The following is a 72,089-nucleotide window of genomic DNA, read 5'->3' on the forward strand; positions in this document are numbered from 1 at the left end:
TTTTGTCGGTTTTTGCATTAACAAGGGAATTTTGTGTTATATGGTAAAAATGTTTATAGGATACGTATCATCTCTAATTTATTGTGTGTGGTCACTGAAGCATCTAAAATTAATGGATACAAAATTTTAAACATGAATATTAAAATAAAAAGTATAAAAAAAAAATCAGTAACGTTAGGATTGTTTTAGTTATATATTATGATTTGATATTATTAAGATATTTATCGTATCTTGATAAATTTTTAGTTGATGTAAGATTTTAATATATTATTTTATTTTGAACTATATACATCTTTTGAGATTATATATTTATGAATAGTTCAATTTGGGTTGATCGTGACTGAAATAATAATCTCATAAAGAATCAATTTTGTTAAAATAATCTCTAATTTAAATGCTGATATTATATTAAAAAATAAATTTAAAAATTAATTTAACTTTCTTAACTTATAAAATAGTATTTACAATTTATTTATATATTATAAATTAGTCTTAAATTTTATAGAATGAAGTATATCGATAAGAATATCTAAAATCTTTTAACCCATAAATGCATTATTGTTTCAAACGAAATTACATAAAAAATAAAAAAGTATAGATGGAGGAAACAAATTGAGGCATGTTGTGAGCTGGAAATGATATTGACAGAAGGCAAAGCGAAATAAAAATTTGATGGTGAAAGAAGAGTACAAAACACGTGCCAAACTGAAACTAAAAGGAACTTGTTTTCTGTAACATCCAGGCTAAACCCATTGGATCATCACTTTTATATATAAACATATAATAAAAAATAATAATATTTTAATTCATTTTTTAAACTCATCACTTTAATATTTTTAGATTATTACATCACTTAAAAAATCAAAATAAATTATTTAAAATAATAAATTAAAAATAAATAAATAAATAGATTGAAATATTATTATCTAACTGACATATTCTCATTCTCAATAAAAAACAATCATTACATGTTATCTTATTTTTCTTTTTAGAGTTTAAAGTATTCTTATGATTTTTCTTAAGAAAATAATATGTCCATAGTTTTTTTTCATCTCAATTTTTAAACGATGAGTTTATTCCACAATATTGGAATAAGTTTTCAATAAAAAATAAATAGGAATCAAGATTTATTTTTGAAATTATTTTTCAGGTTATCTTTAGAATTTTTTCTATTTTCATAAATGATATCAATGTTTCAATATTAAATATTTTAAAATAATATCATTAGTGCATATGTTCAAAAAATGTCCAACAAAATTCATTAACCTTAATAATATAGAGATATTCCAAAATACTTCCACAAAAGTCTATTTAGAGATATCACAATATATCATTTAGATTTTAGCCTTTTTTTTTCAATTTTTTTTTTTGGTTAGCTTTTAACTTTTACCCTATATTCACAAGTTCTTTTGCTTTATTTAGTGTGTAATTAGACCATATGCTTCACTTGATAAAAATGCTCTCTCTACAACCACTAATGGGTTGGCTTGCATTTCTTCAAACATTTTGTGTGCGAGCTCCTTACCTTTTAGCTGTGAACCATAATTCTCACTTATATTAATAGTAAATGTAACAAATTTTAGTAGTCTAATTATGTCGGTATAAGAGAAGTAAATGTAACATAACAAAGAAATATTAGCAGTCTAATTATGTCAGAATAAGAGATATCTTAACATATTATTACAATTATTATTTAATTGAGATAATTCATTATTTTATTAATATTATTTTATATCACATTACTAATTTTATCACTTAAATCTTTAGGTCCAAAAATCCTTTAAATACAACCAATATTTCTTAGGGAAAACACAAACTCTCATATATTCTTTCTCTTTTACTAAATAGATTATAACTCTCTTACTAACTCGAATGTCGAAAAATCTTTTGTAGGTGGGTCTTTCCTTGTGCTTCAACCCTCAAAATCCTCATATCAAGGTCTATGAAAGTCACCAAAATCTTGTCACCTATCTGAAGGTTCGCTTTAAGTTCTCGATAAGAATATTATGGTTAATTATTGTATTGGATATATTATTCAATATATTATTTGTATTAAGAATTTTTTTTTTCTTACCTTAAGTCTATTAACATAACATTGTTAGATCTTGTCCACTTCTGAAGTTAGAATTTTTATATGATTTTGTTCTTAAAAGGTATCTCAAAGAATTGAAGGAAGAAAAATGTGTATTTAAATTGTCATTGTCTTGACTCCTAGTGAATATAAGAATATTGAGTATATTGGAACAAGTCCCTTAGTTGGGTTAGAAAAGCTTTCATCCTCGATACTAAAATGTTCTAGCAAAATCTGAAAAAATGCTTAAAGTAGAAATATTCAATGTATGTTATTTTTTTTTTCTATAATATATATTGGTATATTTATAGGCCTAAAAGCATTTAATATTTCACCCTATTATTTAGAGACATTGAGATATAACGACTCTTGTGAAATAAGATGGAACAAAATTTAGGATTTCTTTTCTTAAGCTTCAAGCAAAAATCTAATACTCAAATATATTAGACTTTTCCCCCAAAGATCGATACCCTTTATTTCAAACAAATCAATTCCTCTTTGTGATTTCTTACTAAAAATTTATCATATTATATATATATATATATATTATAAAACATGATTGTTTTGAATCCAAATTTATAAAATATGGTTAGTAGACTTTTTTTTTTTTTTTTTACAGATTAAGGTGAATTTGTCAGAGCTCATGACGACATTCAAAGTGAAGTCATCATGAATGTAGTCAATTTCCTTTTTTTATAGTTATAATATCTATAATTAAAAAATATTAATAAAAAAAATACATGTTTAACTTGATTTTCTAATATACAGAAAGTATTAGGTATTCCTGACGACTTTACTTTCGTAGAAAACAAAAACAAAACTGATATTAATAATACTCATGACAACTTCAATTTAAATATCATCATAAATTTTGACCACTTTATCTTAATCTGCAAAAAAAAAATCCACTAATCCTATTTTATAAATTCAGGTTCAAAGAAACATTGTTTTATAAAAAAGTCACACACACATATATATATATATATATATATATATATATATATATATATATTTCAAATATATACAATAATAATTATTTTGATTATACGGTTATTTAACTTTTTTTTTTGGAATGATTAATCTATATAATATAGAATTATAGTTAAAGTGTTGAATAATTAAAAATGTCATTTTGTACAAAGATATTGAAAATATAATAAATAAGTGTATTTTATACTGATATAAGCCAATTCCTTCTTGCATGTGATGCGAATTACGGCGCTTCAATTACGGATGGAATGGAATTATGACTTTTCAAGTATATATATAGTTATGACTCATCGGAATACTCAGAAGTCATTAAATTTAAAGTTCTTAGTAAATATAATCCAATCCAAGTGGCATAATTGACAGATTTTTCAAAAAACAAACATTAAAAATATTTAAATTATCTTTTTTGTATACGTTATAGTTAACTTATACATTAGCTAATTTGTAAAATAAATCTATTACTTTTTTTTGTTTTTAATTTCGAAGTTAGTTTTAAGTTGTGCAAATAATTTTTCTTTTCTTATTTTTTTTTCTTAGAAAGAATTTGTAAAGGTCTTCTTCCAAAGAGGCTTTATGTCACGTTAAGTAAGTGAATAAGGAGTTTATTCATTCTAAGCTGATAAAATTATTAATAAAAGAAATAAAAATGTTATAAAAATTGATTGGTATTTTAAGTAGCATATTTAATGACATTACTAGTAATGAAAAGAATATACTTTTCCAAAGATATAACTAAAATTGGTTAGCGGCATTTTTTTACATGAAAATTTTAGCAGATGTTTCGTTAATAGATTTTATAATAAACTAATAACATTAATCATTTACATTTACAAATAAATAAGTTTATATTTTTAATAATTAAGTGCCTTATTGGTATTAATTAAATTTTATTAGCTTTATTGATCATCTGAAACATTCAAGTTTTATTTATTTTTAAGAAAAAAAAAATTCTTGTGAAGGGTTTTATTTAAGACCCTGAGTCTTATTTTTCATGACATATCAGTATATTCCAATAAAGAAATATTATAAAATCTCTAATTTTGACTTCAATTGTAATATTATATATCAGGTCATAAGATTAAACTATAAGTTTTATAAGATCTCCTCGTTGTAACATGACATAAATAGACCTCAAATAAGGTGTTGGTTGATAAGAATAAAGAAATATTTTTCCTTTTTAAAAATATATATTATTAAGAATTACACATCGATTAAATATGAGATAAAATTGTAAAAATAATATATTAAATATAAGATCAAATTATAAAAATAATATTGACCTTGAAAACTGTATTTTTAAAATAATTTAGACTTAAACTCACTTTCATCAAAACATATATAAATGAGATTTATTAGACCTAGTATTTCACTAACTATCGGAGTCAGATATATTTTATAATAATAAATTAAACTTAAACTCATCTTAATAAAATACATTAAACATTGAAGAGAGAATAATGTCTCTTGAAATCAAGATATTAACCCACACATTTTAACAATTTTTTCGTTTAAGTTTTAATTTTTAAAATTAATGTGTTATAAATATCAAGGTTTTATATAAATTTCTTTTTGATATATTTTAAAACATAAAAAATAATGCTAATCAATGTATTTTAAAGACAAAGTAAAGAGAAGGTGGAGAAAGCTTGGTAGACAATCCAAATTCGATGAGCTAAAATTTTTACAATGATTTTGAAACAAAAATTAATCACTGTTATTGGACAAAAGTCAGTTATATATTATATTCCATCAACTTTAGGAATAAGAGAAATAATATTCCAATTCATGCCAAAGAAGATCCAACCATGTCGAAAGAATTGTTAAACAACTTTACAAACATCAATAGCAACACCAACAATATCTCAAATAAAGTAATGAAAACATCCACGAAAGTCATTTGGACAAGGAGCACTATCATCACTAGTGGAAAAAAAATGCATGTTTCACCTCTTTCATCAGGGCATTTAATCAAAAAATTATTTTCATAGTCAGTAACTAGTGAAGGAATATAAGAAACAACAAAAAATTACATAGAAGTAACATGAAAAAGCATGATCAGTAGGAGCAACATATAAATTAGTATAAAAACACAAAATAGAATTTTCAATCATTTTTTATCAGAATATATTTGATCATCATGACACAACTTAAAAATACCCTTTGGAAAGGAAAACGACAGCGACTATTTTCAACTTTTGGCTTCGGGCGGTTATTTTCAACTTTTGGCTTCGGGTGCGCACCCGAGACATATACTGCCGAGGTAAAAAGACACTATTTTATGTCTCGATTGTCAACCCGAGGCATATTTGAATCGTTATCGCCTCGATTTGCACCAACCGAGGCCTAATGATGTATCAGAAATAAAAAATAAATAAAAAATTAAATACCCAAATAACCTTCACTGCACCACATCTCTCACTCACAACACTACACTCTTTCTCTTCTCTCTCCTAGAGCCTACTCACTGCACCACTCTCTTTTCTCATTCATGCACACTACACTCTCTCTTTTTCTCATTCACGTAACCCACCCATCACACACTCCTCTTCTCTCACAATCACACACTCTCTCACGAAACTCGCACCATACACCTCACTAACCTTCACTAACCCACACAATCCTCACTTCACTCACTTTAATGCACCACTCATGTACCCACAATTCTCACATTCACGTTCACATTCCTCACAACACTCTTCTCTTTTTTTTTCCACAATAGCCATACACTAAACCACCAACTAATATGATACACTATTCTTTCTTTTCCCACAACACCCTTGCATGATGCATGTGCATCACTCAAACACACTCTCATCTCACTACACCCATGACCCAACACTCACACCTCACTAAAACAATCACTCACGAAACCCAAACCCAACACACACACACACACAGACACACTCTCACTTCTCACAGTACCCACCCTGCATATAAGATTGAAAATATAAGAACATGATAATGTTAATTTTTACCATTATCTAAGCTATATTTCATTAGCAAAATCATCTCTTCCAAAGCTTTTAACTTACTTAATCCTCAATTTTACCTTACTTTTGTAAATGAATACATTGTGGGTTACATTGATCTAAATATACCATTAATCCCCATTTTTTGTGTCCTTTTTGTAGATTGGAAGCTTTGCTCCAAAAGTCCAAATAAATGAGTGACCCGGAATAGCAAGGAGAAGAAGAAAAATGTCAACAGGAAGCGCCTGGCGACGCAAAGCCAGCGCCAGGCGGAACAGACCGCCAGCCACGCGCTAGCCAAGCGCCAGACAGGCGCTACTATTAGTCACTGCCTGGCGGCACTTGGTCACCGCCGGGCGGTAGCGGGAAGACTTGCCCCCTGTTTGGTGGCTTGCGCCTGGCGGTGAGACCCTTCCGCCAGGCGCCAGTGTTCGCTGATGTGGCAAGTTGGCTCTTTTTTTCTGTTTTCGCGAGGGGAAAGGGATCTTTGGCTTTTTGGAGGCACGAAGAACACATTTGGAGAGCTTGGAGGAGTGCTAGGGCTTGTGGGAACAGCTCCATCTTCCTCTTTGTATCTCTTTCTCTTCCATCTCTTTCATTTGCAAGCTTGAGCTCTCCATGACAATGGAGAGCTAAACCCATTTTTGTTGGGGTTAGATGTAGCCACGAAACTCTTGTGTAAATGCAAATGTTTTGATTATATATATGACTCTTTCATTAATTGCTAATCTTCTTATTTCTTCACTTAAAGCTTGCATTGATTTAGCCATCTCTTGCATGATTTTTGGTTCATTGGGTGTGGAAATATCTTTTGGAACCTAGATTCGGAATAAGAAAACTCAATGGAGCTTGTACCTAGGAATGGGGCTTGACCCATTGGTTGTCTTAAACCTTTGTGCATAAAGCAAATTTGCTTATTAAGAGTTCAAGGAATTGGCTTTTAATAAGGAAATTTAGGCTCAATCTATTAAGGAAATAGGGTTTGAGTAATATTGTGGGTTGGCATTAGCATATTAATGAAGAGGATGTTAAATTGTAGTTGCATGAGAGCATAGTTGGTGAATTCTAACCCCAGCAATATCAAGTCATTTCATTTCTAATCTTTTCCATTCACTAAGTGCCTTTAACTTCCAAAGTTCAATTTTAATTATTTATGCAAAGTTTAATTTCATACATTAAAACTCAAAATATGGATTTATTCATTAGTTTAAATTAGTCACTAATTACGCAATTATTTAGTATACACGAGTCTCTTGGGAAATGATATCTCGGTCTTACAGGTTACTACTTGCGCGACTTGGTACACTTGCCAAAGTCTTAACAGAACACACAAACAATGCAGAAAATTAAATCAAGGTGAATCCAAAAACAACCCAAAATGTAAAAATAAACATATAAAGGAGCATGATTGAACAGAGGCAATGGCAGCGACAGTGGCACCGGAATAACCTCCTCGACGATGCGGTGCAACGATGATGCAGGCAGACTGAACGGAACGACACAATGGACGTTGGTGATGGTTGCTCGAAGAAGAAGATGCAGCGGCTCCTCGACTGTGCAGTGACAGTGTAGTGGCCCCTCAATGTTGCAGGCGGAACGAACGTCGTAGCGAAACAATGGTGATGGTTGGTCGAAGAAGAAGAAGATGCAGTGGCGCAGGAAACCTCCTCAACGGTGCAAGGGCGGTGTAGCAGTGGTGCAGGCGACACGAAGGGCTGACACGTAGTGGAAGAGTGGACTAGGTGTGCGAGACGCTCGTAGAAGAAGTACAAAACTTGTGTTGCTGCATTGTTAAAAGATTTGTGTTTTTTTAACCCTACGAAGCGATATTGCCTCGATTAATTCGAAATCGAGGCATATTGGCTTGCTCATATGCCTCAGTTGGCAAGAGGACCGATGCATAAGTCATCTACTGCCTCAATTATAAAAGAACCGAGGCATATTCCTTCAGTGAAATAAAAAAATTAAAAAATTGCAACTTAACTACATCGGGTTAAAAGCACCTGAAGCAGAAAAACTATTAAGCCTCGGTTCAACGGTACCCAAGGAATAAAAGCATGTAAAAAATTTCAAATTCTGGGAAAGAGGGAATTGTCAAATTTTTTTAAGCTATATGCCTCGGTTAGAATAGCAACCGAGGCATAAAAGTTGACTTTAATTACAAAAATGTCACTGCATGTTTATATGTAGCGGGTGCATAGAAACTAAGGCATATACTGCGATGTAAAAACTCTTAAATGCACTAGTGCATCGTGCCTTTTGCCAACCACAACATGAAAAAGGCAATATTTCTATCTCCCTCTTTAAACCAATTCATTTTAGTTAAATAATTTGACAATCTAGAAAAAAATTCAAATAATCTTTTATCTTAGTCTAATGAACTAGCAAAGCATCCAAATTAGATAGACATGCATTCAAGGTTTATCGTTGAATATTAGAAAGAAGGTATTGATTATCCAACATCATATGTATGTTTCCAAAAATATTTTTATTCCATTATTTCAAAACAACTTTAAGACATTGTAATTTCCTCTAAAAAATCAACATAGAATAATCATAAGTAGAAATATTCCAAGAACTATTGATGAGAGAATGACAATCCATACAAGACATCCTTATCTTTAAAAATTGGAGTCCTAAACTTCAAGTTTATGAAAAATTATGCTTTATGCTTAAGGAACTCAAAATTTGGATTTCGATATACTCTCTTATTTATACACAAACATAAATTAAATTAAAAATAGCCTTATTATTTCATGATAAATCAGAAATAGAGAATTCAAAATACATGTAAAAATAGACTAGGGGTCAATTCACGTGAAATCTCGTTGAAAATCATTTAAACTAATATTAAAAAAATGATTTTCTTTTTCTTATCCCAACTTGAATACATAATGAGTGGACTTATGAATTTAAACCCAACGGATCCAGCTATAATCTTTCTTCCAATATATACAAAAAAAGTTGCTAGTGAATAATCTCCAAACGTTTTCATAGACGTTTGTCGAACATGAATGATCACTTCGACCTTAGGGAATCCTGCAATCACTCTCATCTAGATTTTTTTTATTTTTTATCAGAAAAAAAAGAGAAAGAAAAATAAAGATCTGAATTTTGTCTTCATGCATTATGTGGCCAATTCCTAAGTGTAAATTACGAAGCGTGCAATGAAAAGTAGCAGCCCCATACACAAAGGGATGGAACCACACTCCTAGGGAGGGACCATATATATATATATATATATATATATATTAGAAAATCATGGAGAAAGAGAAAAATTTTAAGATATAGTTTTTTTTTAGTTTAGTTATGTAATAACTAGTATTTCAGACTAATATTTAAATATGTATATTGTTTGACATGTTTTATCTAAATTTGAAAAGCAATTTAAAATGTAAAAAAATTAATATTATTAGATTAAAAAGATCATCATTTTTAAAATTTAAAGATTGAAATATAAACAAAATATAATTTTATGTCCAAATTTAAGTTTAGCAATCGTATTTAATCCATTTTTGAATCAAGTTGACAAATAATTTTAAATTGAATATAAATAATTTAAATTTAGAAGAAGAGAAAAAAAAGTTAGAAAATTAGGGGCCCTTACCTTAGTTATTGATGGATTCATGTGTTGAGATGTTGAGTAATAATTGAAAGCATTAATATTTGATAGGGCAGTAGATATAGGGAGGAAGAGGCTATACCCTAGCCACATATATGCATGGATATGTCTGTTCCTTTTCTTTCAAAGGTTTTTGTTTGTTTTGAAAAGATGATGTGTGTTCCATTTTCACCACACAGTAACATATTTCTGAAACAGCAGGAGAAGAGAGACAAGACATTATAGGGTTTAGCGAAATTTAAGCAAAATCCAGAATCTGCCAGATTTTCTATGACACATGCAGTAGTGTTGCTCTATAGCTACTTGTTACGTTGGATCTCACTCTACTTGTCCTTTCACAAATCAAATTTTTTGGGGATCATATGTCTGCCAAATTACTATTTTTCCTCTGACATTAATTAACACATTCACCTGAACTCACTAATCCTTCCTGCTTTCATTATCAGACTATCTTCTTCTTCTTTTTTCTAATTTTTTTACTCAGATTTCAGAATCCTCATCACTTCAAAAGTCAACGTACACATAGGACAATGTAAATCACATCAAGTTAGATTTAAAATCTATTTTTCACATAATATCATAATCAAGTTTGAATTTATTTTAACGAATTTTGTTCAACGTTTTATTTCATTTATTATTGGATATTAATGGATCATTCACTAATTTTTAGTTAAATATACCTCGGTATAAGAGAATATATTGGAAGTCTCACGTCGATTAGAAATAAGATTAATTCACAATATATAAGTGAGTGCAATTCTTATCCTACAAACCAGTTTTGTAAGATTGAGTTAAATTTAAAATCCACTTCTGATATAAAAAAAATAAAAAAGAAAGAAAATCACCAAAAAAAAAAAAAAATAAATTGAAGAAGAAAGAAAAGACAATGTGGAGCCGTACGTACAAATACAATACGTGAAACCCTTTTGTCTATATTTATTTGCTTAATTGTTCCTTCGTGGTTATTGTATATGCATTTGTACTGTGGAAATAGCACGCAAAAGGAGAAGTTAAATAATGTGAATTGGAAAGTATTTTAGAGATGTTATTTATTAGAGATAAAATAATTTTATAATATATAAATAGATGGAATATCAATATATGTTTTATTGTTCCATTTTAATTTTTTCAACAAAAACTCATCTTTATCTTGATATGTAAATATAACTTTTGTTTCATTCTCATTTCTATAGGATAACATGAATAACATATATACTCATACCCATATTTTTACTATTTTAAATATCAATTAATTTATATTTAAAAAAATAAATAAAAATTGATAAATGATTAATGATATTATCAAAATTTTAAATATTAAAAAATATTATATAAATATTAAATTAGAGTATCAGATAAAAAATTCAAATAATTATATAAATGCCAACTAAAATTTCATAATAATCAAATATTTATTAATTTTGTGAATAATAAGTAATTTCATTGTTAAAAAGTATTTACGACAATGAATTATATTATAATAAATGAAACACATTTATATAAAAGTAATCAACCAATTAAAATATTAAAAAGAAATAAAAATTATGGAATGCTTGTTTAAAAATAATTTAATACACAACAAAATCCGTAAAAGAAAAATATGTATCTGTGAAGAAAGTTGAATATTGTGAATTGGTGAGTACCCTATAAAACCCTATTTTTGCATACCTATGCTTCAAAATATGTCTTTTGTTGATCCATCACTGAAATCTTATTTTGAAAAAACAAAAAAGGAAGATAAAATTAAAAATATGCATCCGGATTTGAAGTATAGTGTGGTAAAGAAATGAATGTGAGGCCTCGTAATGTCTACTATTGTCCCACAGTTATTGAATTGAGGATGATCGATGATACGTCACTCTCGCTACACCACAAAACACCTTGAAAATTTAATTCACCACTTTAAAATGGAATTATTCCATCATAATGAATCAGAACTAAATTTTTCATAGCAAACTCACCAGCAGCTTTATTAATCATAATGTCTTTTCTTGTCTCTACCTCTTTTTATATATGTATCAAAATTATAGATGTTAAAATGGGTAATCGATTCGACTTAGTGAATCAATTCAATCTGATTCACTTATTAGCGAGTTAAATAGATTGGTTCATGGATTCACTCAATTAAAAAAAATACATTTTTTTCAGTCAAAACTAAATTATAGTTTTAGTTAAAATCTAAATAAACTTTAATACAATCCAAATATAAACTAAAATAAAAAAAAAATACAAATTATTTATGTGCTAGTTAAAAAAATAACCTAATATGACCCAAATGTAAAGTCCAACTTAATAAAAAATACTTGTGTGACCCTTTTATCTGCGGGTTGGCTCACCAACCCGGCTCACTATGGGTTCAACCCGGGTGAGCCGGCTCACTATGGGTTCAACCCGGGTGAGCCGGGTTCTAAGTGAATCGGGTTCTAGATGAGCCGGGTCAAAAATCAAACCATATTGAAATTTGTAAAAAAATTTCAACCCAACCCGATCCAAACCTGTGATAAGCCAAGTTAACTCGCGAGTTCCAACCCATTTTGACATCTCTAATCAAAATTCTGTAAATTGTTCTTTATGTAACCACATCAGGTCGTTTTCAAACTAATTTTGTAATACTAGCTTTTTCTTTCCTTTATTTACTTTCTTTTAATTTAATGCTTGTAATAAAAATTTATCTTTAATTTATTAAAAACATAGAAATTTGATCATACCTACAATATAATAAGTAACTAAACTATATTTGGTTAGTTAAACAAATGAAAATATTTATATAGATTTGTTAGAAATTAAAGAATAATATATTATTTTTGTTAAAAATCTTTAATTTATCATCATGTTAAGTAATGTTGTAAGAGTAATTAATATGATACATTTTCATTTCAACTTGGAAAAGTTAGATTTTTGTGTTAAGAGATTTTTTTATTTTTATTTTACTTAAAAACAGTCAAAAATCTATTGTCAAAGATTTCCCGTACATGTTAATCTTTGAGAAATATCGTAGATTTTTTGTGTTTGACATAACTTAACTCAATGCAATAATTCTTTGAACCAATATATATTTAACATAACTCTAATATTCACACCACAAACTCAAGAGTCCTAATTTCCTATAGAAAAATTCTAAATCTTATGGAAAAAAACAATATAGTACCTTAGTTCTTTCCATATAGGACTTTGTAAAAGAAAGGAGAAGGGTTTGGAACGACCGAGATATAATATTATGTCTCGAATCATGTTTCTAAGTTGCTCAATCCTGAAAATCAACTTTTAAATAAATTTTTCAATGTTTAGATACAACAAAAAAACCATAGATAATTAATTATGCAACATGAAGTATCAATAAAGAACACAAGAGTCGTGTAACCAATTTCTATTACAAAAGAAAAACTATATATAGAGGAGATTTTATTACATAGAACTCCAATTGAAAGGGGAGTTATCTACTCTTACAACAACTCTTCAAAATTACCCTAGTTTTTGTCCCTCCAAAAAGCTATTTTCCACATACATATTTCATCTTTTTTATCAACTCCAAAAAGGTGACTTTTCTTAAGACAAACACATAATTTTTAAAGGGAAAATGATAGGCTAACAAAGTTTTTTTTTTTACAAACTTTGACAAACTAACTATTTAGATAAAAAAAGTATTACCTTTTTACTTTATTTTTGTTAACAAATAAAAAATGAATCTATTTTAATTTTATTTATGGAAACTTTGTCAAAAAATAAATTTCCTTTTTTAAGAGTGCTAACTTCATTCATTTGTTGAATGAATGTGTTAATGGCACAAAGTGGCTTGGTGAGGTTCATGATTGTTAGGCAAGAAGATTATGAAATGGTTTCATATCCTTTACTTCAAGTTTTAACTTCTCTACAAAAAATATGATACAAATGATTGTGGCTAAATATATTTTAGTGAAAGCAAAATAAATTTTTAATGCTTAATGCCTTTTTTATATATATGGAAATTTTAATGGTTAAAATGAATTTGCTGTAAAAATATTATTTTATTATAATTAATTATCGAAACTTAATTTATAAATCTTGATGACTTCAATTACAATACTATATATTTGTATCTTTTAAATAATATAATATAAAAAAAATTCTTTTATTTTAATTTTGACTCATGAATTTAAGATATTAAGGTGGAGAAGCGAAAAGAAGGCGATGGATTAAAAACACTAACCTAACTTACTAAATTTTGAGGAATAAATGGCCCTTAAGTTAAGACTTACTTTGTCACTCCTATAATGGAAACTTTAATTAAATCCTTGTTTTCTAGGAAAACTTCCCAAACACTTTACAAACTCATTAAATATGTCAGATCAACCTTTGAATCAATGCAATAGTGAAAATCCATTACATACTTTTATATCAAAATAATGTTTTATAAAGGTATAACCTTTATATTGTTTTATAAGTTAGTATGTAGAAGAAATTAATTATTTTCAACAAAAATTTATATTCGTAAATAAAGTATCAGTTGGCAACAGATACTAACATACATATTTGGATTTGGTAGGAGAATTGAAATCCGTATTGCAAGCCATTAATGGTACCCATTGTTGAAGCTATTGAGATTTGAAGTGAGCCATTAAAGCCATTAAAATTTATATGTGAATAAGTGAATACTATTTTTACTTTACAGACTGATTTTATATGATTAAATAAATCATAAAATTTATTTCTTAACATAATCCTCTAAATTAAACATAGAGACATTATTTAAATAATTCAACTCTTAACCACAAAAGAAAACAAATTTCACCAGTTGACTAAACCGACATGATATGTTTTTACGTACTTATAGAAAAAAAAAATACTCAGGTTCTTACAATAACTAGAAAAGTATAGTTTAATCGTGGACAGTGCATTATTGTAGAGAAAAACGTGGGTTAAGGTAGCTATTTTTAAAATTAAATAACTAATGTATTAAAAAAACAGAGTGTTTAAATATTTGCCATGCGAATGTCTCCATCAAAACCAGAGTTTTAAAATGAATGATGATGAAAGGGTCAAAGCTAATACTTAATATAAGGATGACAAATAAAGTATGTAGCTTATGAGAAGGAAGTTCCATAACTTTTTACAGCGACAAGTGAGATTTTAAAGCTCACATGCAACTTGCTACTGCTACAATCACAGACACTCCTCAGAAAAATAAATAACCATTTCAAATATATTATATTTTATCATCTTTTGCTCTTTTTGTCAAGCTACAACCTCCTTTGTCGTAAAAAGAGGCAACATTATCAATGGAGCCTTTCCTTTCAACTGTATATGTGCCACATAAAATATTGGAATATAGGGATAGCTAAAGCCAAAACCTTACATAAATGTTCAACCAAGAGGAATAGAAAACAAACTCCTCTACTTTATGCTTTCAATTTACTTTAGTTTTATTGCATAAGACGAATGTGAAGTGAGTGGAATCATAATCGAATCTTGATATTTGGATTGTTACGTTTTTTAGTAGATAAAGTTAAATCCTGACTAATAATTATATATTTTGATCTAGTAGTAAACGTTTAATTCAAACAATTGATATCAGAGTCAAAGTCACAAGTTGTGTTCTGACTAATAACTATAATTTTTTATTTAATAATAAATACTCGATACAATACGTGATATAAATCCTCTGGTATTATTAGTAATTTCGGTCACGTGTTACTCCGTATATATCATAAAATAAAAATAATCGAAAGAGTTAAGAAAATTCATTGAATTATATTAAAAGTGTTCATTTTTCATTTTCTGGTTCTTCATCTGATAAACGTTGGATATTATTCAGCTTACCCAATAATTTTTAATGCCGACCCCACAAATTATAGCACACTGTGTGAAACTATTTATATTTATAAGCATAGGGCACACACTAAAACTGTTCATATAAGCCTAGGGCACAAAAGGTCCTCATCAGTCACCAGATGTGCCTATGTCTCTAGTTAAAGTCTTCAAACAACTTTTGTAATAAACCAAGTTGCTTGCTTTAGCTTTTGAAAATCAAACTTTCACCTTTAGACAAACTTCAGGAAAATACCCTTTTTTTTTTTACCTCATTTCATAGGGTTTAACGCAAATGAGACAGACTATAGCAATTTGAATTCTCAAGATCATGATTAGGGAGGAGGGAATATCTCTATTTGAAAAACATATGTTCTTTTTTTGAATTTTTTTTTTTAGAAATTGCAGATATGTAAAAAAGACTATTACAGCAATTTGCATTTAGACTTTTGAGCTTTAAATGTTGCTGAGAGGAGACTGATATGTAGATACTATTTATGGTTTTTTTAATGAGACGTTTTTATTTTAACATACATTTCAATTTTGTAACAAGTTGATGAGAAAAAATATATGTGTAAAGTAATGTGCAATAATAAGTTGAGTGAATATATATATCTTTCTCCTCAGTGACTGACTGTGTTGTTTGTTGAGTGGAGAAGTAACATACAAGATCTTAAAAGCTGCATGTTTTCTGGCTAGGAAAGAAACCCTTTAAATTTTGGGATGAAAGACGTGAAATCAAGAAGGTGTACTTAAAAGGGCAATTTCTTTAGAGTAAAAGGAAATAATAATAAAAAATCCAAACTTTATTGGAAGAAGTTGTCAGTTTTTGCAACTGGTTCTGTCTCTTACAATATGAACAATTTATACAACTTTGTGCCAGTTATGTCTTGTTCTCAAACAACTTTGGGTCCATGCAGGTACCAAAATTCAGAAGCAAAGTTTATGCTCCAAGTTTTTTTCTTGAGGAAGATGACAGAAAGCTAAACAATACAATCACCCGTTTGTGGCAAACTTTTTTTGCCTGTCTAAACTCAGAGAAAATGGTCTACAATTCCAAATGAAGCTAGTGCTCAAAAACCATTTTACACGTTTGCATGCCAATTCCACACTATTGCGGAGTCATATGCAACTGAACTCTGCAGTTCATGTATAAATTAACTCAACTATTTCCTAGTTAACAAAATTGCCTCAAATCCCATTTACTTTTCTGCATTGTTTAGCAATGTAAATTTCATTCCATGGTTGAATTCCATGACAAAACCACTGAGATGGTGCATGCAGTTTTTGCTCTTGATTTCTGCATCGAACTTCGTTTTGGATAGTGTCACCCTTAAATATGGACTAAGGAGTAAGATTTATACATTAAACTTAACCAAGATATTAATATTACTTACATGTGAACATACATTGTGTGAGAAACAGAAACTTGAGAAACTCGTTTAGAATGGTCTCAAATCTCAATTGGTTACTTGTTCTTCCACTAATTATCAGTTAAATCAAACCATATTTGCTTGAACACTTTGATAATGAGGTCATGATACTCATCTGAATTAAGAGAAAGATAGCAAGCAAGAAGATCCTCTAAATCCTTTGATGTCCTTATGTTGTTCTGCACAATCATCTCCACCATTGATTCTCTGAAGTCCCTCTGAGGATTCAGTGATGACTTCACAATTGCAAAGCTATCCGAAAGGCTTCTCCGGGAGCCGGAGCCAGCGGCGGACGACACACTCCTCCGGCCATGTGTCTGAGTTTTCCGGCTGCCAATTCGCGGCGAGTTCATCCGAAGCTTCACTCCTGGAGAAGAGCTCACAGAGAATCTCCTAACAGGGGTGCTCTTATGTTCCTTCATTGGTGCAGTGCCTTCCTTCACAATTTTAACTCTTAGAGGTCCCTTCAGGTTTGGCTCTTCTGGGGCATCATCCATTTTGGTTTCTTTCTTCTTGGCATCACTCAGCAAGTCATCGAATTTTGCAGGCTTGGTCACAATTGGTGGGAGCACGAGGTCCGAGAAGGAATCATATTCATACCCTTCTAGCTTATCGTCTTTTCTCTCTGTGGAACTGTTGTCTACATCAATGATGATGTCCTTGGCGTTGGAGTGTACCTTGCAGGCGAAAGAGTTGGACCAAGAAACCGTTTGATCTAATGCTTCAGTGGCAAGAACACGATCTGTTCTGAATTCTGGGTCAGGGTGCTCTGATTCAGCAGAGCTATCATGTGGTGACGAGGAGTTGTCATTGTTAGCAGCAACAGCAAGCTTAGGTGAAGAAGTCCTTGCAGTTCTTCTCTTGAGTCTTTGTTTGGATGATTTTCTGGGGGCTTCAGGGGAATTGCTGAATTTGGCATTTTGGTTATTTGCTGGTGAGGTATAGATTCTATCATTTGGGTTAAGCTCCCTTGTGAAGTAGTAAGATTTTCTGGGATTGAATTGGTGGGATTGCTTTGGTTTTGATGGTGGTGTGGTTGAGGCTGGTGAAGGTTGTTTTTTCTTCTTGGACTGAGATGGGGTTTGCTTTTTTGGTTTTCCCATGTCCTTGAGTTTGTAAAACCAGGCATTGGGGATCATGTCTGATAATTTGAACCTGTAGTTACCCATCCCTCTTTGTGTCTATGTTTTGCTCCCTCTCTCCCTCTCTGTGTTGTGTTGAAGAAGCTGTGGTTTCTAGTTCTGTGTGTGATGAATGAGGGATGACAACACTTGAGGTAAGTCCATGAGTGTCTTTGGCTTGGCACTCATGGTAATGTGAGATAAATACAAGAGAAATGAGGCTTTTGGAATAGGAGGTAGTAGAAGCTGGGGTCCACAAGGGAGGAAAAGGTTGACAAAAATGAAAATTAGTGGGGGCTGGTGTGGTAATTGGTGAATGACTGTTACCTAATCCAAAAAAAAAAAAAAAACATGTTCACTTCTTTTTACTACTACTCAAAAGGATCACAAAGGTGATTTAAAACACCCTTCTATGTATGTGATTGATTCCGAAGTGGATTGCATGCTAACAGGTATCTTCATAGGAAAACAACAATTTGGGGTGGCCCATGCAGTATTTGGAGTGTTTTCCCCACCACTCTTTAGACCTGAGTGCAGGCTCTAACACTAATAGAGAAAAATATGAGCCAGACCAATCTGTTATGTCCTCAATGTAAAGTAAAAGCCCTATACTTTTGTGAGTGGAATAGGAGATGCTATTTTGCAGAAAGTTCATTGGCTCATTGCAACCAGCAAGCAATGTGGTTTTGGCTAAAAATTTGTTCTGACGAGAAAGGGAAAAGGAACACACAAGAGATAACTGTGTGCTGAAAAGAATTTGAGGGGCAGGGAAAAGAGAGAAGCTTTCGGAATTGGAAGCTTGTTGCGTGGGTCAGGAATACATGCATCCAATTTAGAAAAATCCCAGTGGCCCATCTAATAGATAGATTGTGCAATTTTGGATTACTCTGCTTTTTTAATATATTCTTTCTTATGATTGCTTCTGTATCAGGCTTAGGGAAACTAGAACATGTCGTTCTGTGATTCTATCCATCATTTTCATGGCAATCTCTTCACGTACCATCTCTCTCTAGGAAAGAAAAAGAATCAAATCTTTCTTTAGATATCAAATTACATATTACATGCATTCTTCATAAAAAAACAGTGTTAATTGAACCAGATAAGGCCATTGGATCATGTAGTTACTCCAATCGTGACTGCCAGTCAAAACATAAATCAAATCATGCCCTTTTAACTCAGTTACTCAAATCAACATCTAGTTAAACCAGAATCAAGTTTCAGCAAAATATGAGAGTTTTTTCCATGTTAATGATTGATAATAATAATAATAATAAAAGAAAAAGGGTGGATAAGTTCAAATGGATTTATTGTGGGATCAGGCGGTGTGACCACGAAGATCAGAATTTTAAATTGATATTCTTTAAATCCGTGGAGCTTTGAATGATAGTGGTACATGGTGTACATAAACCATGCCAGAGAAATTAATGTTGGATACTAATCTTGCAAATTTGCATTGGGAACATAATTCTGTACAATCATTGCAGCATTGAGCAGCATGAAATATAATGGCACCACCATGTTATGGATGAGGTACATCCATCATCCATTCTTTCTCTCTTCCCAAAAGCATATGCAGAGAAGGTGAGGCATGGTTGCTTTGCCTTAGGCTTTGGGAGAGTAATGTTGAATATGGTCAACTGGTCCCCTCCTGGATCCGTGCGAAGGTACAACACCAGTGGCCACCCTAACGGTCTTGCCTCTAAGCACGTGTCGAAACTGGAAGCAATATTCAAGAACCAATTTCACAGACTCTAAAGAAATGTTTTTTTTTTTTGGGGGTTTGGGGGGGCCTAGAGTGTTTCTGCCGTGAGAGAAATATATATTAAGGATGTTTGTATTTTTATGAAGGACAGCATGTATCTGGTGCTAGTCTAACTCCTTGTTTGCTACCTCTTTTTTTGTTTTGTTATTCAGACTGTTCATGATATCTTGTATAAATAATGGCATTTGATTTGATTGACAAGAATGGCATGTTGTGGTTATTGTTTTTAGGTTTTAGGTTTTAGGCAGTGAGTGTTGAATCTGTAAAGTTTGGAGTTGGATGAGAATGGGGAAGAGTAGATTCTCCTATTGCCCCAGTTTGCTATCATTGTTGCTCTGTCATGAGTTGCACATTGTAGTTGTAGCTGTAGGCCCAAAACAGCTTTTTGTTAGCAGAGTTAACTTGGTCTGATCTAATATCAGGATTTGCACAGCAAGAGAAAACAACAGGACATGAATGATAATTAAATAGATTAGTTGACTTAGGCCCTTAATTCATCAACCAGTTTTCATCAGATACTGCTGCAACTTGACATTGGGACCATACAAGACTTTGTGCGTTCTAAGTTTGAGATTAAAGTGCAAGAAGTTGAAACATCATAATATCCCAAGTTAGTATAATACATGCATTGACCCTATTGTTATGGAAGGATTAAAAGGCATTGTCTTTTTGTCACTAATGAAGTTGTTGAAGGTACTAAGTTGTTTTATGTGCATGGGGAATGTTGCACAGAGTCTGTGACAAGTCACGGTTTACAGAGTAACCCTGCTTCTTTCTCCATGGAGCTTATATGTTCAGCCCCTTCAAATGTTCTAAGTCATGGTTTAAACAATTCTGAAGACTGTGACAAGATCCTTGGCTGGTTAAGTTCTTTTTGTATTTTGTCTTATATTTTTATACAAATGTTTATACTTCGTTTCTTCGTGATCCTCAGAACATGATGTAGCTGTTTCCCCCAGATTTATAAAAGCCATGATGCTGTAAGTTTTGGATAAAAGTACAGATACGACATCTTGACATGATGTTGTATATTCAATTCAACAGTGTAAAAGAAACACAGGAATAAAAAACTTTGTGGATTGAATATATAATTTGATCAATCATAGATGATGATAAACAAAGCTTCCATTCTTAAAATTAACTAAGCTAAGCAAAGTGAATAATAAGCCTTGAATTCACAGTCCAAGAATGAGGTCCTTGGAAGAGTTCTCTGGACCAGACCTGTTGATCCAATTCAGGTTTCAGAAACTAAAAACAGAAAACAGAGTTTATTGAGATGTAAGAAGGAACTTAGTGTTGGACAGCATGTATACTGATTCTTATAATCTTATTTGTGGTTTGATTCTTTATAAATTGTCTTTTAAGCAAATAAAAATTATGGAGAATGATTCATTAAGAAGAATAGAGGCCAAAATATTATGTTTGATGGTTTTTTATTCCAATAAAATTAATGGCAATGACAGAAAGTAAGAGAAATGCTAAGCTACTCTGTCTTTCAGTTCAAGTCATTTCTTTCATTCCATTTATATTTAAAAAAGATGAACAAGTGGGGTTCTGACTCAGGTTCATGAAATCAAACTATAGGGGCAGGACATATTGGTAGAGAAATAGATTAGGTTCACAGGTTAGGGAAAAATTAGACCAAGTACCTAAAGGAATTGTTATAGGTGTTTTAGCATGCCAAATTACTCTATTAACTATTGAATATGGATGCAACAAAGCTTATTTCTCAAGGATCAACACAAGTAAATAATCAAGTTAAGAATTTTACATTGGTTGATGTATTTTGAACAGAATTGCAAAAATGGAATTCAATTTAATTTTGAAAGTTCACACTTTTCAATAAAGCAGTGGGCTGTGACGCATAACTTTTGGAGTACTCATACCAGAAGGTCCCCTTCAGTTACTCCAAGCTTCCAACTCTTCTAGCTCTAAAATTTCCTCAAAGATTCTCATTCAGAATGTCAAATTTGATTCTGGTAGTTTGGAACTAATTTCCAAAAGGGTTCTCCCTGATTTTGTTCTTGTCCACAAGTATCAATCTCTATATTAACGTTCATTTAAATAATCAATCTCTTCAGTAAATATTTTAAGACTAAACTCTCCTTATAGGTTCTGAGATATGTTGCACGAGTTTTAAGCTCCCAAGAAACCAGTGTGGTGAAATGCAAAGTAGGCACATTAATGAGGTGTTTGTTATTTGCAGTGCTCTGAAGAGGTCAGAGCCTGGTCCTTCAGGGCCTGATCATGGTTGGTTTGTTGGGATCTATAGCTTCTGCACTTCTGACAACTGTGTTTGGCTAGAAAACAGCATCAATGTAGTGTTTTTCTTTTTTTTTATTGTAGTTAGACATTACTTTTCCTACTTTATAATGTTAGGCACGTTGTGTGCTAGTACTTAACACTGTTTCATGATTGCATTAGGGTTTGTGCCATCCAAATATCTTAGCTTCAGAATGGCAATATATTTACACACTAATAATACTGTGCCATGTTGTATTTACAAGAACACCTCTCATAATCTTAAAATGATTATGTTGTTCAAAACTCAACTTGAATTGTTCCAAATTCTTGAACCGGTTTTGAAATACCAAAAAACTGAACAAATTGGCAGCTGAAAAAAAAAACACTTTTTGTGTTTCCTTACAATTTTTTATCGTAACCGGACCCCAGTGGTCACAATCAAACACACATGGACTAGACTACTGTTCTGATAGATTCAGAGTTGGTAATGGTGTAGCTTTGCTCATGAAACATGTAGGCCATCACATTTTTCTTCACCTTCTGTTTCAAGGTTTTCTATTCTCAATCAATTGTTTCACGTCCTGAATATTTCTACAACATACTTATGATGCTGGATGGAAATAGAACAAAGAGAAAAAGGAAGAAGAATTTAAGTACGAAGTTAAGAATAATACATTATACAATTCTTCTATTATATATGTTCATAAAAATTTTGAAAATGCAAACTATAAACTATGATTCCTAAAAAACATTGCACCTTACTTGTTAATTTGTGAGAGACAAATCTCCCTATTAATAGTGATCGGTTGGCATGACGAAATTTTATATACATCATACACAGTAGCCGTTAAAAAATAGGTTTGGTTTGTTATTATTATTATTTCATATATTTGTATTCTTTTCATTTTCTCCTTTTTAACCACTTTAATCAATAATCGCTCACGCATACTCTGCATTTTTTGGTACAGTATAAATCAAGACCCTTTTGTCCAAATTTAATTGTAACATAATGCATATCAAGATTAGGCAGAACAAAATCATCATCCAATTGGATAGCTAAAACAATAATAAAAAAAGAACACTCTTAACTCTATAATATGTATACAAAAAGTTTACACTGCTCAAAGATTCCAAGGAGTTGATATGAATATTATTCCGCCTGATCCATCTTTGTAAGTGTCCATAGTTTTTATTACTTTACAAACAGGAGAACATCAACAACTGAGTCCACTGATTCAACCAACAAAACCTGAGCCACCATGAAACCTCATTCACAATGTGGAACGCGATTTCTTTTGTAATTTTCAGGCCACTAATTACGATATACCAATTGTTAGGAATATAAATGTAAGTCTAAGTCCCACATTGACCAGAAATGAGAAAGTAGAGCACTATATAAAGACAAAAGACCCACAAACCCATTGCCTTAAGGTTTTGGATTGAAAGTGGTGTCAGTATCTTATATGGTTAGGCTCAGGTCTCATTGGTGTTATATCTCCCCCCTCCTTATAAACCTAATAAGTGGTATCAAAGCCGATGGTTAATACCGACTCAAACGAGTGCAGTACCAGTATGGTCCTAGTGTGAGTCAGGTAAGCGTATCCTGTTAAGAAAAGAACGATGGTACAGAAAAGGACAAAAAATGAGTACTCGTGGTTGGACAGCTTCCGCTGGAGGGGGAGACCAGAAATGAGAAAGTAGAGCATTATATAAAGATAAAAGACCCATAAACCCATTGCCTTAAGGTTTTGGGTTGAGAATGGTGTCAGTGTCTTATATGGTTAGGCTCAGGTCTCATTGGTGTTATATCTCTCCAGTAAAACCCCCTCCTTATAAACCTAACACCAATATCACTGACATCTACTTAAAAATGTCATAATCTTGGTTTTGTTCTGGTGATGATGAATATTCTACTGTGTAAATGTTTTTCCTTTCCATTTGACATTGCGTCAAATAAATTGTCATGAGTATAGAAGGGAGTTCAAAAAAATTGCTCACACATCTATAATTTTCTATTAGAATGATTTTTCTTTTGAGCTTCCATTGACAATGGCAACAGCAGTTTCCATTTGAAAGGGAAAATAATCCCAACATAAATTCAATCAATAGACCGTATCATCATTCTAGAATAGACCACGATTTGTAGATACAACAGAGTTAAAGTGATTTTTCACAGGATGGGATGTTAACAAGCTTTGCACGTCTAGTTCTCTGATCAACTTCAACTCGTAAACCGAGTGCATTAATTTCAGGCACATCAGCAGATCCTTGAATCTCCAATTCAGCAACTACCCTTTGGTTTTCATCATTTCCCTCTAACACATTCCTCACAGACCATATGCCCCATTCCCTCAGGAAAGGATTGTCTTCGTCAGTCACACACTGCTGCAATAGCAGTAGAATACCGTTCCTGTCCCGTATTTCATCTTGTGCATGCTTCCTTCTATAAACACAATTGCCAATTAATGCAACTATGTCTCGTCTGAAGCCCTTGTAAGGGCATGGTTTTGAGTAACAACTATCACTATCCTGATTCTCAATTTGTTTGAGCCCTTTCCTGATTATTGCTGGAGGTTCCAGAGCACCAAGCAATGACAAAAGCAATTCTATGAGGCCATATGACAATATCACATCAACAACATCGTTTGCATCTTTTGTATTACCTCTCATACCATCTTGAGCACAAATATCCCTCAATATGGTAAGAGTGTAGCCAAGAACATCAACCCCAGCAAAGCCACTCGGGAGACCAGAGTTCCCTCTCATTGCATGTTCAAGAACCCCAATAGACTTCTTGAATATTTCAAAAACAAACAACGCGAAATCCTTTGAAATAGTCACATCTCCAAGCCGCTCATTCAAGATTTGTGACAGGATTTGCAGAAGAAATGCTTGTTCAAATGAAAACTGATCAACTTTTGACTCAATAATTTCATCCTCAGGAACATCCACAGATTGCAATTTGGAAAACAACATAGGCAATTGAGATTCTTCAAGGAAGTTTCTTGAAAGGAGCAACTTCAACCAATCCTCACCAAAACCAGCTGGTTCAGAAGAAACCAATGGGAGAGGAAAAAGCCCAAGAAAAGAAAAAAGATCAGTTTTCAACTAAAAAAACATCACGAGATTGAAAAACAAAAAAGTGTACAAGTAACATGCTGCAACCCCAACACAACCGAAGTCCTCAACCACACATTATAAACGCCATTTTGTTTTGTCAGGAAGACTATTAAAATCAAGGCAAAGAATTACAAGCAAAAAGGAAAGATCAATTGACAAAGGATCATATAAATTAAACAAAATAAGCGCCACGAAACAATCCCAGATGACAGGACGGCATACCACTCACCAGAAGAAGCTGTTCTCACTATTTCGGACACTATAGGCCAGCCATCATCACTGGACAACTCTTTAAACCATTCAGGGTTTCCATCACAACAAGTATAAATCACCATACACAATGGATCACAAGTCTCCTTAGTTCCAACTCTAGCAAGTGATGCAAACCCAATAGGATACAGCTCTTCCCAGAGAGCACGTTGATGCTGTTTCCCCCCTAAAGAAACATTTGCCAGAACCTGCAGACCCCACCGAACCAATCCATGATCAGGGCCTGAGGAACCGGCCTCTGATCTCAGAACATTCCAAACAACTGCTACGCCATTAAGCTCAATAAATGAGGCTTGGTTTGCAGCTTCTCCGGCACACAAGTTCCTGAGGAGCTTAAAACACAGAGAAAGGGTTTGATTATGATGATGATGATGATGGTGATATGAAGCTAGAGCAAGTGACTGGACTATGTTAAGCACTGCAGGGAGAATCCTTTTAGAAGCTAGTTCCAAACGTCCAGAATCGGATTTGGCATTCTGAATGAGAATCTCAAGGGACTTTTCCAAGTTAGAAGAGTTGGAAGCTTGAAAGAGTAACTGCAGTGTATCCTCTGATATCGGGTGCTCCAAAAATGCTGTATCACCCATTGCTGGATTGAAAAGAAAAAGAAAAAAAAATGTGAAATTTCAAAATTAAAATTTGATTTTGATGAAGAATTCAAACACCCTGTAATCTAATTGGTTCAAGTCGTAGCAGAATACACAAAAACTCCAAGAAAAAGAAAAATAATAATAGATGAAATATGGTTTAAATTGGCAGTGTTGATTATCCACTCTCCTATCCAACACAGAACTAAAGGCTTTAATCAATTCAGAAGGCAGAAGGTACCTAAAGAACACAAGATGAAGAACTGCAACGGTGGCCTCCAAGCTCAACACGAGGTGCAAAAGAATTGGGGTTAGGGTTTTAACATTTCTTGCTTTCGTCTGGTGTTTACAGATATATCTTGGGCAAGGGTTTAAGGTGTATACTTCTTTAAGTGTATGAAAAAAATTATTAAATTGTTATTATATACTGCTATATTTTTATATTTTAATTTATAATTGTATTAGTATTTTAGTTTTTATTTGTTAGATAATTAATATTAATTTTATATAATTAAAATTTCCAATGAAAATATTAGTATATAAACTATGTTATAATAATACACAAGAGAGAAAAAACATTCTACTACAAAAATAAGATTGGATGAGAAAATTTTGTAATTTTGTTATACTCACAAGAATAATTTATGAAATATACTTCTAATTTTGTTATCCTAATTTGTATATTGTAATTTATAGTTGGGAAATATATTATATAATAATATCTTTTAAATGTTCTAATTTTCGATGACCAAATTCTTCTTTTAATATCTTGAAAGAAAATGTATAACATTGACTGTGTAATCTTAAAATTGTTAACATTAATAAAATGTTCCTGCCTAATATCATTAATATGTCTTTTCAAATCTTTTAAATAAAAATTAATTAATAAAATTAGCTTTATTATTTACTATTGAAAAGACATACGTCACATGTATTATTTTTTTAAAGAAAATAATAAAATTATAATTATAAAAATAAATATAATTAGATTTTACAATTTAATATAAACAATTTTTATTTATTTTATAAATTATTTCATTTATTTATAGATGATTTTTATTTATTTAATTTTAAAATATAATTAAATTAAAATATTAAACAGTTAATTTAAATAGCAACTTAAATGATAAAAGTGAGAAAAAAAAACACCAAAAAGGAAAATCTCTTATAGATTAGTTGATTAACTTTTTTAAATAAAACGGTCAGAAGTCTACAAAGATGTCAAACATGGGGGTGTGGGAAGCCAAGGCCCTTTATGAGGTGTTAATAAGGTTGTCAAGTAAAAAATGATGTTGGATTGGATTCGAAAGTCATATATTGGGCCTTGTTTCCAAGCAAACATATATGCTTTGATTTGTCTTTATTGTGCGATAAAAATGAGTCTAGTGTGGAGCAGTGATCCCAGTTATAATAATTGAAAGTGATCTTTTAGCTTGAGTCAATTATGAGAAAATCAAGTCTTTAAATGTCTTGAAGAACCCTCTATATATATTTATATATATATATATATATATATATATATATATATATATATATATATATATATATATATATATATATTTGGTGAAAATGTGAATTATATTATTGTCTGAAATGTTTATTAATTATTCGGTACAATTTTTTATTTATTTATTTATGTATTTTCTACTTGAAATGATGCTTTTCATGTCACTTAAAGAATTGTTTGTTTTGTTTTTGAGAAAGACTTATTTTCTTTCGATAAAAACTAGCGTACACATACACATTGTCATGCATACACATTTTTTATATTTGTATAATATTATATTAATAGGTGATGATAATATAATATTATTAAATTAATATATAAAATAAAATTATATTTATTAAAATAAAGTAAAAAATATGAGAGAATAATTATTAATAAAAATAAAAAAAATTGAAAAAATAGTGGTCAATTTTCAAAAATTTAATAAATAATTACATTTTAAAAGGTAAAATTGATATTTTAAAATGTGAACACAAAAGAGAGAATTCTCTTTATATATCGTAAATAAAATTATATTTATTAAAAATAAAAAAAATATATATATAAAAAAATATGAGAGAATAATTGTTGATAAATAGAAAAAAAAATTATAAAACTAATAGTCAATTTTCAAAAATTTAATAAATAATTATATTTTAAAAGATAAAATTAGTATTTTAAAATGTGGAAAAAAATAATATTTTTATATATTATTATAAATTATGATTAAAATTATATTTGATCATATGATAACAGTTTATTAAATAATATCTTAATTAAATTATTGAAGAAGTATTGAGCATTTATTAAAGTCTTGTCGTATAAGACAGATACTGAAGAAAAAAGGAAAAAAAAAAAACTTATGATATGAACATTTGAAAACTTTTTCTAATATTGCGTTAAAAGAGCACGAAAGGTACTTATTCGTCATATAAAAGTAATTAGCCAATATAATTTACTCTTAAAACCATACAGTATCTCTCTTTTTTAATATAAAATGATTATTTATCAGTATATTAATAAATTAACTATACTTTTCGCTAAGTAATATCATGAATTTTAATTTTACGAAAATAATAATTACTATTCATATTTAATAAATAATTTGTCACCAATAAATATTGCTAATGAAGTAATAAATATATCTATTTATTGAAAAATACAACAGGTATTCATGAATAAAATTTTAAAAGAGTAAAAGATAGAAATAAAGATGAGTAATGATAGATACAAAAATAAATGGATAATGACATGTGAACAACCAGAAAGTCTAGAACAGTATCACTCAGTTGTATAATAATGAAGAATGAATGGTTAAAAATTCTTGCAGGGATCCAAATCCATCACTTCCTCTTTCTTTGTGCACCATTAAATCCATGTCAGATAGTGACCAATGGTTAAAATTTATGAAGGAGAGGACCCAAATCTAAATACTCAACAACATGAAAGAGAAAATGTTGCTGTCACAAAAACAATGAATAAACTAGTAATACTATAATGTTATGTTAACAAAACCTTCACCACGAAAAAAACAACCATTTGTTGTTGTTGTTTATAATCATGATGTGATGTGAGGTCCCAAAACATAATGAATTTGTGATTCGCAACTTCTCAACTTCCCCAATCTGAAAACAGTAGTGTCTGCCATACTTTTCCCATTGCAATTGTTTATTCCTTTTTTCTTTTGTCACTATGAACTTGTGTTTTAAATCAATTATGTGTTGTTTACTTTTGAGTTAGATTAATTAAATTCATTAAATTAATGCTTACAAATATTATAAAATACCACAAAGTAGGGCAAGTTCTTCAAGCATAACATGTTACAGCAGAGTAGAACTTATTTTATATAATGTACGCGCCCACCTTATTTTAAGTAAAATTTATTTTATGAACAATAAAATAAAATAATATTTTAAAAATTGTGAATTTTATTTTTAAGATGTTATATATATATATATATATATATATATATATATATATATATATATATAATGTAATAATATATAAACACTTTTAATTTGTTAACCATGATGAGGTTGTCTTAGTAATATTACATAAAAGACTTATAAAGAGTACTTTTAGTTTGTAAATGAGACAATTTTATAATTTTCATTGTAATGTCCTTTCAAATACCTCGTATATATATATATATATATATATATATATATATATATATATATATATATATATATATATATATATATATATATATATATAACACGGAAAAGTAATGATAATAATATATAACAATATAAGAATGTAACATATAACGGCATATGCAATTTAAACTTTTAATATTAAAATAAGAAAACTAGAAGACATATGTGGAAAATTGATGTTTTCTTAACCATGTTATAAGTGAAAGGACAATTTTTGTTTGCTTTGTTGATGATTATTTGTTATTAAAAAATTTGGTTAATCATCTTCGGTAAGATATTTATGTCCAATCATTTAATTTATCTATAAAATTTAAATTTATAATTTTATAAAAAATTTAGTTTATTATATCTAATATCAACAAATAAAATTATTTCGTTTTGGTGAATGATTAGGAATCACAAATTGAAGAAAGGAAGAAATTAGAATTAAAGAAAAGAATGAAACTTTTTTCCAATGGCACCTAGTAGTTTTTTTAAGCTCCATTTGTCCATTTGTGCATCTTTTTCACATCAACACCTCCAAATTGTAACCTATCCTTCTCTTCAACACGAAAAAGAGAAAAATCATCATGGATGAAAGAGGAGACCCAGGGAGGAAAGGGAGATATTTCTAACATTCTCAATACTTTTCAAAGGCATCTCCCAGCAACCTTAGGTGTTTCTATTTGTGCAAAATGAAGAATGAATCAAAATCCTCGCAAGAAGCATAAATACCATATTTTAAGTGAAATATATTTTATGAACAATAAAATAAAATAATACTTTAAAAATTTTGAATTCTATTTTAAGATTATATATATATATATATATAATGTAATAATATATAAACACTTTTAATTTGTTAACCATTTAGTTTGTAAATGAGACAATTTTATAATTTTCATTGTAATGTCCTTTTAAATATCTCGTATATATATATATATATATATATATATATATATATATATATATATATATATATATATATATATATATATATATATATATATATATATATATATAATGGATAAGTAATGATAATAATATATAACTATGAAAATGGTAATATATAACATGCAATTTCAAATTTTAATATTAAAATAAGGAAATTAGAAGACATATGTGGAAGTTGATGTTTTCCTGACCACGTTATATAAGTGCAAGGACAATTTTTGTTTGCTTTGTTGATGATTATTTGTTATTAAAAAATTGATTAATCATCTTTAATTAGATATTTTGTAAAATAATTTTGAGATCTTTAAGATTTAACATTCTCACGCAATAAAAAAATAATAGAGTACTAATCTTGATTTATAAGAGATCATGTGAAAATATATTTTTCAATTCGTCTATTTTCTAATCATTGTTTCTCAATTTTATTTTTGTTTTTCTTTCTCTTCTCACACATTTTTTATGGCTTACTATGAAAGAACCTTATGACTAGAGATAGAATCATAATCCCCTTTCATAAGCCAACGTCCATCAAGTTTGGCTAAACTTTATTTTACTTTATTACGACTAACCAATAGGTCCTTATATTTTATTAAATCACAATTGGATCCATTATAATATATCAAATGAGTTATATAATAAAATTAATTCGTGAATTAATTCTAACATATTTATGTCTAATCATTTAATTTATTCGTAAAACTTAAATTCATATATAATTTTATATAAAAAATTAGTTAATAACATCTAATCTCAACAAATAGAGTTAGTTCTTCATGGTGAAGAATTTAGGGTTCACAAATTGAAGAAGTAGGGAAGAAATTAGAACCAAAGAAGAAAATGAGGCTCTTCCACAAGGCAGCAAGCAGTTCTCCAGAGGCTAATGATGTCCAACGCCATTTTTCACCACCCAACACTGGACTCCCTTATAGAACTGATTTCACCCTGACTTTGTGACGGTGGGCATGATTCAATGGCGCTCGACACATGTATTTGCTCCAAATTTATCTTTTCTTGTCCAAAACATGTTTTCTTAAGTTATAACTTATTATCCTCTACCATAATTATTTCATATACACTTATTTCAAGTAATAAAAAGGATATTAGAGGTAAAACAAGCACACACTAACTAAAATATAAGAAAAAAAAAACATTAAACTTGAGGATGAAACAAGACAAAGTTAATGAATAATTGATTTATTCACAAAAATAACCAAAATAGGTAAAAATTAACGGTATCAAATCTCTAATAATTTTTTCTAGTTTATTAAATACTTAACAAAATTATATTTTTTCAATTAAGTCAATATTATTTTTTTGTTAACCTAGTGATGTAGCTCTATTAAGTAGTTGAAGTGATTGTTATCCATATCAAGGTGATAGAGCAAAATCATATTCATTTAGTCACATCACCCGATTATATAAAAAAAAACTAAATAATTGAGACTCAATTAAAGACTATAAATCTACAAATCTAGCAAGTACTCAATATATTATAAAAAATTATTAAAAATTTCTAAATTTATGAAAATTTTAATACTTAATTAATCATATTCATAAACATTACTTGTGTATAAGCCATGAGAAGAAAAAATATTAACAAAAGATAATTGATGAAAACAATTTAATGATAATATATAGTATAATATCTGACTATATAGAAAAGTAAAACCTAATAAAACATAATATTTGATAATAATAATAAAAGAGAATTAAATATATGATATCTCTATTAATATAAAAAATAGCACAAGATATAATATCTTTATCATAAAGATTACTTATGTAATTATTTATGTAATTAGTCCGAATAGCTTAGATCAGGATCTTTTAAGTAAAAATTCAAATTGAACTTTTAAACAAATACAATTAAAAAAAAAAGGAGATTTTATTGGTAGGTATAAGACTTATATATATAATAAATAAATTTTCGAATCCACACATGACCTAATTCTAAGGGATAATAAATGCATTATTTTATGAGGGTTTACAATTATCCTCCAGAAGTATGACGTTTTATGACGTACTATTGAATGTAGTAGTCATGTAGTGTGCACAAGACAAAGATGTGAGCATATACTTGGATTCTGGAAAATTAATAATATAATATTGTGAAAATAGAAAACTTGGTTTGAACGGTTTTCAGCTTCTCTTGAACATTGGCCATAGAAGAAAGAGAAGGGTTCTGCAACGTGGAATTGGAAAAGGATCATTCCTTCATTTTCGTGCACTTCTTTCTTTCCTTTCTTCTTTCAACTATTAATTAATGAAGATGATGAAAGCAAGAGGAATCCATGCTGATTATTGCACTCCCTTCACTTGGAAGATTCTACAACATAACTACTCATTAATAATTCTCTCTATATCAGTGTTACATATCAAGTTTAAATTAATACTGTATTAAGAGCTTTCAAAATTAAGACATCTTTCAAAATCTCTACAAAAGCTTTTTGAAAATATTGAAATTGAACGATTCATTTTCTATAATACTGCTGATTATATATATATATATATATATATATATATATTATATATTTTGTTAAAAATTTAAATATGAGTTTAAATTTTAAATTAATTTAAAATAAAAAAATAGAATATTATATAAAAATAAAAACTCATAAATTTATTATTTTAAGATTTTTGATTAAAAGTAATGTACCAAGTAAGAAAAATTCATCTTTTTAACTAATATTTTACATGCGGCCAATAAATGATACACACATAAAGAATAAACACGAAAAACTAGATATAACAAATAAAAAATTTACATAAAACTAGAATATAATCAGATTAAATCATTGAAATTCTATAGTCTTCCAATTTGTATGCTCTAATTGAAGAAAAAAAGTAACCTCATAATTCTAAAAAGAAATCAAATACTTTAAAGTTTAGAAAAAAAAAATGTTTTACATTAACCTTTATAATTTTAGACAATGAGACGATTATATTCTATTTAACCTGAACTTACGTACCTAAACTTATAAAATATATCCAAAGTATTTTTGTCTTCAAATATCATATTATACAAATTTTTATGTTTTAGATTTTAATTAAACAGTTTGAGTTTATCAAATATATCAATTGTCCTGTAAAAAAAATATTTAACATGATGACATCGTAAAATGATAGATAATAATTATATCAAAATAAAATAATAAATTATTATAATATGAAAGATGAAACTATGAAATCCATACCCTAAAACTAGAAATCACACTCAACCCACTAGATTATTATAAATTATAAATTATAAATTAAATAAAAGTTATAATATATATTTCATCAATTTTAATTTATAGATTAGTAGTTATTATAAAGAGTTGAACCATCAAGATTGAAAAGAGGACGTGTCATTTTTGTTAACAAGTCATGAACCTTTAATTTGATAATCACGTATTATTGTAGGATATTATTATTCACTTGTTAAAAGAAATTACATTAACTATTTTTTTTTAAATATCTTCAAATTTAGAATGGACAAAATAAGGAAATTAGAGTAAAAAAATAATCGTAAAAATAGAATTAGGAAAACATAAAAAATAAATTTAACTTTTATAAGATAGAATTAAATTTTACATTATTTAATATCAAATTTTAAAAAATATAATTTGAAATTATTTCTAATAATTAATTTATGCATAAAATCATTCTAGTTTATGCGAAAATTAATTTTATTTGTTAATGTTTTTTTATGAAAAAACAAATCTCTTATTCTTATGATTCATTTGGTAAAGAAAATGTTAAATTTTGGGATCTAAGATTCAATTTGTGACGTATGCTCTAACAATATGTGACCCTTTTGAGAAAGAGGCTCTTCATTAGTAGATTGGGACATCTTCTAAGTCAAAATTAAAAGTTCCTTTAAACTTTCATTTTTAACTTATTATCCAAATATCAATGCTAATCTCACCACATTTGTCGTGCTGCATGACAAACACTTAGACAAAGTGAAAAATAAAAAATCATTAAGAAAAGATGTTTTGTACATTAGGTGGCTTACGTATTAACACCACTAAGGTTGAATGAGATAGTAACCTAATTAAAATTTAACTTATGTTACGCAATTTCATTGTAACATAAATGTAAGTAAATTTAAATTTTTAGTCAAAACGTTTACATATCCCTGAATTATTTAATGTTTGATTATGAGGGCAAGATTATATTAGACACTGTTCGTCGACAAAATTTAACAATACGTTCTTGTCTGTGAAAAATAAGTTTAATGCTACATTTTATTTGTTTATCATGAAGGATATTAGGTAAAGGATGAACTTTATTAGAATAAACCTCTTAAAACATTGTGATTACTATTTCATTAAATATGCTATGAACTCAACGTTGCATGAGGAAATAATCGCCATACACAAACTCAGAAAGAAGAAAACAAACTCAAATCAACGCCTAAAAGTTTATCAAATCGACGTTAATTGATTTTTTGGTATAATATTTTCTGCCATACAATCACATATATGATATATATCAAGACTTTATCTGCTTAAAATTCGAGATGTGTTGCAATTGTACGTGAATAATAATAATAATAATAATAATAATAATAATAATATTATTATTATTATTATTATTATTATTGTCGTTGTTTTATTCATCACAAATGCTAACTTAGTTGTCTTCTTTCAAATTTAGCAGGGCCACAAGATATCTAAAAAGATCGAAAGAAACCAAATTGTTTTCAGAAGTGTAGGAAATCGACCATGTAAAAGAGTCTTCATTTTAAAAAATAAAATTTGTTGTTTTGTTAATTTTCCTTTTCTTTTGCCTTACTAAAATCTTTCTTTAGGAAAATAAATACTTCACTAAAATCCTTAATGATTAATTATGTAAACCATGTTAAAGTTTGTTTACTCAATTTTTACCTCATTATAATTACAGATTCCCGTTGTGTTATGACATCTCCCGTTTGAAAAACATTAATTGAGTCACAAATTTTTTATTTTTATTTTTTGTCAAAATTTATAACTTTCAATTTTTTTTGTTAGATTTCTTTGGAATATTTATGTTCAAAATAAAGTTTATAGTGATTATAAGTAAAATTACACAATAACATATATTAGAAATTAAATATAAAAATAAAAAATAAATTTTATTCAGTAATGAATTGAATTATAGTGTAATTAGTTTGTGGTGCAGGAAAAATTGAAGACAGATTCTGTTTGGATTTATGCATTACAATGATTTGAGGTCTGAAAGCATGTGAAGGCTCCACTTGTTTTATCCTAAGACACTATTTTCCTGGAAATTTCGAAGGAACTTGTCGTACGACTATGGGGGGACCAATAAACCTTAGGGTTAGGACCAAGGACCACCTCACTTATCTCTAACAAAATTTCTTTATGGCTTCATCTGTGATGTTGTGATGTGCTGTATCATATCTTCATAGATTTTTCATTTACATATTTTTTATTTATTTATTTTCACTGCTATCGTATTTCATATAATTTATGTCTAACTAATAGACTTAGTAAATAATTTTTATGAAATTAATTATAAATATTACACAAGGGGAGAGAAGTATGAGAATACTCTGGTTAGTTTGACTAGAATTAATTATATAAATATATACGGAGAGAGAAAGAAAGAAAAGAAGAAGAGTGTGTGTTATTAAAAATGATTGCATACTTCAGTATGTTACGTGAAAATTTTGTTGTGTCTAAGACATCAGTAGTTTAGGACTTTACGTAAGTTTTTGGAGCTGCATATATTAGTCCTATAAAATATTACATTCCCCTAGATATCGTGCACTAATTCTTTATTAGAACTATATTACATATTCTGTTAAGAAAATAAATTATTGTATCCCTTGTGCTTGCACTATGCTATGCATATATAGTGTTAAGTATCTTTTTTCTTTTTTTTGTGTTAAAAAGGCTATTTGTCAAACATATTTATTTTTGTCGACACTTTTTTTTTTCTTACAAAAAAAGACACAAATTGAAATAGAGATAGAAAAGGAATACCATGAAAGTCTAACAAATTTTGAGAATCAAACCATCTTCACATGTTTCTCCAAAAATATCTTCTATCATATATTTTTAGTTTATTTCAAAAAAATAAAATACTTTTCACTTTTTAACTTTTTTTTTAAAGCAAATTTAACAGAATAATAATAATAATGTCATTATTTCATTAAAAAATATCTAAATTTTTTTAACAGACAACCATTATCAAGGTGAAACTCGAAATATAATTGGATAATAACACTTACTAGTATATAACTATGGTATTAATACATCATTTCATTTTGGACAAAAAGCTAAATTTTTATACCATTAGTAAAAAAAAACGTAACAAATGATTTTAATCACATTTTTTTACTTTAAAATACTAATAATATATGTCATTATATTAGTATAATGAGTTGTAAGTCTCAAAGTATCAAAGTATATTTAATAGAAAATACTATTTTGACAATTAAAATAATGTAGTAATATAGAGTATGGATTAAATAAAGTTGTAATGTAATTATATGTTTAAATGAATTTCTCAGTTATGATTACTTTTTTTTTAGTATCATATAGGTTTTAAATGCTGAAAAAAAACATGAGAACTCAAAAGTTAAAACCTACCATAACACTTTAAATACTTTTACTCAGATCTGAAACGAGCGTTTAAGAAAAGAAGATAAATACTAAAACTGAGAAAACAGACCTTTACGTCGTACACATAATCCATCTGAATACCACCTCAGCCACTCAATAAAATTAGATATGCATGAGAGTGTTACAATAACAGAAATAAAAACGTGACAGTTTCATCTACATTTTTGCCATTCTACAACTAATTCCAACTGATCAGAGATACACATCGTAAGATGTTCAAGCACATGGAAGTGATAGCATCGTACTATGTAAGATAGGTACGAGTTTAGGTATTTGTATTAATTTTTTTGTTTTATATTTTCATCTTGAAAATATACTGATTGATTTTTTAAATATATTTTATAACTTCAAAATTAATATATATTAGTATACTTGTAGATTTCAAACTTAACTTCTAAAATCAGTTTGCAAAGTGAAATTTGTCTTACAAGTTGATTTCGTGACGTTAGATTAGACTTTTACTTCATAATTATGAGTTTGAATCTATCTTTAACAAAATTTGATGTTTGTTAGGTATATTATTACACCCGCTATTAGATCACTTATTAATATCTAATTTTATACGAGATGTATATGCTTTATCATGTCGAAATGTGTTAGAATTGCTATATTAGTTAACACTTTGAACAAAAGTGTCTCGATAACACAGAGTGTTTGAAGAACCTTTGTTCAATGTTGATTTTTGTTAGTTTTGGATGTTCATATATCTCTCTTAGGTCTGTTCATCGGGTATTCTCTTATTACATAGAAATTACATACTTTTATTTTGTACTTCTTTTTTCTTTTATCTTTTGTTTATAAAGGTTAAAACACTCCAAATGCACTACAATTAATATATTTTTTGACTGTTAATAAAAAAAATTACAATATATAAATATTACAAACTTGATCTTTTACGGACCAATTTTGATGGTTTGAATTAGGATTAATATCCATTTGGTAACATATTTTTAAAACACAAAGAAAGAAATAGCGAGAGAAAATTGAAACGCCCAACAGAAAATCTAGATTACATACCTGTCTTGTCTATTGTAATCGCTTCCGCGTCCATTGAGCTTTCATAATTTTCCCTAGTCATCACGCCCTGTCTCGCACTCCCTTCACATCATTAAACCTTGTTTGGCTACCATAAGCACTAATTTTTTTCAAACTCTACGATCATTCTTCCTCTTCCTCATAACGCACTTTCTTATCCTACTTTATTTATACGCATCACACTCATTATTAGTTATTCAAACATAACTACGAACCGTTAAAAACATGTATTAAATAAAAATAAACCAACGTAATAAAAATTTAAGAAATAAAAAATAAGACAGGACAGAGTTGTCTTGTTGACGGAAAGCGTGACCATCTTTAAATAGCCATCCCCTTCCTGCAGGCTCACAACAACACATGGATTGTTCCTCTTTTCCTTTGTCCCGAACACACTTCAACTCCACTCATTCCCTTTTAGTGGCTCTTGAAGTTCCTTGTTAGATAAGATTTATGCAAATCCCTTCACAAAATCTGGAATATCCAATTACCAACCACCATTGCGCCATATTCTCTCAACTTCGCTTTATATTCTCTCAACAACTCCTCTCTCAGGTTGAGAGACTTCGTTAGTTAGTTGCTTCAACCATGAGAGAGCCGCAGAACGACACCGTAGCGACCCAACTACCAACCACAAACGACGACGTGCCATCCGGCGTCGTTTTGTTCGGGAAGTACGAATTGAAGAGGTTACTGGGAGTCGGCGCGTTCGGCAAGGTCTACCACGCCACCACCGTCGACACGCGCCAGAGCGTGGCGGTGAAGGCCGTCAGCAAAAGCAAGGTCGTAAACGGAGGTTTTGCCGCCAACGTGGAACGTGAGATCTCTATCATGCGTCGCCTCCACCACTCCAACATCATTGACCTCTTTGAAGTTCTCGCGACGAAGACCAAAATCTACTTCGTCATGGAGTTTGCCGCCGGCGGCGAACTCTTCCACGCGGTCGCCAGAAAAGGGCGCCTGGAGGAGATCGACGCCAGGTTTTACTTCCGGCAACTCATCTCCGCCTTGAAACACTGCCACTCGCGCGGCGTGTTCCACCGCGACCTCAAGCTCGATAACCTCCTGCTCGACGAGAACGGGAATTTGAAAGTCTCCGATTTCGGGTTGAGTGCGGTCACGGGTCAGATCCGACCTGACGGGTTGTTACACACTGTTTGTGGAACGCCTACCTACGTGGCACCCGAGATTCTGGTGAAGAGAGGCTATGATGGTGCGAAAGTGGATCTGTGGTCGTGCGGCGTCGTTTTGTTTGCGCTCACTGCAGGTTATTTACCATTCAATGATTGCAACGTCACCGTTTTGTACAGAAAGATTTACCGCGGTCAATTCCGGTTCCCTAGGTGGATGTCTAGTGATCTGAGGTACCTCTTATCACGCTTGTTGGACACAAATCCCGAGACCAGGATTACCATTGATGAGATCTACCAAGACACGTGGTTCAACGCGGGTGAGGACCAGTACGAACCGGTTCGGGTCAAGGAGAGTGAATGCGTGTGTGGGGAGAGCCGAACCGGGTTCGAGTCGCTAAACGCGTTCGACTTAATTTCTTTTTCGACCGGTTTGGACATGTCGGGTCTTTTCGAGGATCCGAACGGGTCAGATTCGGTGGAACGGGTTGTTTCCGCCGCGGAGCCGGAGAATATTATAGAGAGAGTGGAGGCGGTGGCGGAGGAAGGGAGGGTGGTGGTGAGGAGGGAGAAGAACGGTGGTGGAGCGAAGTTGGAAGGGCAGGACGGTAATTTGTTAGGTCTCGTAGTAGTTTACCGGTTAACGGAAGAGCTGGTAGTGGTTGAAATGAAGAGAAGTGAGAAGGGAGGGGAATGTGGCGCGAAGCTTTGGAAAGATAAACTGCTACCTCTGCTTATTGAATTGGCAGGTGAACGGGAAGCGCCGGTTTCCGGTGACTTCTGTAACATATAGCTTGGTATCTATGTTTTTTTTGTCTGGGTACCAATCAGGATCCTTTGTTTTTATGGATTGGTGATTACTCAAGGCTTTATGTTTTGCAGAATCTATATAATTAAGTACGTAAATAAGATGTTTATAATGGAATTTTAGAATCCTTTAAGACACTTTTATAAAACTGCAATACAAATTTACCACGGAATTAATCTGAAGAAAGCTCAATTAATTATACTTATGTAATAAGTTTCTGTGTCTTGAGTTCTTGAATGATAATAGCATTGCTATTTGGCATTCATTAATGGAGTCAAATATTCTTTTTAATTCATTCGACGGAACAATAACAGTTTAATTGAATATTTTAATAATTATTTGGGGGAGATAGGATTATTTATAAGAGAAAGAAATTTAGTTTTGTTAAATTATATGCAGTCACAAATAGGTGAATAAAAATAAATGGTTTAGATTAGATATTATCAACATAGAGTATTGAAATGTGTGTGGTCCTCTATGTTTGTGCATGAATTTGTAGGAACTAACTCTACCCCTTTCATAAGTGCGAAGAACATTCACCCACAACAGTAACAGTAACTATGAAAAGGGTTAAATATTTTTTCTTTTCCGTAAATTTTGGAATTAGTCCATTTCAAAATTTTAGAATAATTTAGTCCTTCTTCATTTTTAAAATATGTAAATTTAAACATTTTAATTAAAATTTGTTAGGTTTATTTGATGTTTCGTACGCATTTCAAAATTGTATTTGAGTTGTTTATATTGTTTGACACATTCTTTGATCTAATGTTAAGTCAAATACTATTATGAAACGTGTTTGGAATGTCAAATAAATTTAACAAAATTGGATTAAAATGACTACATCCATGTATTTCGAGAGATGAAAGACTAAATTGATCCAAAATTTTGAAATGGGCTAATTTCAAAATTCACTTAAATTTAAGTGACCAAAAATATATTTAACCTTATAAAAATAACTTACCCTTATGAAAATAACTTGCTTAATGGTCACTACTCTAAAACTTGATCATCATTTCCTCATATTAAATAAGTTTATTAGTTAATAGGTTAGGTTTCGCATTATGTAAGTCAATAAAAGATATACACTTATTTAGCCTCAAACAATGTGGTACAATGAACTTCGATGTCTTTCAAACACAAATAGAAAACATGTGTTTGACCATCTTTCAAAATCATACAATGATAAAAATAAACTCGTACTCTGTATTGACAATTAAAATTAAATGCTTATAGTGACAATATATTGTCAATTATTTTGAAAATGTTAATATAAGGTTGTCTATCCAAAGCATTTAAGCGTGTTAAGCTAAATCGTAGATCAAACGCGAGCTTTGCATATGTAAATTGTAATATTGCCTTCATTTTGGAAAAAAAAAAAAAAAAGAGAGACTTTTCTCGTGTTAGGTCACCTTTAGATCTTTTGAGTATACTAAAATATATGTGAGTCTGGTAGAAATATGCCCCACGTATCTTCTTCAATCGTTCTAATAGAAACTAATATGTGGAACATATCCCCATCATAGTCCACAATTGAATGGAACTAAAAAAATTGGTAAATTTTTCAAAAACATTGTCTTAGATGTAGTTTGTAAAAAGCATGAAAATACAAATAAACCTCAAGCCAAACAAAAGAATCTAAAACATTGGTGTAAGATCCTCGAAAGGTTAATCTTGGAGATGTTTGTTTTTTTCGAAAGTTATAGATGACAATTTGACTTTTAACAAAATTTACGAGAAATCTAATTCTTTCATATGTATACACTTTGTATACATCTATTTCACAATTGTCCAGTACTTTAATATTTATATAATAATGACAATAATCTGCTTGATCATTTACATAATTTTTTTGGATGTCACGATATTTTTTTTAAAAGTCGTCTCAAAAATGAAAAGAAAAAAAGTATTTAAATAGTTTTAAGTGGTTGAACTCAACTCATATTGATTGAAAGATCATGTTTAGGTCTTAATGTACTTTATTAGTAATTTATGTTTTAAGTAGTTGATGTTATTGGAGTGAGGACTACACCAAGGACTTAGTTTACTTGGTTACTTGTTTTAAGTAGTTTAAGATTTAGTTTACTTTGTTAATTTCTTAGGCGTTACACTTAAATTTACTTAGCTTTTATCTTATGGAGCAATGAATTTATTCTAAATTCCAATGTACTTTCTTAAGTATATATTTTATATTGGATTGACCTTGAATAGTATTCAATATTGGTGAGTATGATACTTCTTTAAATTTATTTTCACAACAAATTATTGTCTAATAAAATAAAATAGATTAATCGTAATAAAACTAACTATAATTTACTTTCGAGTGATTTGTCGTTAAAGTAAGTACATCATGCAAGTTTCTCGAACTTATTAACATATATTCCTAAGTAGTCATATTTTATTAACATTTTAATTTCGTTATTAATGTGAACCAATTCTTCATGTCATATCTTCACATAGGTGGAATTCAAATAATTTCTGTTCATATCACTTTCATTTTCGACAAATATTGACTAAAGAGTGGTTGCAAATATCTTTGAACATTTGACTTTTCTTGATACTTACGATGGTAAAAATTTGGTAATGTTTTGCAGCGTATAAAATTTTTAGAATATTAAAAAAATACTAAATATTTAACAAAATTTTATATATGAGAAAAAATTAGTCGATAAAAAGAATTTGTTTACAATTTTTATGGACGAATTTTATAATTTTAATTATTAATAAATATTTTTGCTAGTAATATTCGTATATAAATTAAAATTTTATTATCAATAAAAGTATTTATCAGTAATAATTTTATTGGTAAAATTTGTCAATGATTTATAATGTTTATTATTAATATATTTTTTTTGGTAAAATCTGTCAGTAAAATGAGTGTCAAAGTTTTTATCTGGACTTTGATCATGTTGCGATAAAATTCATTGATAAATATCTTTCTAATATTTTTTTCCCAAAATCCATCCATAGATATATCAATAATTGATTTTTTTGAAATTTTTTAGTAATTCAATTTTTTTTTATTTGTTGATAAATTTGTTAGTGATTCAATCTTATTTTCTCAATACGGTAATAATTTCGTAATAAATTTTTTCGTCAAATCTAACAAAATATTTGTTATAAATTAGTTGACGAAGGAGGAGGAAAGAAACTCATTAATAATTATTGACAAATTTTCCTATTGATTAATAAATTTTATTGTTTATATTTTACTAACGACAGTTGATAATCTATAAGTAATTTTGATTTACTAATAAAATTTGATAATTATTTATGAATTTTAATCATCAGTAAATTATTTTTTATTGGAACAATAATAAAAAAATATTTATTGTTTATTAAATCACTCTGATTTAAGAAACACGGTTTTAAATTTCAGTGAAGCAAGAAATACATATTCTTTACAAATTTTAAGGGCAAGATAATCGAAAGGTCATTTACGTGGCAAATTGTGCATGAACTTTGAATCTCTAAATACTCCAAAACCTAGCTATAAACAAAAAAAAAAAAAAAAAACTCTATAACCTATAAACATCAATGTTTTGCTTAGGGTGTAATTAAGGAGTATTGATAGTTGCATACAAGGTGTTTGTGAAAAGTTGAAGAAACATATATTGTGAAAAATTGTAAGCCAGACAAAAGTTAGTGGTCCACAGTTAAGATATATAATCGAGGTTAGGTGATGGCGCACGTTAAACAGAGAAATTAAAGCGAAGATGAGAGATTGGATAAGCTTTACATTGAAGAGTGAATGCGTTTCATCTTCAGACATGAATCATCATTATTATTCACAAACATGGCTGCATGGTTGGCGTAAAGGAAAGGCTCCACTCCCACCATATTTCACGTCTCATACCCATTCTTTTCACACTCTCATGAATCATCATACCCTTCAAATTCATTATTTTTAGTACTTGAGTGGAAAATAAATCATACCAACACCCTTACAAGTAACAATCTAACAATTTTAATACATCTTTTTATATATACATTAAATTATATCAAATTCATGTCACATATATGTTGATAGTGATAGGTTATATATATTTTTTCATATAGGTTATGGTTATAGACATGACATAGTTATGGTCATTGAGAGATTGTGGTTCTATATGGTTATATGACATTAGTCTTACACATATAAGACTTTAGACACCACTTTTACACCAAAACCTTAAGGCAATGTTGTTATGAGTCTTTATTCTTATATAGTATTTAACTTTGTCTTTTCTATCCAATGTGTTTTTGACTCATACTTGGACTATTCCCAACATCTCCCCTCAAGGGTGAGTCCCTTGTTTTTTTTCTTTTTTTTCATATGGTATATTTCCCTTCAGGTGTGTATGAGTGACCCCTTTGGTTATGGTTATGCGGTCAGTCACTTCGGTGACCCCTTTTTGGTTATGGTTATGCGGTCAGTCACTCCGAACCATCGGCTCTGATACCACTGATAGGTTATAGATTTTTAGGGCTTTTGAAAATATGAGAGATTTGAAATATATGAGAGATATATGTGATATGTTATACGGAGGAACATGTTTTTATATTTTATTGATATACTCTATATATAGAGCAAAATATAACAAATATCAAGTATAAAATATTTAGAATATCTCACTCCTAATCTAAAATAATAACAAATTTCTAAAACTGACACATATCTCTAAAACTGAAATATTTTTTAAAAATTAATTTAAATAAAAAAGATATTAAGTAATATTCTCGACAGATAGTATTTATATATATTTTTTTCATATTTTAACACTCATACGCGTGATAAAAAATCTTGGATCATCATTAATAATACATTGTTACATATAGCGATTTGCAGAATTATTTTATGCGGTTAGTGCATAGTGTTTTTATTTTAGTGCTTCAAAAATGATTACCATAGCTTTCGAATAATTTAGGAAAGAATTTTTAATATTCACGATCTTAAAAATTACAATAATCATGATTTGTAGGTGTGAAGTTATTTCCTAAAGTCATTGTTGTTACTACATTCGTCTACCTAAGATCCATCTTAATTTGTTGAACGACTTAATCACCATTGATAAAAAAAGTTGTCATTAATAACAAAATGTATGAAGTTCCACATTTTGACTAGGCATTTATTACATGCATGAATATATATTTCTTTTAGGTCACAAAAGTATAATGGATAGAATAAGGATAGTATTTCTCTATATCTTATTCGTTGGATAAATATTCGTTTCGTATATGTGTTTATATTTGTGTGGATATCCGTATAACGGATATCCATATATTTTTTTAATATCCACGGATATCTACAAATATTTGTAGGTATTTGTAAAATAAAATTTTAATATTCAATAAAAAAATTAATCATAAATTCGAATAAAACTATAATGCATGCGGGTATAAAAATATCCATACCTATTATTTATGGGTATGAATTTTTTTGACATCCTTAATTTAAAATATTAAAATTCAAAATTATTTTGTAAATATGCATAATTTAGTTATCACTTTAATCATGTCATTAACATCGTACACTTTTTGTCATCCGGGTTGTAGATTTTGCTTCATTAGAATTTAACTATCTATTATTTTAGTTTATAAACTCAATTACCAACTATCATTTTATTCTCTGAACTTAACCGTCTACATTAATGGAAATTTTAAAAATATTTTCAGAGACTAAATTGATGATCAACGATTAATTTGAATAACTAAAATATAATAAACAATGAAGTTTAAGGATTAAAAAGAAAGTATAAAATTGAGTTTAAAAGTTAAAATTTGATAAAGTAAGAGAGAAGAAAAGTGCAATAAATAAGTGATGTAAGAGATTTATTTGTTTAAAACAATATAATGATTGCTTATTAGATTTATGAATAAAGAATCGCAATTTGCAGTGTCATTGGGAAAGATTTGGTAAAGATGAATAATTGGGTTTAGATTAGACGTAATGCAATCCGGAATAGAAACAGTGATGTTGATAGCACTTGTTTTTGTTTAAGCGTGAATCCAAAGATGTGATGATCAGAAAAGAAAACATTAACAATGGCATCCTGCAATTTCAGCCGTAATTATAAGCAGTCATATCAGTGCCTCACTGTTTAGTGTTGGACGACATTTTTAAGAATCCAGCCAAAGATCTTAAGTTTCCACTTTTTGGATCCATTCCTATTTCAGAACTCAGCTTTATAATCACACATTTGCAAACACTTGTCATATCTCACCTGCATTTTTTACCTCAATTCATTTTTTATCAGAGATAAAATAGTTAATATATATATATATATATATATATTTGATATATAGATACAAACTATATAATTTTTTTTTAAATATATATTTAGTTTTTATTTTTGTTATTTTTATTTAATTTAGTATTTATTTTCGTTTTGTATTCATTTAGATTCTAATTTTTATCAAATTTTGATCAATTTGGTTATTGTTTACATATTTAACGTTTTTGAATAATATACATTACGTGTCAGTTCCTGTTTTTTTTTTTTAATTTTTAATTTAAGAAAAAATTGTCCACGTGTCAAGTCACAATGTATCATGTGTTAATGCTAGTACCACATGTCAATATGTGGTTATGCTATTTTTATTTTGTTTAATTTAATCCCTATATTCGTTATTTTTGTTCATTTTAATCTTAATTTTTGTAAAAATAAATCAATTTGTCCCTTTTGAATTGACACCAAAATTTTTTATACAAATTATATTAATATTTTTTCTAAAATTAACATTTTTATTAATTATTTTCTAAATTCAATTATATATTATTAAATTTAATTATAAATTGAATAAATTTTCTTAGTTAATTGCTAAATAAAATATAATCATTTAAAATATTATAAGAATATAATTATTAAATATTTTTTTAATATTTATATTCTAAAATAATTTTTAAAATTAATATTTTAAATATTTTAGAAAAGAAAATTAATATCTGTAAAATTAACATTTAAATATAAATTTTACAAATGTTAATATTGTTATAAAATAAAGGAGAGAAAGAGAGTATAGAGTAGAGAATGATTTTCAGTCGGTGTGTAATTATGAATAGGAGAAATAGATACAAAAAAAACAATCCAAGAGATACAACTCAATGGTTACAACACTAATGATAACATCAATAACAATCAATCATAGGTAACTGCTAGCAACTCAATGGACATCTATACATTTCATAGCAAATATATATTTTGAAAATTTTAATAATTATATTTTAACAATATTTTAAATAATTATATTCTATTTAATAATTATATTTAATTTATAATTAAATATAATAATTTATAATTGAATTTCAAAAATAACTAATAATAATATCAATTTTAAAAATTAAATTGTTCCATTTTATTAAAAATTAGGACTAAATTAAAAAAAATAACGAATATAATAATAAATATCGGGATTAAATTGAACAAAAAAAATAATACAATCACTGACACGTGATACTAGCATTGACAAGTGACACAATTATGATTTGATACATTTACAATATTTTTGAAATTAAAAAAATTTAAATTTTTTTTATTTTTTTAAATTAAAAAAAATACCGTTAGAAAAAAAACCAAATTAACTAAAATTTGATAAATATAAAAACTTAATTAAACTTAAAATAAAGATGAAAACCAAATTAAATAAAAATAATAAAAATAAGAATGAAATGTATATTTAAGTTTTTTTTTATCGTCACTAAAACAATTATATGATAGGGCAGGAGATATATTTATATATAGCACCAATAATGGGTTTGTTCCTGTTAATCATAGTCGCAAGCAAAGCACGTGAAGTGAAGCAAGATAGGTTCTTCTCACAGGTCACACCCGTAATTAATTTCACTTCCATCATTTCTGCACTTCTCTTCTGTCCATCGGGACCCCTCGTAATAAGCCAATTCATACATACACCCATACTTCAGTTTTCGTTTCAAATTATTCATTTCTATTAAATATTTATTATCTATAAAATATTAATATATTTAATCTAAATTATTTTTACTTAATATAGGATGTAATATAAACATTGCATGTTTTCATAGAAGTTTTTTTTTTCTTAAAAAGATAATAAATATAAATTAGAATATTTTAAAGAGATCATAAAATGGGTTCCAGCTAGGTTCTCAAAATTTGATGGACTAGTCCATTTTATCTAGTCTGTCAATTTAGTGCACTAGAGATGAGACGAATATCCTGCTAACTCATTTTTTTTAAAATTAAAATTAAAATACATAATTTATTTATATGCATTATATTATTTGAAGAATGTAATTATACAATAATATTATAATTTTAATTATTAACATTTATAAATTAAATTTCAATATTTAAGATATAAAGATAATAATTATTTTATTTTATTCACTAAAAACATTAATTAATTAAATAAAACTAAAAAAAATTTACAGTGTACTTTTAATATATATATATATAGTTTAGAAAGTTGAAAACAAATTTAAGAAAAAAAAAAGTGGTAGCCAAAGTAAAACTAGTTAAAATTTTCAATCCATTTTGTGTTGGGCTGGTGTATCCCCTTCAAACCCATTTTGAACAGGTCAATGATAGACTAGTTCAACGGGTTGAATTAATCTATTTTTCCATCCCAATTTTAAAATAGTAATTATATATGAAATGTTAAAAATATGATTTTTTTTATTAATTATCTACATTTAAGTTTTAATTTTTGTTAATAATATAGTTTAGTATATATGTGAAGATAAGTTTTTAAGCCTAACTATTAAAAAGTGAAATTGTATTTTAGTTCATATGAGAAGATAATAGTGTATCCTTTGTTTAGTTGAAGAATGTATTAGTTTTGTTGAAGAGGGTGGGGTATGTCTGCTTGGCTTTGCATAGAAGAGAGTCACTTTAGTCTCTTTCTGTAAATGGCCCTAGAAAAAACATCATACACATGAAGACTCAATACTTATATAACACCAATACCTTATCAATATATTTACTTTTGCAGACCAATTTATTCTTATAATCAACTTAATTCTTTCACTTTTGTAAAACACGTCTTTAATAAAAGTTTTCTCAAGAATATTTCATAATAATTTATGTTAAAAATAGTTCGTGTGAGTCAAAGTCCTACATTGAATAAAATAGACAAAGTTAAACACTGTATAAGATGAAGACCTATCACTAGTGCATTTTAGAGCTTTTACAGCGCTGTATATGCCTCGGTTCATGCGGACCCGCTGCATAAAAGCACGCGGTGGCAATTTTGTAATTAAATTCAACTTTTATGTCTCGGTTGTCATAATAACCGAGGCATATAGCTAAAAAAAAATTTGACTCAACGCATTGACCACTAATTTAATTTATTTATTTTTTTCACAGATGCAATATGCCTCGGTTCTCTCTTAACCGAGGCAGTAGAGACACGTAATTATTTTGACCACTGCGTTGACCCCTAATTTGAATTTTTTATTTTTTTTTTTGCTGAAGGAATATGCCTCAGTTCTGTAATAACCGAGGCAGTAGTGGTAATATATGCCTCGGTTCAGCGCCTACCCGAGGCAGTAAGTGTAGAATATGCCTCGGTTTCGAATAACCGAGGCAGTATCCCTTCGTAGGGTTAAAAAACCCCAATTCCTTCATTGTGCAGTGATCTCCGTTCTTCTGCAATTTCATCTTCTCCGGCCAACCTTCAGTTCTCCGACGACCAGCACCACCGTCACGCACAGCTCCCGCACCTCCGACACTCCAGCGCAGCTCTGCGCCACCGTCCCGACACTCCAGCGCAGCTCCAGCGCCGCGACTTCTTCTTCTTCGACCAACCACCACCGCACTGCTCCGCCCTTCTCCGACGACCAGCGCAGCTCTGCGCCACCGTCCCGCACACCTCCGACGCAGAGCTCCCACCATCCCGCACACCTCCGACGTTCCAAGGCATCGTTTCGTCGCAGCACCGCACCGCCGCGGCTTCTTCTTCTTCTTCGACCAACCACCACCGTCGCTGCACCTTTGAGGAGTCGTGCACTGCCACCGGAGCCACAACGTGTTTGTTCTTCGAGCAACCATCACCAACGGCTACTACAATTTTGTTCAGTCTGCCTCCACCGCCACTGCACGCAGCTCGAGGAGGTTCTTCCGGTGCCGTTGCCATTGCCTCCATTCAATCCCCCGCTCCTTGGTATGTTTATTTTTACGATTTGGATTATTTTTGGATTCGCTGGATTTAATTTTTTTGGATTGCTTGTATGTTCTTATATTTTCAATCTTGAATTTGAGATTATTAAAGATATGGAAGAAATTTTGGATTGTTTGTACTAGGAGATAATTTGGATCCTAGGAGTTAGTATATATCAATTTCATGAGAATTTATTTTAAACTTTTGACAGTGTTGACGTAGTATCCCTGTTGTCCGACTGTGGGTACAATTGATTCTCCTCCGTTGCTACTCACGTCTCACACTCTAGGTTCTTAATTTTATTATGAGCTTATAATTGTTTAGTATATTGTTTATTTAGTATGTTTTTTATTTATATTTTAAAGTAAATCAATTTATTTTGTTTGATCTCAAATTCTCGTTGCATGGAGTTAGCCATAGTTTCCCGTTTGAGATTGAATACGAAAATTATTTACTTGTCTCCAAGTATTTTTTTTAAAGAATGTGTATTTTTTTTAAAAGGAGACAATACTAATAATTTAAATGTATTCAATCTTGAATTGTCCGGTTGGACAGTTTAAGAAGATTAATCACTTTTTAATAGTTTATTAGTGCATGTCTATTTTAATATACATATCTCAATATTCATGAATATTTGTCAATTGTGTTTTGTATTGATCTTTGGGTGCATATTTGACTGTGGTTAATAATCACTTTCATTTCGTGTAACCTGAAGACAAATGCGAAATGCTGGCGAAATTTCGTGAAATTTAAGATATGTGTTTTAAAATTAATATGTACCAATAAACTAGAAGAAGTGAATCTTCTTGAATGGGATAGGGTCACACCTTAAATACAAAAGCGAGGTGATCATTCATTTAAAGATTACTGAAATTGTTCACACAATTTCAATATATAAACGTATGGATCGAGACTGGATTTACTTGCCACGCATCAGTGTTGAGTATGAGAAAGGAGTAGAAGAATTTATACAATTTGCGCAACGTTATGAAGGTAGAAGTGATGATGAAGTGAAGTTTAGATGTCCTTGTGTGAATTGTTTGAATGCGAGAAAGTTGAATGCAACTACAATCAGGGAACATCTTATCTGCGATGGTTTCCTTCCAAGTTATACAATATGGACATGGCATGGCGAATTAATAAACTTTCCAACTGTCTCCCGAACTGAAAATTTTGTGGATTCCATCGTGGAAGATCAACATGAAGAAGACAAATTAGAGGACATGATTCGTGATGTTGGCGCTAAAGCTTTTGCCCAAGCGCACGTGTATGAGACAATCTCTACTGATTCAGAGACTCCGTTGTATGTTGGTTCAACTAAGTTTACAAGGTTGTCAGTGGTGTTAAGATTGATGAATTTGAAGGCGACTAATGGGTGGACCGATAAGAGTTTCACAGAATTATTAGTGTTGTTGAATGAAATGCTTCCAGATGGAAATACACTACCCACTCGCAACTATGATGCCAAAAAAATTCTTTGTCCGATGGGTATGGAGTATAAACGGATACATGCATGTCCTAATGATTGCATACTCTATAGGAAAGAATTTGAAGGATTGAAAAAGTGTCCGAAGTGTGGCTTATCACGGTACAAGGAGAAAATCAACAATGAAGATAAAAGTGAGTTAGAAAAGGATGGACCCGCTTTGAAAGTAGTCTGGTACCTTCCAATCGTACCTAGACTTAAGCGTTTGTTTGCGAATCCAAAAGACGCTAAAAACCTTCAATGGCATGCATATGAGAGAAGATGTGACGGCCTGCTTCGTCATCCAGCTGATTCAATGCAATGGAAAAATATTGATCACGAGTTCCCCCAATTCGGTGAAGAATGTAGAAATATTCGCTTTGGTTTAGCTACTGATGGAATGAATCCATTTGGTAATTTAAGTACCAACCACAGCTGCTGGCCCGTTATATTATTTATTTACAACTTGTCTCCTGGACTTTGCATGAAGAGAAAGTACATGATGTTGTCTATGATGATATCCGGTCCAAGACAGCCTGGAAATGACATAGATGTTTATCTCAGTCCACTAGTTGAAGACTTGAAGATGTTGTGGGAGGATGGGGTTGAAACATTTGATGCTTTTACTTCTAAGACTTTCATGATGCGTGCAATGTTATTTTGCACAATTAATGATTTTCCAGCTTACGGTAATTTGTCAGGGTATAGTGTCAAGGGTCATAAAGCATGTCCTATATGTGAAGAAAACACTACAGCTCATCAATTGAAATACGGAAGGAAAACAGTATATATGCGCCATCGAAGATTTTTGCAATCGAATCATCCTTATCGAAGGTTAAAAAAATCATTTAATGGACATCAAGAGAATGATGATGCACCAATTCCATTGAATGGCTTTCAAATTCATGAAAAAGTTAATAAAATACATCATGTATTTGGGAAAACCTCTAAGAAATCATCTACAACGAGCCCTTGGAAGAAAAAATCAATATTTTTTGATCTTCCATATTGGTCGAAGTTAGAGGTTAGACACTGCATAGATGTAATGCATGTGGAGAAGAATGTGTGTGATAGCTTGATTGGTACACTACTTAACATTCAAGGAAAGACAAAAGATGGAGTAAATGCTCGGTTGGATATGCTTGAAATGAATATTCGCAAAGACTTGGCACCAAGGGAGGCTGGTAAGCGTACTTATTTGCCTCCCGCATGTTACACCATGTCTAGACAAGAAAAGATAAGTTTTTGCCTTTGTCTTAAAAGTGTCAAGGTACCACAAGGATACTCTTCAAATATTAAGAGTTTAGTGTCAATGCAGGATTTGAAGCTTGTTGGCCTGAAGTCTCATGATTGTCACGTCTTAATGCAACAATTGTTACCGGTGGCTATTCGTGGAATTTTGCCAAAAAATGTTCGACAAACTATAACTCGTTTGTGTTCATTTTTCTCTTCAATTTGTAGTAAAGTCATCGATCCTTTAAAGTTAGATGACCTTCAAAGTGAGATTGTTATTATCTTGTGTCAGCTGGAGATGTTTTTCCCTCCATCCTTTTTTGATGTTATGGTACATTTGCTTGTTCATTTGGTAAGAAAAATCAAGTTCTGTGGGCCAGTATACTTAAGATGGATGTATCCTATTGAACGCTATATGAAGATTTTGAAAGGGTACGTGAAAAATCAATATCGTCCAGAAGCTTCAATGATTGAAAGGTATATAGCAGAAGAAAGTATTGAGTTTTGTTCAGATTACATGACAAAAGCAAATCCGATAGGAGTTCCTCCTAGATCATGGTTGAACAGGTCTTCTATAAGTAACAACATCCGGGGTGTGAATGTGGTAACCAAATCTCGCGCAGAACTATTGCAAGCACATCTATACATATTGAACAACACTGATGAGGTGATCCCTTACTTATCTGCACACAAAGCCATTGTAAAGAAACAACATCCAAGACAATCAGAGAAATGGCATTTGATGGAGCATAACAAAACGTTCATGCCTTGGTTTAAATCTGAGGTTTTGAAAGATTCACAATCTTCTGAGACTTTGATGTGGCTAGCAAATGGATTGAAATTTGATGTCGTAACTTCTACAGGTTATGAAATTAATAATTGCACATTCTACACAAAGTCTTTGGATGATAAAAGCACAGTACAAAATAGTGGAGTGAGTCTTGAAGCTGAGTCGCTGCAATTTTCCACATCCAAAGATCAAAATCCGGTAATTGGGTCAATGACGTACTATGGTGTAATAGAAGAGATATGGGAGGTTGACTATACTGTGTTCACTATTCCACTCTTCAAATGTAAGTGGATTGATAATAAGAGTGGTGTCAAAATTGATGAATCGGGTATGACTCTAGTTGATTTTCGAAAGGTGGGTTATCGAGACGAGCCTTTTATCATGGCACATCAACCATCTCAAGTTTTTTATGTAAAAGATCCTGCAACTGAACATTGGTTTGTTGCTCTTCATGGCAAGAAACAAATTGATGTTAATGAAGAGAATTTGAGTAACCTTCATATTGCTGACACTCATCCATTTAAAACAGCGATAAATTTTGATGAGGCCCCAGTACTTGACGATGTACAAGCAATTCGGGAAGATCACGATGAGGGAATATACATATGACCAATCCATAACTTGATGTATGAATCTGAATTGTTTATATAAATTTACGTGTTTTGTGAAATAATATGTTATTTGTTATTAATCTTTTGTATTTTTTTCTTTTAACAACAGATATATGGCTGACCATCAGACTTCATCATCATCATCGGAGGATGAATTGCCTAAAAAGAGAACCACCAGAGGAGCCACTAGATTGAGGAAGCTCATGTTGAGAAAAGCTAAAGGTAAGAAGACTCATGTCATTATTGACGTCATCACTGGTCAAGCTTCAGGTCGTAATGGAGACCTCTTTAGAAGCTATTTAGGAGTACTGGCACGTGACAGAATATCCATCCTTACTCCTAGTTTCGATCATGTGTCTGAAGTTCAACGGAACATGATATGGCAGGATCTAACGGTAAATTATGTCACGTAATTTTTTTAATTTTTATTTTTATTATATTGGTAAAACACTTATTGATGTTCATTTTCTTTATTGCAGACGACATTTGATATTCCAAATGTGCCGACACTTAAACATAGATGTCTGGCAGCAATCGCCGAAGATTTTCGTGGTTTTAAGACAAAACTAACGTCTAGGTATGTCTATGGATCTAAAAAGAATGAAGATCCACGTGAGCTATACACTTCAATTGATGAAGACACTTGGCATCAGTTTGTTGAGTCTCGTACATCTGAGCGATGGAAGGTTAGTTTACTTGAATTCAAAAATTTGTTGAAATTGTCTACAAGTTGAACTAATTCATAAAATCAATTATATGTTACAGGAAATAAGTACAAAAGCCCAAGCAATAAGTAAAAAAAATAAAAACCCACACATATTATATCGTGGTGGGTATAGAAAGCTTGAAGAAAAGATATTGAAGGAAAAAGAAAAATCTAGGCCCCCACCTTCTGAAGATGATTGTCTTGCGCCTCCTTCACCACCATCTCGTCATCAAAAGTGGAAGTTAGCCCGCCTACGATCATCGGGCACCTACACTTCCGAAACTGCACGAGAAATCTCTTAAAAAATTGTAAGAGTTAACTTTACTAAAACATTAATATCATTTTATACCGAGTTTCTCTTAATTTTCTTGTGTTATATTATAGGACTCCTTGGTTGAGCAGAGCTCCCAAGGTACTTTCATTCCAGAAGGTCGTCATGATATTCTTGCTACTGCAATTGGACGACCTGAGCACCCCGGACGTGTGCGTGCTGCTGGATCAGGAGTCGGCATTCGTCAATTTTTTGGTGGCTCCTCTAGTCAATCTTCATGGACACATAGTGCTGAGTATGAAGAAAAACTGACTCAACGATTGACAGAACAAATCATTGAAAGGGTTATGCGTCAGTTCGAGCAACATTTTGGTGGTCATGGCAACCCTCCGCAACTAATTCCCCAACCAGAACCTTTTGTGCCCCCAACAGGTAGAAGCAAAAAGGGGAGTTGCTCGGGTCCAGCTGTACCAGGGGATGATGCAGACAACACTCATCGATGTGAACTATATGTTCTGCATGGTACAGGGAAGACACTAGTTGCTCGTGGAACAAAATTTGAGGCAGCCACTATTCTTCATGGTATGGAGCTGGCGGATGATGAGGTTAAGGTCACTGTAGAGGAAGTTATTATACCAGATGCTTTAGTTCCTGTGCCAACAGATGAGGTGTATACTGTGGCACATGCATTTCAGTCTTTCCTCGCCTGGCCTAAAGATTTTGTTGGTTCTATTTCTGACCCTTCGGTATGGATCTCCAAACTCACCTTATAGTACTTTGCATTTTAAGTTTACATGTTATTTATGTTCACAATCAAATTATTTTTTCCATGTACTAACAGTCGCATGAAGTGGAAAGTCCTGAACCTATGAAGATTCCAATATCTTTGGACGATCCTCTTGGTGCATTACACCAGCTTGCTGACATCATTAGTGATAAGCCGATGGTAGTTCCATGGGATTCTGATGTATTTGGGAGAGATAGTGACATCCCAATGTACCTGCATAAGCAAGATGTCTTAGAGCTTGCGTCGGGTACAGAAGAACTGAATATTACCCTTATTTAGTTATGGATGATGTAAGCATCTAAACTATTCATTATGTTTAATTAATTTATATATTAACTTATATTAAATAAATGTTTTTGTCCAGGTATATTTTTAGTGTCAGTAACAATATGGGGTTGAGTGATGTATATGGGTTCATAGACCCCCAACTCACTCATGTAGGCAATAAATTTGATGACATTCAAGCATACGTCACTGAATGCTTTGGACAAGGGAAGAAAATATATTTTGTCCCTTATATTTCTGGGTAAGTTAGTTTGTTGACTTCTAATTATAATATATTATTTTAAGGTACAACAACGAATTTTGTTTTATTGCAGACATCATTGGCAACTAGTTGTAATTTCCATGAAGGACAACATTGCTGTGTGGCTTTGTTCCTTGCACAGGCCTCCTCCTAACCATCTTAGACAAGTTATAGATTGGTAAGAACCTTAATTTTATGAACTTTCTTTCTTATATAATTGTATCTTAACACCTTACCTTTTTCATAGTTCAATCGCTGGACATAGCATGTTGTTAGGGAAATCAACTGCTATGACAAAAAGGCTAGCATGGTTGAGCCTCAAGGTTTGCTATTTTTGTCTATAGTATTATAATTATTCAATTTCTTTTCTTCATCAATTACTTATAAATGTGCATTCATTGTAGTGTAATTTACAAACCGGCTCATATGAGTGCGGTTACTATGTAATGCAATGGATATCAACCATTGTACGTGCTCGTATCACAAGTGGTTGGGAAACGGTAATTATTTCACTATATGAAATACTTATATGCAATTTTGGCTTAGTTTATATACTAATTTAAATTATTCTCTTGTGTGCAGAGACTTGGTACCAGTACATCAATCCCCGTCAAGTCCATCAAATATTTAAGGATAGCTTTGGCAAAGTATATTATTCAAATGTACAATAGTACTTAGTATATTTGTTTATGGAAGCATATGATATTGTAATGAGTGCTACAATATGAATAGTATTTAAGTATTGTAATGAGTCCATCAATTATAATATGATATTGTTTCTGGCTGGGTTTGTATTTCTGGTTCAAAATTTGCAGGTTAAATGTGCTAGATTTGAATGAAATAGGACCAGAATTTAAAAAAAAAAAAGCTTTATGCCTCGGTTGTAACCAAAACCGAGGCAGAAGATCATTCGAATTTTTATTTTTTTTTTAAATGGCCATATGCCTCGGTTAGACCAGAACCGAGGCAGTAAAGTTCACTTTCTGTCGCGGTCAAAACAGACCCGAGGCAGAAAGTATATTAAATTTTTTTTATTTTTTGAATTTCCGGTACGCATTAGGCCTCGGTTGGGCAGAAACCGAGGCAGTAAATATTTTATATGCCTCGGGTTGTAACCGAGGCATAAACTACTAGCTTTTTACCTCGGTCGTATATGCAGCGGTTGCGGACCCGAAGCCAAAAGCTGGAAATAACCGCTGTCATTTCCCTTCCCTGCACTAGTGTATAATCTTATTGTCTTAAAATTTTAGAGTAAAAATGGTGTCAAATACCTTATATGTATAATACTAATGTTATATATATAAGATTACAATCTCTCTATGACTATAACATATTACAAAAATATAAATCTATTAGCGATATCAGAGTCGGAGTGAGTAACTAATATATACGAAACATGACCCAAGACTTTCTAATTAATTATTATTCATCAAGTTCTTTAAAACACAAGTTTTCATAGGCTGAATTACGTCAATTTAGATCCATTTATATAAAGATCATTGTAGTATCCTAATTTTTTAAATATTTTATTTTGTCTCAATTAACCAACATGTGTACATCATATCATAAAATTATACATATATAAGAAACCATCGCTATATGTTTTAAGAATTTGGCCTTCCAACTGGCGTAAATTACTTGTTTTTGAATGAAAGGGTTTCCAAAACATAATCTTGAAATTAATTTCAATTCAGTAATCCTATACTGCAGGTTTTGAAAGAAAATAGAAAATATTGATTCATTTGGAATTATGCAGTAACATGCAGATATACATGGTTGATAAAGTTGTCAAGAATTTTATACCTAATTAAGCTGTTTGAAATTCTGCATCATCATATTTATTATTTTTCAGAATTAAAGCCAACTATAAGCATGAAAGACCTATAATCTGCACAACTTTTTTGGAATATTTGTATCACTTTTAGTCTGCATTGATTCTGCAGTAGTACTGATCTTCAATCTCAAGAACTGTGTAAAACTCTTGACTCTCTAGGTAAAGTTCTCAAGAATTATATAAAAGAATATAATTCTTATGTATCTTCTTTATATAACTGAACTCTTCAAATTTGCCTGTTGTTTACTACTTACTATCCCTTAGAAAGTTTATATTACATATATGTTTGACCTTCTGCATCATGCAAGCTATTTTACTACCTCTTTCGTTATACTCTTATTTTCTAACAGTCTTATATTACTGGATCGGAAGTATTCTTTGTTTTAGATCTTATAATTCTGTAAATATTTTGTTTTTAAAATGTGTCTTAAAAGATAGAAGATGTATTTAAATTATTTTTTATCTTAATTTTAGGTGATACGAGACTATTGAATGTACAATAACAAAAATTTTATTTTAAAAAATTTAAAAATTTGTTTTGATTTGAAAAGTTTTTAGAACATGTAATCGGAAAATCACTTGTACAAAAGGTAAAATGGCCATTTGAAAATTTGAGCGGCGCAAAGAAATTGTCAAGGTGCAGAAAGTAAAAGCCCACAAATATTGAATGAACTTTTAACACTTGGACTATTAATGGGTTGAGTTTTCTTTTGTCAAAATAAATTGTCAAGGTGCAGAAAGTAAAAGCCCACAAAAGATGACAGCTTGTTGCCATAATAAATGATTACACACTTGTTATAATAAATATACCGCAGGCCTTCATCTTTTCCACTTTCGAATTAATCAAAGAGAATAAGAACTTAATTCTAGATTAGTTAATCTAGAAAAAAAATTAATTCTAAATTTTACAATCTAAAATATATTTTATATTTCATAATTCAAAAATGAAAAAATTGATTCAAAATCATCTAATATATTTTCAAATTGCAAAATCTAGAAGTGAGAAAATCAACTAAATTATATAGTTTAGAAGTGAAAAAATTAATTTTAATTTCATCTCTCTCTTTTTTTCTCATCTTTGAATCTTTCAATCTAGAATTTTTTTTTATAAAACTGCAGGAAAGAATAACACTGGAAGTCAAGTAATATATATAATTCAGTATGTATAAAGATGTACAAAGAAAACATGGAAATAGAAGATCAATTTTCTAACAACCGTGGGATGTTACCAGGCCTCATTAAGGACAAAATCCATTTTTCACACATTAAAATACTAATAAAATAAGTTGAACAAAAAATAATTTTATTTTTTAATGTTAATAAATTATATTGCTTTTTGAAGCTAAAAAAGGATATATATATATATATATATATATATATATATATATATATATATATATATATATATATATATATATATATATATATATATATATATATATATATATGTATAATCCCTACAATTTAGTACCCACAATTATCACATGAATTCACTCAATAATAAATGGTTCAAACAAATTCTTATTTGTCCTATGCAGCATTTTCCTACCTCAGTTCTGTGAGGACCTTTGATAGAGAATGTCATGAAAAAGAAAAAAAAGTTGAATATATAATATTAAAAAGAAACAATCATAATAATAAAATTAAGAAACTCAAGATAAGTCATTCAACTCATGGTTTATCGGTGACTCGTTATGAATTAAAATAAAAAAAATACTCAATTCAATTTAACTAATTGTAACAAAATTTATAATCTATTTTTCACATGTTAGTAAATTCACCGGCTGAAAGATCTTTTGTTATTCTAACTTATTAGTGTAACTTACCTAAATTATAACCAATAAATACAAAATAAAAAATTCTACATTATTAAATAATATTTTAATATTTAAAAATATTAAATTTTCAAATTACACAATTAAAAATAATAATAATTATTATAAAAATATAAATAAATAAAAGTTTAATTTCATCCATATTTAAAAAATTGATGATAAATGAGATAAACTTTAAAATTAAAATTCATTTTTATATTTCTTAATAATATAATATACACGAGAAAATCTAATAAAAGAAATATTGAGTTTCTAATATGACGACAAGCTAATGCAAATAATGTGGCGTCTAATAACGTGACCCCAAAGCTAAATCTTGCAAAACATTTCAGACCTTACTTGCACTTCACCAACATGCCACATCAAATTCGTCAAAGATAATCATCATTTCCCAGTCATATTAAAATCATGAATTTATCACCAAACTCTGCACTTCTCATCGATGAAAACCTTAAAACCTGTCGATGTTTCCTCAGAAACCAACCAAACTCAATTTTCCATGCAAATACTAGATTCATCACTCCAAACTCTGGTGAAATCATGGAAGAGAAGACAAAGATGGTTGCTTCTATTCAACACATCCAGCCAACAAGATTCCAATAGCAGAGCAGCATGGCGCACCCATTTGGCCATTTTCCTTGATTCAACATGGCTTCACGTCTTCACAATCTTATTGCTTGTTGCAGACCTCGTCATCACAACGCTCGAGCTATCTTCATCTCTAGTTTCGTGCGAGAGACGCAGAAGCAGCGTAGCAGAAGAATGGTTCCATTGGATTGGGATTGGTATTCTGAGTTTTCTTGCAGCAAAGACAGTGGCTTTACTTGTGGGGTTAGGTTCTTCGTTTTTCCAGCATGTGGGGTATGTTGTTGATGGAGTTGTGGTGATTGGGGCTATATTTTTGGAAGCATTCTTGGTGGGAAAAGGTGGTGGTTTTTTGGTTGTGGTGAGTTTGTGGCGTTTCATTAGAGTGGTGGAGAGTGTGTTTGAGTTGAGTGATGAAGCCATTGAAGCTCAAATTGCAGGAATAATTTACCAGTTTGAAGCTCTGAGAGAAGAAAATAGTAGGCTCTTGGAAGCAGTATATGAGAAAGAGAAGATGATAGAAATGTTGGAGGAGGATTTAGATAAGTGTAGGGATGAAAGCCCTTAACTAAATTCAAAAAGAAAAAATCATGAAATTCAAAATTTACCCACTTTCACTAATGATGATTAAAATTAAGTTGTAAACTTGTTATATATATTTCGAAGGTACTTCTAATACACCTCTTTTTTAAGCTTCTTCTGTCCTACTTCAAGTTATGTATGTACTTTTGATCAATCAATGGTAGCTTAAAATTACCATATATAAGGAATTACTATTTTTTGATGACCATAAAAGAAAAATGAGATCATTTTTAATGAAAAACTTTCCACGATTGAACGAGTAGATTTGTGAATAAATAAACATATAATTAACCATATTTTTCGCGTAATCGATTATCAATGTAAATATTATTAAAATGGTTATATTTTAATAAAATAAAAAAATTATTAAATGAAATAAATTAATATTTTATAAATATACGTTTCTATATTATAAAAATAATTAAATTAAGAACTTTAAAATAAGGAGTGAATAAAATAATTTCATATTTTATTAATATATATGTTTTTATATTATAACAAAATAAATAATTTAGAAAATATTATTTAATTTAAATATTTTGAAAAATAATTTATTTTAATAATTTTTTTTTAATTTAATTTCTGATTTTATAATAATTCTCATTTTAATTTGAAATTCATTTTAACAATAACTTATATTTTTAAAATTACTTTTTAAATATCTAGAAAATTTTTAGTATATTACATCAATGCTTCAAACTTTTCCCTCACTTTTTATCGTACTTTTCACGTCCAAACAACTTTACTTCAGCTTATTTCTCACTTTATTTCTTATAATCAAAATAACATCATTTGGTCTTGAGATTTTAAGTTTTGGAAATATAAGAAATTTGACAAAATACCACATATTTATAGTATTTTAATTTTCTAAATTTAAATAATAAATAAATATATTTTTATATCTTCATATAAAATTATTATAAAACAAAACAAATCACTTAACATTTTTCAGTCATTTTTCTTTTTTCTTTCTTTTACTTTTCACTTTCCTTTCCGGAATTAACACTTTGTTTACAGGTAAATATAATATAAATCATTTTTATTCCTAAAATCAAGGGAATATTGTAGTTATAAAGATTAAAAGAATACACACATAATAACAAAAGATTACAAATATAATCTCTCAGTGAATCCCTTCTTGATAATAACCCCTTCTTGATAATAACAGTTAAATTAATGTAATATAAGATGAATTTAGATTCAATTTTTGAGTCCATAAATTTTAGATCAACTTTTAAACATTTAATATTGATATTTGAGTGTCAGGTTGAGTCCTAATCAATATAGGAAAATGATTTTTTGACTATTAAATTTTGACAACTTTTCCTTATAATCTTATGTGTCATTTTTTAAGTAATTTTTCATTTTTTCTTTTTCTCATTCTCAATATATTAAAATCACTTATAAAATAACATATCATATTATAAGAGAAAATTGTCAAAATTTAGTAGTTAAAATATTATCATCCGTCAATCTATTATAAAGTCCATATAATAATGTTCTTACTTACCGTATTCTCTTTCTATAACTTGGCCTAAATTCTAGTAAATGTCACTTCAGTCCTTGATAGAACTATGATGAAACTTGTTTTTCTGTAACGAACCTTTATCAAATCGAAATTGAAATGATTATGTTGAAGTCGGTCATTTAGTTGGTATATTATGCATTGGGATAGGTAATTATATTTTTCTTTTATAAGAATTGTATTATCTTTTAGCGAAAAAATTGGTGTATGTATTTTTTGTCCTTATATTAATAAAGTGATCTCTTTGTAAGGTCTTATTAAAACTAAAATAATTTATAATTTAATTAAAATAACGATGTCAAAATCTCTTTACTATATATCCTTCAACTATAAAATGTCATCTATGATAAAAATTTCAACTTTTATGATAATTACTTTAAAAATTATATTTAGAATAATTCTAATTAATTAGGGACTCTCTGTTTCTAGAAGTTGACATCTAATATTTTATTATCTCTATTTTATTTTTATTAACATTTCCTATATATCAACAAATATATCATAAATTAAAAATGCAACTTGTAAATATTGTTGCTGTTTACAAATATTTTTTTCATAGGCAAACTCATTGTTATTTGATTCAGTGATATATTTTTGACCCTACTCATATCTATGTTCTTTGGGATCAAGAAACCTAATAATTGAATGTCCTTTTCATTCAACAAACCAGCCCTATTTGCACATACAACACCTACCCACATGCTCATATTTTCAGTGCAGATAATTTAAAATTTACACAAATCTCCTCATTTTTTTTAACACATTTCTTCTTAATATGTAAAAAAAAAAATCTAATAGAAACTTTTCAATTATTAGCTATTTTTATTAAAATTTGTAAAATCACAAAAAGTCTCATCAAACAAGAACTGAAACTCGTAAATCTTCTATGGGTAAAGACTGAGCAAAACGATAATAATCATAAAGCAGCTAATAACATAATTTGTTGGATTAAACAACGTTGTTTCCTAATATAAAAGATCTACATAATCTTATACTTGAATAACTTTATCATGTTCTAGTTCATGATGATCAACAACACGAGGGTTTGTGTTTGTATTTGCATTTACATTGAGATTGGATGAAGCATCCTTCAAGTTCTTCTTCTTCCCCTTGCTCACACATTTCTTCATCAACTTCCCTCCCCACTCCCACGCATGCAACACAACGTACGTTCCAATGCCTCCGATCAACCCATAAGCTATAGAGTAGGTTAACGGCATCAACAGAATCGTTACAAACGCCGGTATCGCTTCCCTCATTTCCTCCCAATCAATCTCCGTCACACATTTCATCATCATCACCCCCACCAATATCAACGGCGGCCCCACCGCCCACGCCGGAATGGAAGCCAGCAACGGCGTGAAAAAGAACGCCAACAAAAAATACCCCGCCACCGTTAACGCCGTCAGCCCCGTCCGTCCCCCCTCCCGTATCCCCGTCGAGGACTCGATGAACGCCGTCACCGGCGACGTGCCCAGCAACGACCCCACCACGATCGACGACGCGTCAGACATGAACGCGAAATACTGACCCTCGAAATCACCGTTCATGTCGAGAAACCCCGCGAATCTAGCCATCGAATATAAAGTCCCAGTCGTGTCCAATATATCAACGTACAGGAACGTGAACAGTGCCTCCCAGAATGCACCTCTCCCCATGTGAGCAAAACTAAGCGCCCCCGCCGTCGATTTAATCACGTGCACGTCAACGATCTTTTTGAAGTAATTGTAACCCGCGTCGCCGAACTCCGTGTTGGGGAACACCGTAACGGGCGTGTTCCTGAACCAGGAGATCACGGTCACGAAAACGATGCCGTATATCATAGCGCCTTTTATGTTCTTCATCAGGCAATAAGCTATGATGACGAACCCGACAAGACCCAGCCATAGGGTGGGATTCTCCATGCGGCTTCCCGAACATAGTATCTTGTCGGAGACGGCGCTGCCAGGGATTAAACTGACGGTTCCGTTGATTGTTGTGACGGGAGCTAGCGCTGTTAGTTTGTCTTTCGGGCAGGCTCCGAGTGTGATGAGTGTTGATGGGCTGAACCCGACGAGCCCAATGCCTTCGTTGCTCTGAAGCCCAATGAAGGCCAGGAAGAGACCGATTCCGGCAGAGGAGGAAACTCGGACGGGTTTGGGAACGAGTTTCGCCAGCTTCGCGCGGAATCCCACGGCCGATATTAGAAGGAAAATTAAGCCTTCTAAGAAGATAGCGGTTAATGCGGTTCGGTAGGGTATTGAACCCGACCCGTGATACCCGACGACGGAGTAGGCGAAGTATGCGTTGGCGCCCATGCCTGGCGCGAGCGCCAATGGAAGGTTCGCGAACACGCCCATTATGGTGGAGCCCACGAGAGAGGATATGACAGTGGCCACGATGAGATCACGGCGCGTGCGTTCCACACACGCTGCGTAACCCGGGTTGACGGGCGGGTACTTGCATGAGGAGTCGGGTTGGATGAGAAGGTGGGTGGGGCATTGGGCCAGGGGGATTTTGGGGTCAGAGCAGTGAGGGGTGCAATCGGAAACAGAACAAGTTCCGCCGGAGTCAGCTATGATGGTGGCGTTGACGGCAAGGATGTAGGCCATGGTGAGAAACGTGGCTGTACCGGCACGTAACTCGGTTGTAAAAGTAGAACCGCGTTCTTGAAGCTTAAAACGCTTACCGACGCAGCTTTCAGCCACCGCTAAATTTAACCACGACGTGAGTTGACGACTCCGAGTTTGACTCGGAAGTGGTGGTTGAAGTTGTGCCATATGAAGAAATGTGTGTTTAGTAAGGGAGATGAAAATGAAGAGTAAAAAAGATAAAGAGTTGGCTGGGAATCAAAGAAGGTTGATGCGGTTACGTATTGGGATCTATTTTCATCCTATTATGTACCTATCGTATTTATATTCCTTTTTAGTGCTATTGGACCTCCTCTTCATTGCCTCCATTATTTCTTTTTTAAATTCTTCTCTTTTCCATTATTTTATATACTATCAAGAAAACAAAAACATGTTGTATCATATAAAAATTCAATAAAAGTGTCTGATGTATAGTGGTTTGGTTTGCAGTTTTGGTGCCATTTTCTGACTACAATTGTCTCTCTGCTTTTGTGTACAAAGATACAAAAATGATAATTTTGGTTCCTGTCTGATTTTGGGATATATTTTTAAATTTTATATTTCCTTTTCTGGAAATTATAATTTTCTTCTTATTATTTATGTTGCTATCCTGTTTATATTCCTTGTTCATGCTCTATGGTTTACTGGACCTCGCTTCTATTGGATCCCTTAACGTTGGATCCACTTTCTGTCTTTCTTTTTTCTATCTTTTCAAGAATTTTCTTTTATCTCAAATTGGAGTATTTGAAAACTAAATATCAGGATATAGATAGTTCATACATAAACACATTAATGGCATATGGTTGCTTATATAGTTTATTAGGATAATTCATAGTGTTACTTAGATAATTAAATTCAAATTTATTAGTCAAACAGTAGTTAATTATGTGGTCATCAAAGTCAAACTTTGTAGTTACCTAGTTAGTTTGATGTCACTATTATTTTTCTCTTTAAATTGAGATTGTCTCCCTTGTGTAAGTCTTTCATTTTTCTTAAAAAATAATATAAAAAAAAATTCAAACAGTGTACACCATTAAGTGATTCTATACTTTAAGATTAAATTCAATCTCTTCTATGAGCCTTTTACTTTCAGAATATGAATTCATTTAGCTAAAAACACATACTAGAAGAAGCATATATTACGTGTCATTAACCAAAAATTATCTATAGTCCAAATTTCATAGCACCAAATTATTTCGTTTTAATTGAGTTTCCCTTACATGCATTATTTCTACTAGACAAGGCTAGTTTTCAATGGGTGTTTTTTTTTTTTTTCAAAAAAAAATTAAGAAATGAAAATAAACTATAAATAATATAAAGTGTTAAATATGATTTTAGTCCCTAAATTTAGACGCGAAATTGAAATTCATCACTATCTCAAATTTTAATATATTTTGCTCCCAAAACTTAAGAAAATTAATAGATATAGTTCTTTTAACCCAACGACATTAACATTTTTTTATGTTAAATGGTGTTTCATGATTGTATTTGAGTTAGAATGTATTAAATGGTGTAAACAGCTCAAACTTCAGCTACAAATATTGTTTAGCATGTTAAAAAAAATTCACGCAGTTGGGATAAAAACTACATCTATTTATTTTTTAAGTTTAAGAATCAAATTATATCAAAATTTAGGACGAACAGAGACAAAAATTCAAAGACTAAAAATATATTTAACTCTGATATAAATCTTAAACAAATTTTTTAGTGAGTTTATTTATTTTCAATAGTTTACTCTATCATTTAATTAAAATCAGTATTAATTTTAATTTTAAAGTAGCATAACTATTGCATAAATCAACATGCTTATTGAATTTCGGATTATGATAGATGATGTATCACCTAAAGTTGAATGTCTAACTTCTTACAAAGTAATGAGGAAGGCTAAATTTTCTATCAATTATTATTATTATTGATTCGTTAAAACAATAATAATAATTCTTGATTATTAGTTATAATAACATTTTAATTCCAATTTTTTTTCTAGAATAGATTACTTATTCATCTTGAGTCAAAAGGAAAAATTTAAAAGACATATAAAAGAAAATTATAACATTGAATTTGTCAAAATTTTTGGTAAGATCCAATCGTGGTTAAAGCTAAAAGTCTTATATTAAGTAAGAACATAAAAAAATAGTAACAAAAAAATCACAAACATTTGAACTTTAAAATTTTACATTAAAAATACTATTAAGTTTTTTATATGTATTATTCAATTTTTTTTATTGATAAATATTAGTTGTAAGTTTTGTTACTTGGGAATTGAACATACCCAAATCTTTCAAACAAATTTTATATATATAAAATGTAGATTCTAACCTAACTATGGTATCATGTTCGAAGTGAGTTTTAAGTCCAACTCAATCCCACAATCAGCTTGCAAAATGAGAATTGCACCCACTTATATATCGTGAATTGACCTTATCTCTAGTCGATGTGCGACTTTCAACGGTGAGCAATCTCTCTAACTATCTATGATAAACAAAAATTTGGACTAGGCTAATTATTCTAGTACGGAATAGTTTCTTATTATAGAGAAAAATAGCATGAGGTTGAGAGAGTGTGAACGTGTGATGGGAAAACAATTGTACGTGGAAGGCATTATAAACTAGAATAGCAACCGAAGGTTCCTCCTACGAGTGACCACAATCTAGTAACATCATCTTGTCTATTGACAACCCTATTCCCTCCAAAAATCAAGAAAGCTTTTTGCAAAGAGTTCCATTTTCATACCTAAGGTTCCTTCTCCTACTTTTTTTCTTTTCAATTATATCTTACTATATACAATGCGGTTTTAAGTTTAAGGGTTATATATCATAACTGTTTGGGTCTTCGGACCCGTCCGAATTGCTCGACTTGATCTTTAACTCTGGCTTAATCTAGTATTATTTGAGAGGTCTAATCCACCTTAGTTCTAGCCCTAACCCACTAAAGAGGGAATTTTGGGAGCTCTGACTTTTTTTGGCCCCTCATTTGAGGTCCTCTTAAAATGAAGTTTTATGAAGAGTGAGTCAGGACTGACCTATGGATTAGGATCAAATTAACACTTTTACTGTGATCTCTATAAAAATTCTTTTAATCAGAAATCTCAAAGTACAACCTTTTATCCATTCAAATAAAAGGAAAAACTACAACCATACACCAATAAAGGAAGCAAAGAATGATGTTGATAAGTGGAGAGGATGAGAGAATAATGAAACCCTTAAAGTTACAATAACTAGGATGAGCGGTCTAAAATCGTATTTAATTCACTTAATATATTACTAAATTTCATATCAAATACTTTTCTACATAATTAATCAAATACTTGCCAATTTTCTAAATATTTTTTAAATATTTTTTGAGACCTAGCTAGGGATTTCGATGCTTTACCTTAGGTCATATTGATCGAGTAAGACAGAATCTTATGTATCTTATTCTCAATTATTCATCTCCTTTTATTAATATGGAAGTCTTACGTGGGTATTTTCTTTTAGCCCAAAGAATTTCCTATACCTCAAAGAAGAATATCATTCCTTGCCTCAAATTTCATCTATAAAAATGTTTTTACATTAAACACTATAAGATTAAAGTCACACCTTTTCAGATTAATAAAAAAGTGTTTTAGGAACTTATCATATTTAAAAGAGTGCGTAAAAGTGATAAAAAAACAAAACCAAAGTATATTTGAGTGTTTTCTCAAAATCTTAAATTTCTCAAACCTGATTTTTAAGTAGAGATTTTAAAAAATATTGGATATGAAAATGTAGAAATGAAGATATATGCAGTTGAAGAACAGATGAGAATGACATAATTTTGTATCCGAAACTTTTACACAGAGAAGCAGAAAGCAACGCAGATTCCATTAACTACAGAATCTTCTCCGGCATTGATTGATAACCACATAAAATTGTTGCAGCAATGTTACTTACGTGGAAAGAATAAAAACTAATTGATTGAGAAGAAGAACAGGAAATAATAATAAAGGGTTTGTAGGTATAACTGCAGTGGGTCTGTGAAGAAGTGATGATGAACTCACTCAGATGTTGCTTTCCAGGTTCTATGATCCCATCCAAGAAGTAGTGGTAATTAATAAATCCTCTGTATACCACTCAATTCCACCACCACCACCATCCTCTCTTCCTTTCTTCTTCCTTTTTCTCTTTCTCTCTTAGGTCAGAACTTCAACTTTTAGGTGTGTGGTGGGGGGGCACACTATTTTTCTTGCATTCACTAAAATTTATCCTTTTAAAAAAAGGTTTATTATTGAGCTTAAATATACTCTTTTAAAAAAATCACTATATAAATATTGATGCATTCATTTATAGTTGATAAATAATTAGGAGAGTTGTCATAATTTAATTTGCATATTTATATTATTAACTTTATTTTGGAATTTGTTTGTTAGGATTAATCTATATACATGTTAGCTGACATTTTTCTTTGAAAGATTCTTATATTTATAAAGTGGTACAAGAGATAGTATATTAAGGGTGTTACAAATATTGTGTGCCTATTATAATATTAATATGATAAAAAAATTAAACATTTACTCTTTAATAATTTTAAGAATTATTTATCTTTATTAAATCATGTAAATAACCTTTTAAAACAAATTTCTTTCGTAATTTAAATTTCTCTTTTCTTTAAGTTTTCTTATTTAATATAATTGAACATCGTTTAAAATGTTTATAATGCTCCTTAAAGTTACAAGTTTTGTATTAAACACATGTTGTGTGAATCAATATATTAATAATAGAGTTATCATGTTTGATACCCATAATTAGAGTGCCAGAAATCTCATCGCTTACAGCTAATCAGAAAATTAACAGATAAAAGAAATTAGTGTTGTCTAATAATCCAATTAAAAAAAACCTTTTTAGTATCAACGTTATCTAACGGAGATTTTAGTTAGACACTTTTTCTAAAAGCAGTTTACTTAGACGATTGGACAACACTTAATTACTTTAAAAAACACCAACCCTTTTTTTGGTACATGTTTTGTTTTCGGTCTTATTGTTTTAATTAAGTTTTTATTAAATTCTTTTTGTTATATTGAATATTTAAAATTTTTATGTTTTCAATTAAATTTCTGTCAATTTAATTTTTTTTTAACTGTGTGTTATTTTATCGTGTGACATTGTTTACTTGGTTCTACCTGTTAAAAATAAATGTGAGGTGTTGTGATTAATTTAAATTATATTAAATAACAAATAAATTTAGTATTTTTAAAATTATGTTAGATAACAAAGTTATTATGTTCTTTAATGAAATTCACATCATCATTTATAAATATTAAGAGAATTTTGTTGTCATTTTGTAAGTCACATCGATAATATTTTATTATCCATCACATTTTATTATTTTAAGTTTACCGTAATATATTTTATATATTAACCACGTCACTTTTCACATCTTTTAACGATTAATTATAATAACGGATAGGATAAAACTCGAGTCGCATCGTTAATATTAAAAAAATTCATATTTTTTTTGTCAATTTTGTTTTAATTTTTTTTATAAAAAATACTTATAAATTTTATTATAAAAAAATTGCAGAAAATTGTTACAAATTTTTTTGAAAAATATTTTGTATAAAATATTTTTTTAACAAATTTTATAAAAAATATTTACAAATTTTATAATTTTGTAGAAAATAATTATCCACAAAAGAATTATCAGCTAATCAAAATTTTTAGAAAAAAATAACAGAAAAAAGTATTTTCTTACAAATTTTAACAAATTTGCAAAAAAAAAATTTTTGTAATATGAGAATTTTAATAGTACGTTAATAAAAAAAATTTAAAAATGAGACTAATTTCAAAAATATAAATTTTTGAATAAATAAAAAGTATTAATAAAACCAATTAAAATTATTAAAAATTACGACTTTTGAAACTTAACTAAATTTTTATAATATAATAAATATGTGTAAAGATCAATCTAATCAACATTGAGATTTCATTAATTTATCATCCGATTACAAATTCTCATATATGATTATGCTCATTGATTTTAAGAAGAATCATGTTATTAAACTTAGTGAAAATGATTTCTAATACATGTCTATTAAACTTCGAATATTCAATGAAAAATAGTTTTGTATCCCCATAATCTACCAACGAGATACATGATAAATAAATCCAATTAACTTTGATTTCTTGAAAAGTTGTGTCTAATTAATTACCAGTTGGCCCCTCAACATTGTTAATGGATCACAGGTGAATGCAACATAATTAAGATTTTAATGTATATAAATAAATTATTTAAAGTTGAAAACCGACCATGAGAATTAAGTAGTATTAATTACATTATCACAACAACTTCTTTATATGTACCGAAATTTGCTTATGAACTTTGACTTTAAAGAACAATCCCATTTTTTTTGTGTCAAACCTCAACCTATTATGGTTGTTTGGTTGGTTTTCACTCACTATGAATGTGACTACCACCTTTCTGGTGGGATTTGTCTCTGAAAAAAATGAAGATAACTTCAA

General features: G+C 30.1%; 5 protein-coding genes and 2 pseudogenes across 5 annotated transcripts; 4 read left to right on the top strand and 3 right to left on the bottom strand.

Annotated features, from left to right (window-relative positions):
- Positions 1 to 16,439: 16,439 nt before the first annotated feature.
- On the bottom strand, positions 16,440 to 18,847 carry LOC114185691 (transcription repressor OFP1-like). Its single transcript, XM_028073563.2, has one exon. The coding sequence runs from the start codon at positions 18,036 to 18,038 to the stop codon at positions 16,920 to 16,922; it is 1,119 nt and encodes a 372-aa protein (XP_027929364.1). The 5' UTR covers positions 18,039 to 18,847; the 3' UTR covers positions 16,440 to 16,919.
- Positions 18,848 to 23,023: 4,176 nt separating this feature from the next.
- On the bottom strand, positions 23,024 to 26,351 carry MEE50 (ARM repeat superfamily protein). Its single transcript, XM_028070378.2, has 3 exons — positions 26,215 to 26,351; positions 25,346 to 25,975; positions 23,024 to 25,040 (listed from the first exon to the last, which is right to left on the bottom strand). The coding sequence occupies exons 2-3, from the start codon at positions 25,971 to 25,973 to the stop codon at positions 24,154 to 24,156; spliced, it is 1,515 nt and encodes a 504-aa protein (XP_027926179.1). The 5' UTR covers positions 25,974 to 25,975; positions 26,215 to 26,351; the 3' UTR covers positions 23,024 to 24,153.
- Positions 26,352 to 38,538: 12,187 nt separating this feature from the next.
- LOC114183146 (CBL-interacting serine/threonine-protein kinase 14 pseudogene) lies at positions 38,539 to 40,255 on the top strand (annotated as a pseudogene).
- A 9,359-nt stretch (positions 40,256 to 49,614) lies between these two features.
- Positions 49,615 to 57,321, top strand: LOC146886029 (uncharacterized). The gene is made up of 5 exons (XM_085673157.1): positions 49,615 to 49,631; positions 56,771 to 56,821; positions 56,891 to 56,966; positions 57,048 to 57,143; positions 57,226 to 57,321. Exons 1-5 carry the CDS (start codon positions 49,615 to 49,617, stop codon positions 57,319 to 57,321), a joined length of 336 nt encoding a protein of 111 aa, XP_085529283.1.
- Positions 51,157 to 54,351, top strand: LOC146886030 (uncharacterized). Its single transcript, XM_085673062.1, has one exon. The coding sequence runs from the start codon at positions 51,157 to 51,159 to the stop codon at positions 54,349 to 54,351; it is 3,195 nt and encodes a 1,064-aa protein (XP_085529188.1).
- A 3,375-nt stretch (positions 57,322 to 60,696) lies between the features above and the next one.
- Positions 60,697 to 61,658, top strand: LOC114185974 (voltage-gated hydrogen channel-like protein). Its single transcript, XM_028073965.2, has one exon. The coding sequence runs from the start codon at positions 60,755 to 60,757 to the stop codon at positions 61,463 to 61,465; it is 711 nt and encodes a 236-aa protein (XP_027929766.1). The 5' UTR covers positions 60,697 to 60,754; the 3' UTR covers positions 61,466 to 61,658.
- A 2,145-nt stretch (positions 61,659 to 63,803) lies between these two features.
- Positions 63,804 to 65,865, bottom strand: LOC114183624 (adenine/guanine permease AZG1 pseudogene; annotated as a pseudogene).
- Between the last annotated feature and the right edge of the window lie 6,224 nt (positions 65,866 to 72,089).

The sequence above is a fragment of the Vigna unguiculata genome, chromosome 5, assembly GCF_037176805.1.
Source record: "Vigna unguiculata cultivar grain cowpea cultivar isolate G323 ecotype 2 chromosome 5, ASM3717680v1, whole genome shotgun sequence".
NCBI lineage: Eukaryota > Viridiplantae > Streptophyta > Magnoliopsida > Fabales > Fabaceae > Vigna > Vigna unguiculata.

What these genes read in the sequence shown, in the direction of transcription:
- LOC114185691 (XM_028073563.2), bottom strand. Translation starts at nt 18,038, where the DNA reads ATGGGTAACTACAGGTTCAAATTATCAGACATGATCCCCAATGCCTGG.
- MEE50 (XM_028070378.2), bottom strand. Translation starts at nt 25,973, where the DNA reads ATGGGTGATACAGCATTTTTGGAGCACCCGATATCAGAGGATACACTG. An exon ending in AGTGAGAACAGCTTCTTCTG is followed by an intron (nt 25,041 to 25,345) that starts GTGAGTGGTATG and finishes CTTCTGAACCAG; the next exon opens with CTGGTTTTGGTGAGGATTGG.
- LOC146886029 (XM_085673157.1), top strand. An exon ending in CTTAGACAAGTTATAGATTG is followed by an intron (nt 56,822 to 56,890) that starts GTAAGAACCTTA and finishes CCTTTTTCATAG; the next exon opens with TTCAATCGCTGGACATAGCA. An exon ending in TCACAAGTGGTTGGGAAACG is followed by an intron (nt 57,144 to 57,225) that starts GTAATTATTTCA and finishes TCTTGTGTGCAG; the next exon opens with AGACTTGGTACCAGTACATC.
- LOC146886030 (XM_085673062.1), top strand. Translation starts at nt 51,157, where the DNA reads ATGGATCGAGACTGGATTTACTTGCCACGCATCAGTGTTGAGTATGAG.
- LOC114185974 (XM_028073965.2), top strand. Translation starts at nt 60,755, where the DNA reads ATGAAAACCTTAAAACCTGTCGATGTTTCCTCAGAAACCAACCAAACT.